This window comes from Neolamprologus brichardi, chromosome 7 (assembly GCF_056152115.1).
Source record: "Neolamprologus brichardi isolate AB-2024 chromosome 7, ASM5615211v1, whole genome shotgun sequence".
NCBI classification, from domain to species: Eukaryota; Metazoa; Chordata; class Actinopteri; order Cichliformes; family Cichlidae; genus Neolamprologus; species Neolamprologus brichardi.
The window spans coordinates 22,951,116-23,022,903 of NC_142110.1; the positions used below are offsets into that span (position 1 = coordinate 22,951,116).

At 39.5% G+C, this 71,788-nt stretch overlaps 4 protein-coding genes across 5 annotated transcripts in view; all 4 read right to left on the reverse strand.

Moving 5' to 3' along the window:
• Positions 1–2,190: 2,190 nt before the first annotated feature.
• Positions 2,191–7,479, reverse strand: borcs5 (BLOC-1 related complex subunit 5). Its single transcript, XM_006782352.3, has 4 exons — positions 7,034–7,479; positions 6,604–6,747; positions 4,846–5,003; positions 2,191–3,947 (listed from the first exon to the last, which is right to left on the reverse strand). Exons 1-4 carry the CDS (start codon positions 7,089–7,091, stop codon positions 3,714–3,716), a joined length of 594 nt encoding a protein of 197 aa, XP_006782415.1. The 5' UTR covers positions 7,092–7,479; the 3' UTR covers positions 2,191–3,713.
• Positions 7,480–8,292: 813 nt separating this feature from the next.
• smc1b (structural maintenance of chromosomes 1B) lies at positions 8,293–23,727 on the reverse strand. Its single transcript, XM_006782351.2, has 25 exons — positions 23,537–23,727; positions 23,011–23,199; positions 22,158–22,270; positions 20,612–20,815; positions 18,954–19,192; positions 18,503–18,761; positions 17,899–18,039; positions 17,721–17,803; positions 17,366–17,573; positions 17,039–17,224; positions 16,709–16,900; positions 16,486–16,632; positions 15,772–15,909; positions 15,501–15,617; positions 15,009–15,115; positions 14,778–14,919; positions 14,165–14,310; positions 13,556–13,709; positions 13,302–13,400; positions 13,061–13,217; positions 12,308–12,462; positions 10,144–10,295; positions 9,763–9,832; positions 9,010–9,120; positions 8,293–8,915 (listed from the first exon to the last, which is right to left on the reverse strand). Exons 1-25 carry the CDS (start codon positions 23,643–23,645, stop codon positions 8,796–8,798), a joined length of 3,738 nt encoding a protein of 1,245 aa, XP_006782414.2. The 5' UTR covers positions 23,646–23,727; the 3' UTR covers positions 8,293–8,795.
• A 3,610-nt stretch (positions 23,728–27,337) lies between these two features.
• cpa4 (carboxypeptidase A4) lies at positions 27,338–32,973 on the reverse strand. The gene is made up of 11 exons (XM_006782350.3): positions 32,864–32,973; positions 32,027–32,108; positions 31,430–31,564; positions 31,224–31,322; positions 31,029–31,130; positions 30,671–30,772; positions 30,228–30,338; positions 29,953–30,043; positions 29,385–29,584; positions 27,942–28,026; positions 27,338–27,656 (listed from the first exon to the last, which is right to left on the reverse strand). Exons 1-11 carry the CDS (start codon positions 32,926–32,928, stop codon positions 27,469–27,471), a joined length of 1,260 nt encoding a protein of 419 aa, XP_006782413.1. The 5' UTR covers positions 32,929–32,973; the 3' UTR covers positions 27,338–27,468.
• A 19,789-nt stretch (positions 32,974–52,762) lies between these two features.
• The window catches only part of LOC102799554 (copine-8-like), a 73,863-nt gene continuing 54,837 nt past the window's right edge, over positions 52,763–71,788 (reverse strand). For both annotated transcript variants that reach the window (XM_087844405.1, XM_087844404.1), the window contains 6 exons: positions 69,794–69,975; positions 61,729–61,856; positions 55,967–56,069; positions 54,787–54,844; positions 53,980–54,053; positions 52,763–53,468 (listed from right to left, as the gene is read on the reverse strand). In XM_087844405.1, coding sequence (XP_087700531.1) covers positions 53,256–53,468; positions 53,980–54,053; positions 54,787–54,844; positions 55,967–56,069; positions 61,729–61,856; positions 69,794–69,975 — 758 coding nt within the window. In that variant the 3' untranslated portion in view covers positions 52,763–53,255. The remainder of the gene's footprint in view (positions 53,469–53,979; positions 54,054–54,786; positions 54,845–55,966; positions 56,070–61,728; positions 61,857–69,793; positions 69,976–71,788) is intronic.

The window sequence follows — 71,788 nt, forward strand, 5'->3', positions numbered from 1 at the left end:
CCTGTTATTCTCATTTACTTCTGCCAGAGTAGTTTGTCATAATTTAAAGTTTGTAATAATCCCTTTTTATCTTATTATTCAACCTTGATTTTCACTATCTGAAAAAAAGCAGTTTGAATTACTCTGATCTTTCTTTAGATTGGCTGCAGCTCATAAACAGAAGCCTGGTTCTGCCTGCGGTTTCTTCCTGTTAAAAGGGATTTTTTTTTCCTTTCCACTGTCACCAAAGTGCTTGCTAATACTGAGTCTTATGATTGATGGAGTTTTGGCTGTTTTCTCTTTATTTAGGATCTTCATCTTCACCTTGAGGCAACTGTTGTTGCAATTTGGCGCTATATAAATAAAACTGATTTGAACTGAATTCCTGCTTCCATCTTTCCACTGTAGTACCCTTGGGCAAGATACTCTCTGATGCACCCATCTGTGTTCGACTGTTAGAGAATCAGTCTTTTTACCATACAGGTCTGGCAGTGGGGAAAACTGTTTGGGGCAACCTGTAGTCTAAGGCTCACGGAGTTTCCTTGCAAATATTTTAATGTCATTATTTGGGATTGAATGTGGGCACTGCCACTGTAACGGTGTATATTCTGTCCACTCACCAGCCACTTTATTGGGTATACCTTGCAAGTATCTGGTTGGATCCTCTTTTGCCTTCAGACCTGACTTAATTCTGTGCAGCAAAGATCCAACAAGGCGCTGGAAACATTCCTCAGAGATTTCGATCTATGTTAACATGACAACATACAGATTTGTGGCTGCACATCAATGATGTGAATCGCCCGTTCCACCACATCCCAAAGGTGCTCTGTGGGATTGAGATCTGTTGACTGTGGACGTCCTTTGCGTACAGCAAGGTCATTATGATGTCTAAGAAACCAGTTTGAGATTAACTGAGTTTTGTGGCATTGGACATGGTCAGCAACAATAGTCATGTAGGCCGTGGCATTTCATTGATGCTCAGTTGGTGGCCAAAGAGAGCCAAGAAATCACCACCACATTTATGCACATTTCTGACCCTACCATCCAAATGTTGCAGCCGAAATCAAGACTCATTAAATTAAACTAGACTGAAGAAGTCACTTAGGTGAGAGACAAAATGTTTCTCCCACTGAAAACGTTACGTCCAGATGAACAGAATCAATTTTTGGAAACCAGGCAATGTATTTCCAGTCTTCTATTTTTGTGAAAAGTAGCCTCAGTTTCCTGTTCTTAGCTAACAGGAGTGGCACACAGTGTGGTCTTCTGCTGTTGTAGCCCATCTGCATACCTCAGTTGTAACAAGTGGCTACTTTTGCCTTCTCATAAGCTCGAAGCAGTCAGGCCAATCTCCTTTCATTTCTGACATTAATGCATTTTCACCCAGGTAAAATGCGCGAGCTTAGAGCCTAAATTACCAGACTTTTGCCCATTTTCCTAGAAATGTTTTCTCTTCCTCAGAGAAATCTAAACAGGAAATGGGTACACTCGCCCACTAGCTTTGGTCCAGCTCAAAATTGAAACTGCACTGATCAAAAATCTCCAAAGCAGCAGGTTATTGGAAGCTGTTATTGTTTCTGAGATTTTTTTTATACAATAAAGAAGATTAAAAGTCAGATATTAAAACACAGGAAAGAAGTAGCAGCCATTAAAGCTGGTCGATTGAGCATTTATGCCACAGGCTCTGTTAGTGATTGGTGTAACATATGTTTTGTTTTTTATTATTATTATTATTATTATTGAAGTGTCTGCCTTCACAACACTTAATTCATTATTTTGCCTAATGCTTTCCTGCCCATGCAGGATTAGGATTATCATTGACTAAATGTAAAAAATTAAATTAAATTAAAGTTGTGAAAAACAGACATTAGTCCAAAGTGGTGTCTTTAAGTGCTTAATGTAATTTATCAGCAGTCTTCAGTACAGTCGATTTATTATCAAACACAACAAACTTAGAAATTATTCAGACAACTTCACATTCCCTTTTAAAAAGTGATTAACAGATTCAACTAATGTTATCGCTCCAAAGCACTACAAATGTTGATCAGGGTAAATAAAACACTAGGGCTGCACAGTGAGGGCAGCTAAGCTTTAATCTTAACTTGAGGTTTTCATTGCTGTTAGACATGAGCATCCATCACTGTTAAAAAGGATATGACACAAATCAGTGTGTTATAAACTCTGTTCTAACCACAAATGAAGCTCTGACACAAGGAATGAAAAATAGAAACAGGTGGCCTCGCAGGAGCAGGCTGTTTTATTTATTTTTACAGTGACAGTGAGCATGTACAAGCTAACAATCATTCACTCTCAAGTCCTAACATCCACACTCAAACAGCTGTTTATGGGCAATGAGACACTCAGCCAGTGAAATGTGTTATACATGCACCACCTAGTGGACCAACATGTCCTCACTACAGCTGCTGCAAAGTGTTCAGGGCCACCTTAAAGCCAATTTCTAAATTAGTTTTACTGGCATTTACACACACACAAAGGTCAGTGATGCATCAACAAGAGAAAAAGTGTCTATTTTCTACCTAAAAGAAAATAAATTGTTGAGAGCATGTTGCACGGGCACGTCTTGACAGCTTTTTTTCCCCTCCTTTCTCTTCTTAAAAAAATAGAGGCAGTAAACATGAAACCACATAAAATCCCAAATCCATCCCCTGTAAGGGTAGCAAACATGGCAACTACTCAGTAGATGAAGCCATCAAGTTAACCTGATCAATTTCCCCAAAGAGATCAAAATATAACAAACTGTTATTAGATTTCTGCTTATTAACAGGTCAGCATGTAAACCTTTGGTGTCCAGACCAACAGTCAAAGTTAATGCTGACATTTGGTGCAGTGATCTGAAAGCCTTTTTTGTAACAGAAGTCAGAATCCAAATGTTTTGTGTCCACCTCAATTTACGTTTTTTTATCATTCCTTACGAAACCTGAGCTATCAGGGTCTATATACAGTCCAAAGTTTCTATTTTTCACATATTTTGATTGTGAACAGGCTTGTCACAGCTGCTCAAGCAAAAGCATCCATTTAAAGTCTTCCTTCCCACAAAAACCCAAGTACACAGGATTTCTGATTTTACTTCCACTGCACAATTTCGATGCTCATTATACAATAATACTTCTTGTTGCTCTTTATATCCCAAAATGAAATTTTAACATTGCAAAGAATGCACACACGCACTTCCGGGATGGGATATAATGACAAAGTAACTCAAACATCATGATTACAAACACACATTTGTAACGATCCAAAACTAACGCATCACAAATTATGGAGCAGGTGGCAAGTGTTAGGAGGCTGTCCACAAACCTCCAGATCAGCAGCTTTAGATGTTTTTATGTTGCTCACATTCATATCAGAATCTTTAAAACATGCAAAACATCTCAACAACTCCCAGCTTGATTCCCTTGGGTCACGTGTACCTATGAATGCACCCAGAAGGTTATTGATCAGGATAGCTTGCAGGTGTGAAAATGTATTTGCTGATCTATTGATTACTGGCATGTGTGTTCAGCAAACCTGGCTGCAATAAATAAAAGAATACACATAATTGTTTGTGACTTGGAGAACAAACCCAAGCAGCTGCAATCACACACAGCCAAGCTGCAGGCCTTCTTTAAATGTTACAAGTCTTAGATTCTCTCCAGCTGGACAGAGCTGCTGTTCCTCCTGGATGGAGAGTTGCATGGAGACTCAGGTAGGAAGCAGCTGTGTTTATTTTCAAGAGTCTACTTGGTGGCGGATTCCCCATCAGGCCTCATGCTGAAGGGCTCCAGGCGTTCACTCTCAGGCAGCATGTTGTTGAGGCGCTCCATTAGCGGCACCGTCTGGTCGATTCCCATCTGGATGCGTCTCAGGATCATGGACATCTCGTTGACCTTCTGGATCTGCTCGGCGTACTTGGCATACCGTTTCTGGCGTTCCTGCATTATACTGAACAAGGTTTCCACCGACATGTCCATCTGCAGACAAACAGAGTAAACATAGGTGAAAAAACCCCAAAGTGTCCTTTTAATTTGATTATTTATTTATATTCTTTTAATTTTTCTTCTACGATATGTAACGGTTTTAGATTGATAAGGAGGCCCAATTTTATTTTAATGCAAAGACTTGTACATGTTTATTGTTTTTGTGAGCAGCTGTGTGCTTGCACTGAATTGTGGTTCAGCATTACTGTTTATCTATTCATTAAGGACATTCCACTGTATCTTTAGTTAAAGGAGGTAATAAAGAAAGCACAGAGGCTCCTTTCCCTAGTATTTAGGGAATCTGTCCAGCTCTTAATACAGCTGTCCTGTGGACATTTGGGTCACTTCTCTCAGTTAGGAAACTTTCTAAGTAAAACAGACTATTCCCACCCACAACTGAGTTAATGGAGATTATATGGCTATAGGTCAAATCTGCAGAATGGCCTCATTCTCCTCACCTGGTCTTCTCCCTGACTTTTTCTTAGTGCTTTCTGTTTTACACCCTCCATACCTACCATTTAGCAAGTGCACACCCTGCAGACTTGTTCCATCTAACTGTATATTGTATATTTAATTGGGATATTTTGAGTTTGTTTAAACATGTTTGTGGTCTTTGTGAGTGGCTCCAAAGTGTAGTGGTTTACACATGCACCCAACAAGCAAGAGATAAACGGCTCAGTCCTGGGAGGAGACGGAAATCCCTTTGGTGCTGTGTCACAAAGAGCATCCGGAGTAAAAATCTGCCCTTGTAGAGAGAGCAGCCAGCCTGTGACAACAGCCAGCAGTGCTTACGGTACTGGTACTTTTTTTTTTACATTTGCTGAGAAAATATGTTTACATCCCATGTACATATAGTTAATATAGTTATTTAAGGACTTAAAAACAGTCTTACCTCTTTGATCCTCTTTACAAGAGCATTCTGGTCGAAAGCCACAGCCTCAGCACACTGGTGTAGGTGGTCCTGGTACCGGATGCAGAGCTGCAGAACCTGAGCGGTGTCCAGCCTTTCAAGACACACACTGCTGGGTGACGTCTGGCCGCTCAGCACTCCTGTGGAGAGAAAAAGCAAAAAAAACAACTTACTTGAACATGCAGGAACACGGTAACACTTGACAACAGTGTAACACTTGGTAATTACAGTAATTAGCAATGCACAGGATGTGACAGAGCTTTGCAGGCTGCTATTTCAGGAGTGTGCCTACACAGGAACTTTGGTTCATTATCAGCCTTCTAACACAGTGCTAATAGGTTGCAGCGACATTCAGCTCCACTACACAGAATTTTAAAATGAACTGATTGGAATCAAGATGAAAACTCAGCACATGTGAAAACTGAAAAGAAGGATGCCAGACAAAACATCTGAAGAGTATAATGAAGGCGTACCTCAGGTGATCCCAGAAATCCAAACACTGTTACACTGCCTTTACAGCTAATGTTGCAGTGCGAAGTTATTTAGTTTTCTATTTTTCAATGAAGCAAAAAATAAATAAATAAATAAAAACTGTGGTCACTATGCAGTCTATGTATTTCAGCTAATGTGTACGTTGCACCAAATTGGATTTGCTGCCACTTGATAAATGTAAAAATACAACATAGATCATATATTGTACTACGGATGCATTTAAATGCATATTCTGTTATTTACATCAATTATTTCCAAGACCCAGTGCACCAGCGTAGGGTCTGACAGTGACTCCAAGGATTTTATTCCGATACCCAATGGGAGTGAGGTTGCTGTCACATGCACTCGGAGTGTACCTGCTCTCATCTTTTCACAGATGAGAGCAGGTACACTACGAGATGGACCTGCCAATTCGGGTATTTAATGGTCAACGGTGAACATGCTGGGCCCTCAGGCTACCATCATGAAGTATGTTTTGCATTGTTTTTTCAGAGACATTCACATCAGTGGCCTGCTGGAGGTTATTTTGCAGCTCCGGCAGTAATGATTGGTTATGGACCTTCTACAGCCCTGTCCAGTTCTCCTAGAGTAACTGTCTGTCTCCCGGAATCTCCTCCATGCTCTTGAGACTGTGCTGGGAAACACAGCAAACCCTCTGGCAAAGGCACGTATTGACGAACCAACGTGGAGGAGGTGGACCACCTGTGCAACCTCTATATCTATCTATCTATATATCTTTAAGAGAGAGAAATTGTAACAAATATATCATTATAGTTCTTTAAACATACTTTGGGTCACCAAAAAGAACTAGATTAACTACAATGTAGTAAAATAAGGTAATTATAAACATACTTGCAAAACAGGTCACTTCTGTCACATTACATATTTGCAAAACAGTTCACATTCTGTTCACTACCGTGTATTTATAAATATAAGTTAAGATATAAGAAACACAGAAATCACTTTTTTGGCACAACATCAGTCCTTGTAAATAGGAATGCAAAGATCTGGTACTGTATTTTTATTTCATTTCATTGAAAACGGTCCAAAACTGACTTGGGTATGGGACATGAGTCAATCTTGCCCTGTGTTTACTCCACCATGCAGCAGCACACCGGGTGGTATACTGCTTGTTTTAAACTCTGGCCATGTTTAATATGAGCACCCGCCACTAAAACATCCTCTTTTACAGTCTCTTAAAGTGCCAAACAAAAATCCGTGACAGCACTCCGGAGACTTAAGCGTTACCTTTCAAAAGCGGCTGAAACGTAGGTATCTCCTGAAGCTTGATGACATCTGGGTCGTTGTGGATATTTCGCATTGACTGAGTCCCCTGAGCCACAACCACAATATCATCCATCTTTGCCTTCTGTTTTGCTGGAGATGGCACCACTGCAACGACAGAAATGTAATTAAAACCAAATCTGAAGCACAGCACATGTGGAATATGTGTAACTTTTAAAAAGCTCAGTGCCCACACAATTTGACAGCAGGACTTTCATTATTATATGTATACTACTAGTAGTGGTGCTACTACTGGAGGGTGCATGCAAATAGGATTTGTAATACCGATGACTGTTGGTGCAGGTGGCTTGACATATAATCCGAACCTCCGCTCGGTTTACTTTTCATTAAAACTAACCTTAACAGAGAAAACCACCACGGCAGACAGCCTTACCTGATGAGCTGTAATCGGAATGTTTGTGCTCCGCATCTCCGCTCTGTTCCGCTCCCATGGTGCTGACGTTAGGTTAGCAAACTAGCAGTTAGCTTCAGTTAACGTTTTCAAAAACTGGAGTTTCCTGCTAAAAACCAGTTTATGCTGAGTTCATACGGTCTACAAACAGACCCTAAACAACTACTGGACCAAGTATGTAGGACCAGAGGAAGTAAAAGGGCTGTTGGCTCACCGGTTTAGGCTATAGCTACTAATTGCCAGCTAGGATGTGTTACAAACGGGGTTACCCGAAGCTCGTTGAATCCCGACCAAATGTTTTTCAATGTAGCGATTTAGCTCTGCAGAATTAAGAAATATCTGCATGACAGCACAACAAAAATGCCTGTGAGCAGACTTCAATTCGAAGCGAGGATACACTTCCGTAAATAGTGATCACGGGGTCTGCTTCTTAGCTGTAAAGTGCTCAATATTACCGCCCCCTACTGGTGGCCAGGTCGCATATACAGCCTTATTGTGCGTATATTTATGTCTAGGGCTCTGCGTAAACAAGACTGTATCTCAACAAAAAAAATGTCAGTGGAGCCCCTACAAAGTGCTATTTTTCATTTCAAGTTATTTATTTTGTAGTTTACTGTGAATACTTTCAGATGCAAACAGCCATCACAGAAATAACTCAGCTACTCAGCTACAACTTTTACTTCCACCTCACTATTATTAAGATCTTTTTATAACCAGGTCTCATTGCTTTACAAGCTATGCAGTATGGAGTCTTTAACACTTTGCTACTTTTTAATATCTACAGTAAATTATATCTTAATGTTGAATCAGCAAGAATTTCAGTGAATCACAAAAATATAAAACACATTGCTGTGTTCTCAATTATATGGTAGCTGTGTGCATCCGAAATTCAATTTAGCACTAAAATTATGTTATGAGTGTAACTATCCTGTGCATACATAATACGTTATTTGCATATTAATGAGACAGATGGTCAGGAGGTTGATATTACAGTATCTTCTACACAACATCTTATTAGCACAAATAATTTGTCTGCAGTAGACAAAATATCACCTTATGCACCTTCATGGGATCTGTAATTTGTACATGGCAAATACTATAAAACAACAATATTATGCTTTTAATATCATAACTCAATCCACAATGGTACTGGGTAATGGGTAGTAAAGCAGAATTTGTTGCATTTAAATGGGAAACACTTAAAAAAAAAGGCTGAAAATATAACAGCAAGACATCACACACATATTTAACTTAGTGGATTTAATGAACAGAGCAGTTTCCAACTTCAGTGGTAACATTTACACCAATAACTTCAAAGTGCCTAATGGGAGAACAAGCACATAAACAGAGTCCTTCAAAGGCTGTAATGTGTGGTTGCTACATTTTATATGAAGGGTTTTTTCTTCTTCTTTCATTTTTCACCTCAGTTAAAAACAATTTGCTTGTAAGCAAATTAAAACACACAACCTTCTCATAAACATAACTTGAGGTCAAAATTTATCTGAAAAAAAAACAGTGAATTGCAATTACTTTAAAGAACAAGAACTACTCTAAAACAGTCAAACATAAAGATCATCATTTGATATCCAAGATAACTCCACTGCCTGCACATGTAGTCTGGACAGTTCCTCTGTGTAGTCAAAATATAAGAACACTAAGAAACAACCACATCCATTAAACAACGCAACAGGCCACTAGACAAGAAGAAAACATAATGGATTCATGCAGCTGATTCCTGTAAAGCTCAATCCTGCCTTTTGTCGGAGCTGGGCTCTTTGTCAGTCTGTTTCCCATTGTCATCTTCAACCAGAGGATAGGGACGCAGGTCTAGGGTCAGAATGCAGCTGAACATGCATTCATCAAACTGCCAAACACAAAAGAATAATGACTCTATTGCCTGGCATTGTAGGAATTTAAACTTCTTCACTAATTTTCATAATTAATGAAAGCTATGTTACATCTGAATAGACGCCCAGCAGAGCGTCTGCCTTGGAGAAAAACTCCTCCTTGAGAGAGATGATGATGATCTGCATGTTCTCCCTGGATTCCTCTCTGATGAAACTGGTCACCTGGAGACAGTGAATATTTGCACTTGATATATCGCCCACAAAAGTTTCCTTTCAGAATGCAGTAGGCAAAATGTATTTGGTAAATATACAAAAATAATATAATCTGAATAATAATACATGGTCCTCCTGCTGCAGTGCATCCCTTTCTATTAGAAGCCCCCAATCCAACACCAGCTTATGTCACTGCTTCTTACAACTAAGAATAAGTTATTAGCATAATTATGTCCCATCCACAGTGCAGGTCAAACAGTTCTGCATTAAGATGCTTCTGTGCCAAAACTGAATAGTCCTTTAAATCTAGTCTTCAGTCTGACAGGCTACTATTCAAAGAGTACCAGTAGTGTGTATCTGTGGGTCAAGTTCTGTACCCACAACCACAATCATGGAGAAGACTGCTGATTGACACTTTTTCCTGAGGTTGATCAATGGATATAATCAATGTATTAATAGTTTCCAGCCAACTCCAAATCACACCAAAACATGTAATATACACACTGGTCCACCGTGTTGATTTCACGTCTTGAAAGGCAAAGCGTGAAATAGACACGGTGGACTGGTGTGTCTGTTACACATTTTGCCGGGTTACTGGGTTGTCCCAGTGGTGGATATTAATAGTGAATGTTTATGCAGCTTGACTCTTACCTTTCCAATGTTAGTGTTGTCCAGGGCTGCATCCACCTCATCCAAGATTAAGAAAGGAGCAGGCCGGAAGCTGAGAGAAGGAAACAGAACAGACACAGTATACTAGGAACGTGGGTCAGGAATGTGGCATCACTTTGTGTCAGTCAACATAATCAAATACTGATCTCTAGGGCTGCTCAAAAACCATATTCACATTATTTTGGTCAATAGTAGTTTATTATTTAACATGATTATTCTGCAGCTTAACAAGCGACATACATTTATTAAAATAAAAAACAGGGTTGTTTTTTTTACCTTAAACTATAATTCATTGAAAAAAATACATTTAATATATGTAACACATTTTTCATGTATTCTACCATGGGGTGACTTCAGTGTTACCTGTGTATGGCGAATATGAAAGCAAGGGCTGCGATGGCTTTTTCTCCACCAGACAGGTTGTCCATGGACATGAAGCGTTTCCCTGGTGCTACACAGTTGTAGTTGATGCCACCCAAGTACGGCTCTTCTGGATTTTCTGCACTCAAAATGGCCTGGAGAACAAATCACAGACAGACTAAATTTTTAATGAGGTTTTATTATTTAAGGTAACAGCTTCTAAAATGCTCAAGTTAACGAAAATTATGTACAGTTTAGCTTGTGCTGGATCACATATATTCAACTATACTAAATGCCCTTCATGAGAAAATCAGAGCAGGAGAGAAACTTTAATATATGCCAGTACGGTGGCTTACAAAAGTATTCGGCCCTCTTGAACTTTCCCACATTTTGTCACATTACAGCCACAAACATGAATCAATTGTATTGGAATTCCACGTGAAAGACCAACACAAAGTGGTGTACACGTGAGAAGTGGAACAAAAATCATACATGATTCCAAACATTTTTTACAAATAAATAACTGAAAAGTGGGGTGTGTGAAATTATTCAGCCCCCTGAGTCAATACTTTGTAGAACCACCTTTTGCTGCAATTACAGCTGCCAGTCTTTTAGGGTATGTCTCTACCAGCTTTGCACATCTAGACACTGAAATCCTTGCCCATTCTTCTTTGCAAAACAGCTCCAGCTCAGTCAGATTAGATGGACAGCGTTTGTGAACAGCAGTTTTCAGATCTTGCCACAGATTCTCGATTGGATTTAGATCTGGACTTTGACTGGGCCATTCTAACACATGGATATGTTTTGTTTTAAACCTTTCCATTGTTGCGCTCGCTTTATGTTTAGGGTCGTTGTCCTGCTGGAAGGTGAAGCTCTGCCCCAGTCTCAAGTCTTTTGCAGACTCCAAGAGGTTTTCTTCCAAGATTGCCCTGTATTTGGCTCCATCCATCTTCCCATCAACTCTGACCAGCTTCCCTGTCCCTGCTGAAGAGAAGCACCCCCAGAGCACGATGCTGCCACCACCATATTTGACAGTGGGGGTGGTGTGTTCAGAGTGATGTGCAGTGTTAGTTTTCTGCCACACATAGCATTTTGCATTTTGGCCAAAAAGTTCCATTTTGGTCTCATCTGACCAGAGCACCTTCTTCCACATGTTTGCTGTGTCCCCCACATGGCTTGTGGCAAACTGAAAACTGGATTTCTTATGGTTTTCTGTTAACAATGGCTTTAGTTGTCTAATACGTCTAAAACGACTAATAGTTGTCCTATGGACAGATTCCTCCACCGAGCTGTAGATCTCTGCAGCTCGTCCAGAGTCACCATGGGCCTCTTGGCTGCATTTCTGATCAGCGCTCTCCTTGTTCGGCCTGTGAGTTTAGGTGGGCGGCCTTGTCTTGGTAGGTTTACAGTTGTGCCATACTCCTTCCATTTCTAAATGATTGCTTGAACAGTGCTCCGTGGGATGTTCAAGGCTTGGGAAATCTTTCTGTAGCCTAAGCCTGCTTTAAATTTCTCAATAACTTAATCCCTGACCTGTCTGGTGTCTAAATCCAATCGAGAATCTGTGGCAAGATCTGAAAACTGCTGTTCACAAACGCTGTCCATCTAATCTGACTGAGCTGGAGCTGTTTTGCAAAGAAGAATGGGCAAGGATTTCAGTCTCTAGATGTGCAAAGCTGGTAGAGACATACCCTAAAAGACTGGCAGCTGTAATTGCAGCAAAAGGTGGTTCTACAAAGTACTGACTCAGGGGGCTGAATAATTACGCACACCCCACTTTTCAGTTATTTATTTGTAAAAAATGTTTGGAATCATGTATGATTTTCGTTCCACTTCTCACGTGTACACCACTTTGTATTGGTCTTTCACGTGGAATTCCAATAAAATTGATTCATGTTTGTGGCTGTAATGTGACAAAATGTGGGAAAGTTCAAGGGGGCCGAATACTTTTGCAAGCCACTGTATATCTACTGTTTCCTGTATACAGTGTAATGTATAGTAAATCATCACTGAAGACTTTAATAAATATATACAAAATTCACTGTTTTTGTTCCGCATACGGAGAAGTAATTAAACACATTTTAGAAACATTACTTTGAAGGAGAAAAGAACAAGAAAAATTTAAAAATTGAAGAAAAAACATCAAAGTGAAGTTTGTCTGTCTCACCTGGGCGCTGTTGTTCCTGCAAATTCTTTTATAGACCTGATCGATTATGACAGACACGTGCTCAAAACACTGACTGAAGAGGTGCAGGCGCTGGGATCTGACTTGCTGAAACTCCTGATTACACTTCCTGGCTGCTTTAGTGCTGGCTTCAAAGGCTGAGTGAGAGAAAGAGGAAGCTTAATCATCAGTCCAGGTGCTTCACTTAACACACTATAACATGCAAAACGCACCCGTGGGAATAAATGAATTTCAACATGAAAAATCTGTCTGCTTAGACAGAAGCAGTCCTCTGTTCATTAATTAATCAAATAAACAGTTTGAATATCTTATGAAAACAATATAAACGTCAAGGAATGAACTCCACTAGACCCCTGAAGTTGTGCTGTTGTATCCGCCACCAAGATGTGACCAATTCAGCAATCTGAGTTACAGTAGCTCGTCTGTCAGGGTCATTCTGGTTCATCACTGTTCGTTCTTTTGATAAATGCTGACCACTACAGACGGGGAGGTTTGGAAATGCTCTGACCCAGTCGTCTGGCCCTCACAATTGCTAAACTCGCTCAAATCTTTACACTTGTCCATTTTCCCTGCTTGTAACACGGCAACTTTGAGGACAAAATGTTCACTGCTCCCATTAGATAATCAGTTTTATTCAGTTCACCTGTCAGTGGTCATAATGTTATGCCTGATGGGTTTATATTGCACCAGCTGTTTCAGTTTGAGGTGAAAAACTCAACAGATTCACACAAATACCTTCCTTCACTCCCTGTAACTTGTCCTTCACCTCCCTCATTTTCTCCAGTGCTTTCAGGTTAGGGGCAGTGGTGCGCTGCAGCACTGCCTCTATGGAGGAAACTGACTCCCTCAGGTTCTCCAGGGAGGCCTCTACTTCCTGCTCAGCCTGCAAATTCTGACCATACACAATGGGTGATACTTGCTGGTTCTATAACCAAAGAACACCAATAGAGAATAAGTATGCTGCCCTGTTTTTCACCTTGAGCTCTGTCTCCAACTCAGAGTAGTCAATGACTAGTCGTGCCTCTCTCTCATAGATGTCCATGGTGGCTGTAGTGCTTTCAGAATCTGTGTCCAGCTGCACAGACCGGACAAATCAATGATCATCTATACCAACACCACAGTACTTTAAACCTTTCTTTCAAATTATAATTTGGGCTGAATTTGATAAACAGTCCAGGACAGGAATGATCAGTCAAGTCAGAGTAGATACCAAACATCTCTGTGTCCTACCTGCACCTCGCTGATTTCATTCAGGCTCCCTGACAACAGGCTGATGGGCAGGTTCTTGATTTTGCAGGCCAGCAACAAGTTGTGTCTAGTCAAGCGCTTTTGCTCTATAGCCGTCTCTGTTGTCATCACCTCTCGCTGAAGCTTCGCCAAATCCCTATTTGGCGAAATAAAGAGAAATGAAGTCAGAGAACAGAGTCCATGACAAAACATGATACACAAGTCAAGTTTTGACATGGACTTATATGGTAACTCATGGCATTAGGTTGCTTAGGAAGAAGGGAACGTTTTGGGAGTGATGGTGGAGAGAAAACAGCCAATTATAACACATTATTGTTACTGGAAACAAAGCTCAAAGAAACTAATTTCATGTATATTACTGATGGAAAAAATTACTTAAATGCATCAAAAACAGAATTTTTTTTTAAATAACAGAAATAAAGGCATATCAGTAACTGTAGTGGGTTAGATACAACATTTCTGCTACCTAACAAGGAGGAAACCTCACAGTGACACAACAATCAATACAATCAGCAGTGGTGCAAATGGTGACAGTAATAACTGCACAAAATCTCAAAAACAGTGGCACTAGAAGCATTGCAGAGATGTTACCTGTTCATCTGTTGAAGGACTTGAGTTTTTTGATCCAGCTCAGCCTTGGCAGCAGCCACCTCACTTTTCTTAGCTAAAAGCTTGTTCTTGTGCTCAAGTAGCTTATTCTGACCTTCCTCAACCACTGCCAACAACTTCTGCTCTTCCTGGAAGGGAACACGAGTGCTTGGTTGAAAAATCTGCAAAAATCAAACTTAAGATCCACAAAGGCAACAGCCAGAAGTAACCAGCACTGTTGCCTCATAGCCAGAAGGTCCTGATATCAAGTCCACCATCACCCCGGGGCCAATCTGTGTGGAGTTTGCATGTTCTCCCCGTGTTTGCGTGAGTTCTCTCCGGGTACTCTGGCTTCATCCCACAATCCAAAGACATGTAATTAGTGGGGTTAGGTTAATTGGTAACTCTGAATGTTGAGTGTGTAGGGTTGTCTGTTTGTATGTGTTAGCCCTGTGGCAGACTGGCGACCTTTTCAGGGTGTACCCTGCCTCTCGCCCTAAGACAGCTGGGATACACCCCCCCCCAGGATAAGAAGGGGAGAATGGGATGGATGGAAAATATATTGCTATGAATGTTTGTCATTTGCTTTATAACAACATAAAAAACTGAGACTTACCTTTCTCTGCTCAGTCATAAATTTCTCTTCCTTACTGATGGTATCCTCCAGTTTTTGGACCTTCTTTCTCTGTTGCTCAAGCTGTTTTTGCTCATATTCAATGCATGTATTTAAGCGGGCATGTTGACTCTCAAACTCCAGCCTGAGTTGTTTATCATAAAAACCCATTAAAGATCTGGCTTTTAAAGTTCATCATGTGACACAGAAAATACTGGTGTGTGACTGAAGTACCGTTTCTTATCAAGCTCTGTCTGCTGTTTCAAGCGCTCCTGCTCAAACTGTCTGATGCTGTCCACTCCGATCTCAGCGCAGAAGTCAGAAAACACCAAGTTTTCCATCTAAATACAGAGAATAGAGAGAATCCATACAACATCCAATATGTGCAAGTGTAACCAGCCACGAGACAAACACTGTATTTGGAAACCCACCATTCTAGCAGACTGTTAATAAAGTTACTCACTGAGCACTTCAAATTCCATTTTGCTTTTGTAAAAGTCTGAGTCAATTTACAGTGTTAAGAATTAAATGGGCCAACATTCATGAAGCCAGCACAAAACACTGCAAAAGTTATAAGTTCTGTCAATTGTTAGGATTTACTGATACTAAAATACTAAAAAACTGAAAATTCAGAGACAAAGAAATTTCTCCAACACTGAATTCACTTGCAACAGAAGTTCAACGGCAAACATTTCAATCTAAGTCATGATATGTTGAGAGCAGCACCTGGTCAAGCTTGTCTCTGATCTCCTTAATCTTTGCCTCTTTTGTCTTCACACTCTCCATCTGAATCTGAATCTGAGAGTCCAGGTTTGCCAAATCACTCTCCAGACAAGAAATGTCCTGAAAACATATGACAGAGTAAATACCAAGAAACTGTAAGCTCAGTTGATTTCAACACCTGTGTGAAAAACACTTTTGCGCCCTATTAAGTCTCTAAACTTAGAATGATTGTGGCATTCCAGAACATTTTATATCAGAGTTGTGTGGCTCATACCGCTTGGCATTTAGGGATATTTTTCTTCCGAAGGTTTTCCAAGTCATTTTTGGAGTATTTGAGGCGGGTTTGAGCACCCTGAGCCTGTGCAACGATCTGTTTCAGGTCCAGCTCTTTTCTCTTCAGCCTCATCAAATCCTGTTACATAACCAAAACACAACTTGAATCCTGTACATAAAATACAGTGTGTATAAACCAAAAAACAACAAAAAATACAACAATTTACTATATTTCTAAATTCCTTTACTTTGCACTAACACATGCTCACAGATTTCAAACAGATAGTGAGAGGAATGCCTACTTGTTAAGCTGGTACTTTAGTATATTTATCAGTTCTCCTGGTTGTAATAGAATAGAATAATCCTTTATTCTAATCCTTTTATTCCCCCACAAGAGGAAATTTGGTTGTATCAGCAACCAAATTTAATATCCCAGTGACTACTGAAATTATCATCTATCTTTAAATATTTAATTGCTCTGTTCTCTGGTTTTCATGTCCCAGTCCTAAAACATCTCTGCATGCTTGAAAAACGTCTGCAAAGGATATCAGAGTAGAGTATTATTGCTGTGTTCACAGCTCCTCCAGCTAGCGTTCCCTCAATTAACATTGAGACATCCTTCAAATAATGGACTGAGATGTCAAAGGGAAGAGGACAAAGGAAGAGGAGAGGAGGCAGAAAACTGAGAATAAGGAGAGCACTTAGTGTGACTCACGCGTAACTCAGTGGTCAGCTGGGTCTTGCGCTCCTTCAGCTGCAACATGTCCTTCTCTTCCCAGCAGCGAGCTTTAGTTCGCAGGTTGCTGGAGCCTCCGGAGATTACGCCTGACTTTTCAAACATTGTCCCTTCAAGAGACACTGTCTAGAGTAGACGTGACAGATTACATTTTTTTATGGTTCTCTCTCAAATTAGTGGATCTCAAAAGAGGAAAGTTTACCTTAAAGCGTTCCTGTCCATCAAAGGCCATACTCCTGGCTTCTTTGACTGTTTCACACACAAGAGTGTTACCACAGACAAACTGCACCACTTTCCTCAGCTGGGTAGCAACTGTGGTAGCAATAACCTGCACAACATCCACCACCATCTTGGCACCAGGCATCTCCCTCAGTCGCTCGTTCAGTGGACTCAGCTGTGCACACAGAAGTGATGGTTAGGTCTACTTGAACGACACCATTATTTCTCAAGGCCTTTTATAAGGTTTTCCATTTTTAACAAACCCAAAAAGTCAAGCTATGATTTAGAAAGCACAGCGTAACTTTTCCCTTACAATCAAGTTGTCGATGGGAAGAAACGTCTCGCGTCCCCTCCGCTCCTCCTTGATGAAAGTGATACAGTCGCGGGCTACTTTTTCTGATGCTACGACGATTGCATTCATGTAGCGGCCAAACACCTTAGTGACAGCCAGCTGGTACTTCTTATGGATAGGGCTGCACAGGTCGGACAGACGGCCATACTGAAACAGCACGTGTCAAAAATTAGTTAAGAAAATTGTACAGGCAGTGCTAGTGTTAAGAAAAACGAGGTATGTTAGGTGTTATGTCCCGAACCACAATTTTGGGGAATTGCTGCAACCTCACTATTTACTGCTTCTTACCACAGTTTCCGGGTAGAGTCTGCGGAGCTTTTCTAGCAGCTCTTTGTGCTGCAGCTGCCTTTTGTTCTCCTGTTTGTCCAAACAGGCATTCCCCAACTCCTCCATCACCTGATTCAGCTCCTGGTTCACCTCCTTAGTACGCTGGTGGCCCCGCTGCAGCTCTGCACTAAGGCTCTCCTCCTGCTGCTGGTACTCCTCAAGGGATGACCTGAGGCATACAGTGCTTTCAAAACAACATATATATCTATCGAACAACTATACAACATATATTAACACCTTGTTGAGAGTGAAAAAAAAGAACAAAAACAGCATAATTTCCTTTTAGCGTTTAGTGGTTGAGCTAAACACAACATACTTGCAGGTCTTGGTGTACTCCTCTAGCTTCTCTGCTCTGCATGTCAAATCTTCCAGCTGTGTTTGGTTGTACTTGATAGCGTTCTGTGATGTGAAACAGAGGTAAGATTAGACTGAACAGCTATTTTATTGATTTAAATATATCAATGCTACAAAAAGAACTGTATCATAGAAAGTACCTCAATCTCCTTCTTTCTGCGCTCGTCAAAGGCTATCTTTACCCAGTCTGCTTTCACCTCCCAGTGAAGCTTCTCTGCCTGCTGGCTGAGGACACCCCCCTGCTTCAAGGCAAGCTCCTTCAGCTCTTTGTATCGCTCTGACTGTAGCATAAAAAATAATAATAATCACAACAGAGTCCCTATATAACTATAACTTTTAAATGTAACTTCACCAGCCGGGCCCACATCCTCATTTTAGGTTTGACAGCATTTTTAGTAGATAAGGGCAGAAGACTTGAACATGAATTGAGGCTGCCGTTTGGGGAAGTGAGTCACCGCCAAAGGACACTGGCGGTGGCTCTCGGGCTGGGCAGATCCCCCTGTACTAATGAGAAGTGAAAGAATTGAAAAAGGGAGGGTGGGGCATGAAAACGAGAACAACAGCTTGTAGAGCCGGGGGGTCATATATAGATAGAGAAGCGGAAGGGGCATGCTGGGAGGTATAGTCCCGCTCCTAAAATTCAGATAATTTATCTCCAGTTATCATTGTTTCTTTTAAGGCATAGTGTAGTGAAAAGTACCTGACACTTCAAACAAAAATGAGCAGGAATGAAATCTAACAGACCTGATCCATGTCTAGCTCAATGTCTCTTCCACGGGCAGCTCCCTGTTCCTGGACCTGCTTCTCATAGTTCCTCCAGGACCTCTTAAGTTGAGAAATCTCCTGCTGATGCTCTTCTAGCTCCTGCTCTTTGATTGAAAACATCCTCTGACTCTTCTTCAGGGCATCACGGAGATCGTCAGCCTTCTTTACGTGATGAGACGTGTTCACTTTCGCTTTTATGTATTGGGACTGAGACTGGGACAGGATTTGCTCCTGTGTGCTGTGTGAAAGAATGAAATGTTTCCAGTTTACTAATTTAATAACAGATTTTTAATTATATCTGATTTGATTTGGATTAAAAAGGTGTCACCAGTGGCTTTCCTGTAAATGAAAACAAAATTAGTGAAATGAAAATATAATGCATCCATTTATAGACCTTCAAATTTGAAGCCATATACAAAAACTAACACACCAGATCTCTTTGTCAATGTGTTGCTGCTCTCTTGCGAGCCGTCCGTGTTCTTTCTTTTGAGTTTTGACTGTCTGCTCCCCAATCAGCAGTTTACTGTTCATTGCAGCTGCAGCCTCCTGTCTCTTCTTCAGGGTGTCACTAAGAGCACTGATGCCCTGCTCATTATGGTAGAGCTCAGCGAGGCTCAGCTGCAGGTGGCTTTGGTGAAGTTCATCCAACAGTGCCTGGTATTTCTGTGCCTGGAAATATGAGCAAAGATGAATAACGGCAACTCACTGTGAGGAGGAACCGCATTCTGACGCAAAGACCCGCGGAACATCACTAACCCTCTCATATATCGGATCGAAAAAACTGTTTATTGGCAACTATTCTCAGAAACATGGAGGTCAACCATACCTGACTGTATTCATGGGGCCAGAGCAGGCTGGGTAAGGTTAAATGTGGATTTGGTAAGACTGTAGGGCCGTTCGATATAACGATATATATCGGTTGTTTGTTTCGTGGTGTCGCAAAATAAACTGTTTACAGCAACATTTTTTCGTCATTTTGATGGTCACTGTAGAATTTCTTAAACTTCTATCTTTCTCTTATATATAATATAACCACACTACGGAAGGACAAGCGACTGTTTTTACGTGTTGTCGTTGTTTATTTTCCACATAAACCTTTCACAATAAAGCTGAAGATCCTTTTGAGATTTTTCAAAATAAATTGAATCACGTGAAATAGTATGTAGAGTGTTTACAGACGAGAAGCTAAAAAGAACCGTCAGGTGCTAAAAAAAATAAACCTTAGAACAGGCTTTTCCCCGCAGCACGCCGTGAAATAAGTACTCACAAAGAAAGTTGCGGCCGTTTCAACTTATTTAACACTCGACTCCAGGTACACAACGCCCAGCTGAAAACACTTCACGCAAGTCAAGTTGAACAAGATTCACAGAATTTACAGAAAATGTAAAATTTTTGTGATATATATTGTTGTCGGGACGATAAATGTCTTATATCGGGATATGAGATTTTGGTCATATCACACAGCACTACAAGACTGTAATTAAAATTGGGAGTGATGACACACTGCATCAATCCAAGGTCAGTAAAATTAGTCGGTGTGTAATTTTGCTAAATCATTGCCATAATCTGTAGTTTTCTCTAGTGACATCTTGAGGTGTATGCTCTCCTTATAACTGCCTTCTGAGTGGTGTCTAAATATGAGCTTCATGGATAATTGGAGAAATTTTGGGTAAAACCTGCTCATGTTAAATGGAGTGGTTCAGCAATTAGCTTTACTCCTCATTACAATGTTGGCTTGGTAATGGTGACCATGAAGATGTTTCCAAAGCAAATGAATTCACACAGGTAATACCAGGAAAAACGTGAATTTGCAAGGATGTGAACACCCCATTAGATTTCACAAGTTTAGACTGGGAGAGGAAAACTGTTCTTCAACATCATTTGTGACTTTTGGGGTGTTTGTGTTTTTTAAAGTAAAATAAGAATGCACATTTAAGCCCCTTATTCAAGAAGCAGCAATAGTGACATTATAATCTACCTGCTATCAGGCACACTTATGCCATTTGTAGGCGCATGTATCTAGAGACTCCACATTTGAGGATTTAGAAGCATGACAGAATAGAGAAAAATAATTTCTTGGTATGCTACCTCTATTTTTTCCTGAGACACCTGTTTCCTCTCGACAGTAGCAGATTTCTTCTTGTTAAAGTGAAACTGAGTGTCTTCTTTGGCCTTCAGCAGGGCCTCTTTCTTCTTGTTGTACTCTGCAGCGTATTCTTTGGACTGACTGATCGATTCCAGCATCTTGGTTCTCTCCTTTGGGTCCTTCAAAGCTATGGACTCCACTGCCCCCTGGTGAGAAGCAAGAGGAGTACAATCTTTGTAAGACATCTCTTACCAACAGTGCCAATTAAAAAAAACACTCTCACATTTAGTTATTTATTAACCCTTAGATGCATAACTGGGTCAAAAATGGCCTGGTGAGCTTGTTTTCATGCAATGTCTACACATATCTACACATTCAGCATTCAGATAAGGATTCATTCCTTGTCTGAGTGTCACTGTGGATGAACAGCTTGTGCCATTCAGGGTTAGGTTCAAATTTCTACAGTACATGCCAAACAAGCCCATTAAGTATAGCCTAATGATCTTCTGGGTTTATGATGCATGCATCCCCTGTGCAATACTTGGAATGGTTTACAAACAGGGGAAGAAGGTAAGAAGAATCTGAGGGGAAAACATTGTCCAGCACTTGTGCAGTAAATTGAGAAATACAAGAGACAACATCACCACAGATAACCGTTTCTCCAGTGTGCCTCTTCCACAGTGTCTGCTGCAGACACTATTGTGGGGACTCTACAATAGAACGAGGCAGACATCCTTCCTAGGATGAAGGTTTCCGAGTCCAGGGAGGTTTACAGCACAGAGTTTTCACTCAAACCTTTGCATGGTCAGCTACATCACCAAGAAAGGAATGGCTGTATGGCTATGACTCCTCAGCATGATGCATCACAACACAATGGTGGATGAAAATACCAGAAAGAGGAAAAACATAATTTATCACATTCTACAACAAGCCCAAAGGAGGTGTAGATACCAGTGCCTACACCTTTTTCATGGCTCAGCACTCTGAATTCAAGAACGGCATCACCACAGCATGGCAGGCCTTCCTCACTGAGCTCTCAAAGGAGCTTGTTACACCACATATGAGAAGTCACCTGGAAAGTTGCCCCCAACTGCAAACCCTGATCACTGAAGCAATGGGAAGGTGTGGGTGACGAAAGCCACAACTGAGCCACAGAAAAAAAGCAGACCCACTTATGGAAGAGTGTAGGGTCCAGTCTCTCATGCATCTAAGGATTAATGCAAGGGTTAATGTGACAGTTTACTGTTAGCAATCTTCTATGTTTGAGTAAGTATTTTTAGCGTGTTATATTTGACTGGTTATGTGTTAATTAACTTCTTACTGTTTGTAAATCACTGACCCTAATCCCTGCACCACAAAATATGCCATTATATGGTAAATACAAACACTTTTGGACATATTTTTCAGTTTGTTCTACAATACTGCAGTTACCACAGCTATAATGTGAAAACTGACAAAAGAACACTACAGCAAACAAATCTGGCAAAGTTAATTTTTTTCATGTTGACTTTCAGTAAACCAGTGAAGTGCAAGCCTCTGGCACTTTACCTGGAACACCAGACAGTTTTGAGCTTTAGTCAAAATGCCAATCTTCTCAAGCTCCTCCACATACTTGGCAAAAGTGACACGTAGGCCATTAATGTGATACTCAGAGGAGTCCCCTGAAAAATACAACAGATATCAAATGAAAATGACTGGATTAAAAACTGTATCCTGAGGTAAAACATGAATCAGCCTTGGGTGCCAAAAAACCCGATTACTTCTAAAAACAAAACAAAACACTTAACCTCCATAAATCACACAAAGAAAATTATCAACAGCCACAAATACAATTTTTTTTAGGAAAAACTCAAATCATTCCTGTCTTAATGGTTCTTTAAGTTACATGTAAGAATAAAGTATAAATAATTATAAAATCATATCCAAATTATTGCTCATTATACCAAATGATGAAAAATGTAACCACTGTGAATCACAACTAAAGGAACACTTGGGATAATAAGTATTAGGTAAGATCACCAATCATGCTATGCTGGTGCATAATAGTTATAACTGTGTACTTTGTGTATGCGTATTATCTGATCATTGCCAGTACATAATAATAAAGGTGGTTGCTGCTTTATTAGCATTGTCCATATAAATCTGGCTTCTTTATGAGTCAGCACCCAGCTGTCAGTTTACATTATCTTTTTTTCTTAGATGATTCTCTTATCCTAGACAAATATTGAATGTTATTAATGTGGTAAATGTAAATGTATATTAAAGGACCATCATTATATATGAAAACATGCATAAACAAATATACACATTATTCGCTATTTTAATTTAAGTTTTACAGTTGTTATTTTTGGCCTTGCATATGCTACCCCCAGTAAGAAAAAACTTGGCAGAGTCCACTGACTTGTAATGATCCTACAAAAGACTGTCTCTTCCTCTTCATCACTGCAGTACCTCATGGCCACCCTGGCAGTGTTGGAGACGGGCCTACCAACGTGAGCTCCATGGATCAGGTCTTTCAAGTGCTTGACTCGGAGAGAAGAAACCCGCTCCCCCATGACAAAGCTTAGGGCATCCATCACATTAGATTTACCTAGTATGATTTAAAATCATTGACATAAAGTTTTCAATATGAATTTATTTTAAATAACCCAGCTCTGGTAGGACGACCATACAGCTAGCGTGACTTTTTAGGCAAAGTCTGTTAACATAACAGGCGGGATTTAGAGGTTGTTCAACTATTTTTCGTATTCCTTACATGAAAAATATAATTTCTAAGTAGATGATTTAGTCCTAAGAACTACATCATACTCTTTACTTAGCAAACCAAAAAGAAAGAAAGATATACTCCGCAGGCTAGCCGCTAGCTTAACAATTATTTACCATTAGCTAGCTAGCTAGAACACTTCACCAATAAAAACTTTACTTACCTGAGCCATTTGTGCCAATTATGCAATTAAATTGCAAGAATGGCCCAATAATTTGTTTTCCTCTCCATGACTTAAAGTTTTCAATATCTAGTTGTTTTAAATAACCCATCTTTGTAAGTGAACTCTGAAGCTTGTCTGAGGCAAGGCCCTCTAATGTGGCAGACAGGACGTGGAGAGGCGGGAAACTACTGTCTGCGTTTCCTCACATTAAAAATATAATTTCTAGTTTCTAGTTTTAAACTGAGTCAGCCTCTGATCTATTGTTGTTTTTTTGTTTGTTTGTTTTTTTCATTTTGTTTCACATGTACTTATATATTCTTTATTATTACAAAGGGCCACTAAAAGTATGAAAAAAATAAGAGGCAGGTGGAGTGGGGGGAAATTCAGAAGATTTTCTACATTAAAATGCAAAATTTATGAGGGAAAACTATCAAATGTATAAGGAAAAAATGACAAATCTTCAAGATGAAAGTGGCAAATTTATAAGAAAAAAGTAAGAAATTTGAAGTAAGGAAAGTTACAAATTTTAGAGTAAAAAATGGCAAGATTTACTAGAAATTTTACAAGACATTTCTAAGAAAATCCTCTCTGGAAAACCACCCAAGCACTTAACACTATAATCCCTATACCATAAGGCTTCAGTTTATCATTTATTGTGGTCCATGTGCCAAACAGCTAAAGATTAATTTTATAATCTGTCAGTTGTTTCTTGCTGTACCAAAAATCCCATTTGAATAGCACAAAGGTGTAACCAGCGATGTCCTTGCATCTGTTCACACTGTAGTCGTTTTTGATACACAAAAGCCATCACCTCATTCAAATTAGTGGGTTATTTTCTTATGAATAGACTGTATGTTTGTAACAGTGTGATGATTTTTAGCTAAAATCACAAGGGTTTCTTTGTTGCTAAATCCAGTTGAAAAGCATAATCTAGTTAAGTCATCTAATGTTGGTACAGTGTAGAGCAAACCCAGTGTGCAAAGAGATTAGGTTTTCCTGACCAGAAAAACGGTATTTTTGGAATTATTCCTGACAAATTTACAATTTTTATTATAAATTTGTCACTTTTTTCTCTGAATTCTATACCCTCACGCACTGTCCCTTGTTTTTAAGGCCTACCTTCAGTGGCCTTAATTTAACCACCACATAATCTCCATGAACGTGTATTATGAAGAAACCAATTCACTAGCTAGTGAGTGATATAAAACTTTGTGGGAAAGGTTTGGCCTCAGCTTGGTATGGAGGCCATTTGTTCCATAAAGATATCGTAAATATATGCATGCTATAAAGCTGCTGAAACAACAGCTAGGTGTAGTGTCTAAATCATATTTAACTTCATTTAAGCCCACAAGGCTCATTAATCTAAGAAAAACAGCTCAGTGTAACATCTGCAGCTTAATAAATCAAAGCAGGGAGCAGACCTGATTTGCATCCATTCTGGTTTTGTCATGATCCTGAGTCGTGACCCAGTGTTTTGAGTTTATTGTTATTATTTTCTAGTTTATTCTGATTTTGTATTAATTCTTTAGGTTTGGTTCTCGTGTCTTATTATCCCCACCTGTGTCTTCCCTCTGTGCTCTGTTCGTGACCCCGAGTTTTGTGTTGTAAAACAGTCTGTGAGTTTCCTGTTTTACTTTGTAGGTCTGTGTCTCGTCTTGTGCATTAGGTTCAGCTGTGCTCCCCTCCTGTGTGTCATTCCCTCATTACCTTGTGTGTATTTATAGTGAGTCTGCCTGTGTTCCTGGTCATGTCGTTTGTGTTTCTCCGTGTAAGTCAGTGTTACTCCGCATCTCTCTGCCCAGCCTTCTTCGTGTCATCTCTGTGTATTCCCCGCTGCCCTTATGTTTTCAGATTTGTCTGTTAGTTTTTCCCAGTTTAGGTTTATGTTCAGTTCTGCCCTCACCTTGCTTTATTGTTCACTGTAAATAAAACCTCACTCGCATCTCCACCGCCGTCTGCATCTTGGGTCCTCATTCATTCCACCACACGACTGCTGCCCCTGTGAACGGTACTCATGGCCATTGATCAGTGGTCTTTGATCATTGGTTGTTGATCAATGGTCATGAGAATTTGCATAATTAAGATTAAGGAACTTACCTCCCAGCCCATTGTTCCTTCAGTGGGCTGGTTTCAGTCATTATGCAAATGTACTGTTTATAAGAGGAAACCTGCAGTCAGCTGAGACTGAAGAGGTCACTTGGATGAGTGACGAAAAGTTTCTCCCACAAAACACTACGTCCAGATGAACAGAATCAACTTTTGGAGGTTTACTTACCTGGATGATTGAGCATGCATCAAGACATATTATACTGTACTTTAACTGCACATATGAGATTATTTCCTACAGGACTGCTGTTACGGATATGAGTCATGTTAGACAAGATCCCAAAATCTCATTTTACCAAAATCCTGCTTCTGCTACATTAGCTTTATTTACCTGCAGTGGAAACACCAGTTTTGGTCAAAGCCATGGTATTGATAGGATCTTGAAACACTGTGTGCACAACTTTCATGTTACTTCCAGGTAAGTGAGACATCCTCCTTATTTCTTAGCAACAGCAAAACCCTGAGAAACTACAAAACCCTTCATGCTGGTGATGCTATCGTCAACCAAATCCTGTGTTCATTTATTTAGATAGTTCTCTATTTGTGGTCAGTTTGTGTATGTTTACTGTATGTGTGTGTTCACTTATACAGTAGTTTATTTATAATGCATTCACATAGTTTCCCGTTGGGCACGAGTGCAGTTTTTAACAATAAAAGCTTCAATACCGATATGATGCCCAGAGATGTATGAGCATAGACTCTGCTACAGCAGTCAGTTGGTGTCTGCTCTATGCATGACATATTTGACTGATCTGGATAGAGTCCTTGCTAACTTCAAGCTGGTGTTCCACAAAATCAAATTGCAGCATTATTTGAAATGAGATCTAGTCTAGACTGTTCTGACTGTGTGTGGTTCTTCCACATGCTACCTGATTGTTAAATGAATAAATCGCTAAATTGTAAAAATATCCTCAAAATTCAATCAGTCAGTTCAATAATTGCCAACAAACAAGAGTCAAAAGGAGAATAATCTGTCCGGTTTATTCTGCAGGAGATGTTGTTAAAAGTCTGTTCTATAGCTCCAGCTGATGACAGGACCTGAAGGATCTGCTGCTAATGTTTTAGTACCACATACCTTTAGTCCATTGTAAGGAACCTATATAGGCTTGTATCTCATTTTATATGGGTTCTTTAAATAAATATACTAAACTTAATGAAATATTCATTAAATGTAACTTATATTTCGAGTCATGAACAAAGAGCATTCTTTAAATATATGTCCAAGAGTCTATACTGAACAGTGGTTCCTCTAAAGGCTTTTCAAGGATTCTTGATGGATATTCTGATTTCTGATTGTTTTAAGCCATCTTTTCCACAACTACCCTCAGATTTGCTATAGAAGCCTGTTCAAAAAAGGCCTTACGATGATCTGAGTTACTAAATGGTTTAGTTAAATAGGAGCAAATCACAGTAGTGGCATAATATCTAAAATAAAATAGCTCAAATTTTATTCTGTGAAACTGAAATGGATTAAAAAAAATACTATCTTAGCATTTTATGTAAAAAATGTCAATGTTAAAGACTGAGTGAATGCTTAATTTCTCTACTTTTGCTAAACCCAGCCAGTAAATCAAAGTAAGGTCAGATATAAATAACTGATCGTAACTGCCTCATTTCCCCTCACACAATTAATCTTTGCACTCCCAAATTACTCTTGTGTAAAACTATTTCACTCAAAAGAAGGACTACGAGGTCTGCTGAAAGACAGATAAAACGGGTATGTTGGGTTTTTATTGGTCTCACAATGATAAAGTTGAGGAAGCTTTAAATTCAAAGCTGAGTCAGCCAATTTTTAAGTTTCTCCTCTACCTGTGGTTATACAGTCCTCAATAAGGATGGTCACGGACATACTCCATGATATGCTTCAAGGCCAGCCATGTCTCTGAGGCAGTGGGGATGATCTGATCAGCTGGCAGGATAAAACCGTAGCGGCCAGTGTCCCTCAGCTCGAAGGCAAAGGAGTATTTGATTCCCGAATTGTAGGACCAGTCAATGCTACCCCCGCTGGCTTGATCTGAGCACGAAAAAATATAAAAGATGTATTACTAGCAAGACTACAAGAACTCTTATTAATACAGCTAGTCATAACAATAGCTATATCACTTTTAGTTTTGATTTGGGTTGTTTATTAAGCTATAAAACATAAAATGGAAATTAAAAAAACAGAGGCACAATAAATAAAGAAAGAAATAAAAAAAATAAAATGATTGCAGCTCCTGGTTTCATTTATCCATCTGTAACTTTAGTATTGAAGTCACTGTGTACTGGTCTGGTTAAATGAGAGGAAAGATTTACTTACAGATGATATTGCAGATGCTTCCAACCTTGTAGGCGGTGCCATAGAGAGACGTCAGTTTCTGCGCTGCTGCTCTGCCAACAGAATGCTGCAGAGAAGCAAAGTGAACAGCACTGTAGCGAAGAAGCCGTATCAACTCCTCTCCCTTTATTGGCATTGCCCTTAAAGCCAACTTTTCTCACTTGGTTGCTGCTTACAAACAGAAGGACTGAAGAGCTGCTCACAGCCAGAGCTGTGTACCTAACACCATAGTGAACTAAACGTGGAGGTGAAAACGTCTCACTTGCCCATCAGCTAATTTTATTTTTTTGAGACTTTGGAAACTTTGACCATGCTCCATTGTAACAGTTTTTGAAACGATCAGAGAAACAGATGATGGGAACTGAATCCTTGCAGACTATTTGGAGGGAGAAAATCACCCAATGTCCAATTACAAGAATACAGGCCACAAATCAATGCTGATGTAGGGGTGGCTGTGGCTCAAAAGGTAAAGCAAGCCATCTACTATTTGGAAGGTTTTTGGTTTGATCCACGACTACTCCACCCTGCATGCCCAATGTGGGCCGTGGGTAAGATACTAACCCAAGTTGCTCTCTGAATCTTCCATTGGAGTGTCAAAGTTTGTATAGAAAATACTTGATTGATCAGGTAGAGTAGAAAAGTGTTGTGTAACAAACAGTCCATTTACAGAGAATACACATGATAGTGTAAAATCAGGGGACTTTATCATCAGTCGAAAGTGACTCTCCTGTTTATGCTTCAAAGTCATGTTACAGTAACCCTTTTTTTATTTTCAGCTTCCACTCTGCTGTATAAGCTAATCTCTCATTTTTATTCAGTGACACACACACACTTTTCCACAAGTGTGTAGTCAGCAGGTCAGCATGGCTATAACACTATGACCTAAGTGCTTACAAAGACTGATCATAGTATGATTACATGTTTGAGCATGTGCTTGTCACAAGCGATCACGCATATGCTGAATATAGCAGGAAAGGAACACAATGACAGCATGTATGAATAACTGCAGGATTATGGGTCCATTAGGCATTTTTCTCAGACTTCATTTGCAGTGCTGTATGAATATGAAGCAGAGTATTGCTGAAAAAGAGCATACCTGGCTGAGTTAAGGCAGACAATTTGTCATGTTTAGTAGTGATGAGTTTATAATTCACCTACCCCAAAGCTAATTATTCACATTCACAGCTATAAAACTTTAATTAGGTGGAAAATTGCAATCCCCAGCTGAATGATATCAACAGTCAAAAAGCAGCCTACAGGAAGACCTCAGATCAGGTTATCAGACCAGAATCCTTTGTCTTTTTGACAATATGCATAATTCACAGATGACATTTACTTACCTCTCGCGCGTATAAGATTACTCTTGAAAACATTGTTTAAGCAATGGCAAACATTTCGAGCTTGCTCTGTTTTCTGCTTTCTTACCAGCTCGGCCTGATGGTTTGCGCTGCTACAGACATAGCCGTAGGGGTACATGAGCAGCTGGGAGTAGGAGTGGACAGAAATGAAGGCCTTGAAGTTGCCGTGGCTCCGGATCAGGTTCACCACGTTCTTCACCTCGATCTCAGAGTTAGCCGAGGGGCCGTGGTAGGAATCGGAGCAGGGGTAGCTACTGGCACCGGGGCCTGGACATATCGCAGAGAGATCATCATAGAGCAAACGCTCACAAATGACAGACATATGTCAGACGTTTTTTGTAACATCTCATTAGAATGTAAGAGGGCTTAAGGAATTTCACTGACATGTTACAAGCAGACATTTGTCAGTGAGTCATTAGGTATTCCAGAGCAATCCGGTTCATTCAACTACAACAATTCTAAAGTCTAAAGTGACTACAAGTCTAAATCCTTAACACACGTACCAGCAGTTAACAGTAGTAGTAGTAAATGATGCTATTCAGATTCTTTTTGGTAACAAGTAAAAAGAATGTGATTATTTACCCGGCAGGTAATTGACAAAATCATGAGATGCATTCAGTTTTTATAATACTGACCACCAAAGCCTGCGTCCCAGTTCCGGTTTGGATCGGCTCCACGGCACGCATAGCCAGGGTTCACAGAGCGGGTCTTGCGCCACATCCGATCCTGTGTTTCACAAAACGTCATTCGGTGTGAATCATCATTTCTTTTTCTCTCTCAGATGATATTGATGGAAAACAAACGCAGTTCTACTTGTTTCTGCATGACTAACAACTTGCTCTTCTTTCGAGTATCTACTCTATATATGCGACACATAAATAACATTATCTGAGGAGTGCCAGTGACGTACATTGGTGTGGGAGAAAACATAGCCATCAGGGTTGGCAACGATCAGCATGTAAATATCCATGGTGTTCAGGAGGGAAGTGAGGGAGGCGTCGGTACCGTAATCCGTGGCAATCTAAGCAAGGATGAAAGGTTTGGTAGAAATGTAGAAAAAAAAGACACGCTTTCACATATTACATATTTAAGATGAAGCTTTATAAATAAGGTCAACAAGGTCTGCGAGAACAGAGAAGAAGGAACTGATTAAAATAAGAAAATGATAGGAAGAAAAGTGAGGCCCTGTGCACTCAGACAATAACACGTGCTTTTTTAATATAAACATCCAGTAATATACAGTAAAGGAAAAAACTTAATAAGTACAGAAACTAAAGCACAAAGTTCTAGCAAAAAATAAGTAAATTATGATCATTTAAATTCAGTTTACTCAGTTTAATTGACATCTTGTACCTTGTTGGCGGTCCACACTCCAGTAGCCTGAGTAACCCATTCTCTGGCGTGGATACCAGTGTCAATCCAGATAGCAGGGCGATTGTAACCACCAGTGCTGAACTAAACACAACCACAGATTCAGACATGCTTTTACATTTTGCTTCTAAAGGTGCAGTCAATCATGATTAACACATGTAGATGTATGCACAAAATAAAGCGTATTCTCTCTTTACCCCACTGTGTGAGTGACTTGATGATATTTGATACCTGATTATTTTTATTAGACAGTTAATCTTAGCTATATTTGTCCACATTTTTATAGAGCTCAAAAGTGCAGTGCTGCTGCATTCTGTGAGGCATAACCAGGGTATCTTACCTTGAGCACATACATGGGCCTGTTCTCATAGGACACCCCAATATGCTGCTTGGTGATCAGGTTAGGGTAATCGGCCACCAGAGTGTCCATCCAGCTGTAAATCTGCACAGAGGCAGTTCTGACATTAAATCACACATAGGTACACACAAAGTTGACTGGATCCAGTCATGTTTTTTTTTCTCTAGAGCAACATACTGTATTGAGATCATGATAAGCTCCAAAGTTTAAGCTCCTGGTGCTGCGTTCCTTCATCCGGTTCTCCTCCATCTCAGCTTTCTCTTTGTCAAGAAGTTCCTGCAGGTGACAGGCAGGAGATTAAAAATTCACTCTCTGTGCCATTTAGTCTCCCAGTGGAAATCAACTCTATGTTAATACACAACTGTGTTTTGAGGATGACAGACCTGGACATTTTCAATCATGACGGTGAAGGGAATGTTGTGAAAAGAAAGGTGCTCCTTCACAGGGATCAGACTGAAGCGGGGCACTCGGATGTCCACAGGGAGCTCAGTGGAGACTGGGTCAAGCCAGAAGTCCACCTGTAAACAGATGCGCAATGAGATATCACACATGGGAATGAAGAAACATGCTGCGGGGAAGTCCTGTAAATGTTGCATCTAGCATATTCCATAATAAACTAAATAATTTAGAAGAATTCAACTTAAAATTTTTCTCCAGACAGAGTGTGGTGCTGTAGGATCTATCATCTGTAGTTGCTTCAATCTTAAAGGAACAACAAAATATCTTATTTAATTAATAAATAAGGGCAAGGTTAATGTCTGGGAATTTAATGCATTAAAAGGTGAAGTCCAAAATGACTGCGGGGCCAGAGACGAGCACCTAACTTTCTGTGTTAACCTTCGACCCAGCTGAACTTGATTTGCCTTTTGCGCTGCTAGAAAATTGATGAGAAATCACTTGGCACAAGCTGCCGAGAAAACACGAACATCAATTTCTGTGTTGTTTACCAAAGCTGTGCGTGTGTGTTTGCGTGTGCATACCTCCCACTCCTGCGCCGTCTCCAACGCCTGCAGGAGATGGATCTGTTCCTCTGACTTCACATTGACCCGGATAACCTGATCTCTGCACATCATTATGTTAAGTTTGTAGTTAAAACTTTTAAATGTTGAAATGTGAGCTCAGCAGAAGAGAAGAACTTTATTTATTGGTTACTGATATAACAAGCAACTACTCGTGCAGCACAGGTACAGACTGTCACTATATTCCTTAATGAGACTGTAGCAGAGACTTAAGCTTCCTCTTAGCATAAGCTGTGGATTGTGCTATCATTTGAATAACAGTTACAAATACAAGAACAGTGCAAGACTGCATAGCTGAAAATCTTCTCCACATAACCCCCCAATTAATACCCTGGATTTAGAGGGATATCTGGTTTTAAAAAGGTTTGTAGTTTGTTTTTTGAGAGGATAAAAGACATGACACAAAAGTTTAATGTAAATAGGTATTGGTTTCTTTGTTAGCAATTCTGCTATAACCTGCAGAGTTAATGAACAGAAAAATACTTGACATTTGCAGCCAAACGGAGGATTCCTCTCTTGTACTGGTTCTTTTATTTAGAAGAAGGTGCAGTTCAAAAAATGCTTTCACCTTAACCACAATTAATGGTTATTCAGATTCTTGTTGTCGAACTGTGCACTGTTGTTATCGCTGTGCAAAAGGTTAATAAGAAGTTCCTGCCAAAGCAAAAGGGGACCGAACCCTAAAATGTTATTCTGTGATTCTATTTTAGTCACTTTAAACTCATAGTAGGAGTACTAAAGAATGACCACATGAATTATTAATAAGTAAATCATGTTAAGTGTGCACTTTAAACTTACCCAGTGAAGCCCTTCTCAGCTTTGGCCGCAGCCACAAGCACCAGCAGCAACCAGAGGCCTTTCATCTCACCTGTATAGTTCTGGACTGTTCAGAGGAAGCAAGTGAAGCACCTGCTCCTCTGCTCTCCTAATATCCTGTGGATGCAGGTGGGCTGTTCTCATGCGTGTGAGTTAGGTCACTCTACTGATAATGACACAGCTCTACTGGAAAAACAACTATTTTGAGCAAAGAACATGCTGAGTAAGCACTGATCAGTCTTTTCAGTTCTCAGGAGCAGATAGTGGAAATTTCCACGGATACAGTATGTTAGTGGCTTTGGTGATTTAGTCTGTTCTCATTATACACTCTAGTTATCGTATGCAGAGTGTCACTTGGAAAGCAGCCCACAGATTAAGGCACATTAACTGTCATTATCTGAATATCACTGTTCTGGATCATAGAGGTTAGTCATGAATAATAAGCCTTTATACACACAGACTGACTGAATGAAAAATGGTTCAGATTGTGTGACAGATGATGTCTTTCTGTTTTTTTGGCCTAAAACGACGTATGCATGTTGCTAATTGCTGTTAGCAGGTTAGATGTTAAAGTTTCAGTCAAAAAGTAATCCTTCATTGTTACACTGTACTTTTATTTCTTGTAGGTTTTTGAAAGGTAAATACACCAAAAACAGATCCAAACTAATTTTAGTGATTTGCCATATTTCCCAGTTTATTGTAATGGAAATGTCTTTATTTTATGTATTGATCAAAGTAATATTACTTTGTCACTTAGTTATATATACATATAGAATAGCATCACAACTGAAGTTATGCTTATCACACTTCCACAGCGAGGCCATTGTGAGTAGGCCAGAGACATCCAGGCGCCATTTGTGCAGAGGGGCTGGATTGACAGCGTGGGGCCCTCCTGCTCTTCTCTGGAAGCAGGGAGGCAAGGGCTAAGTTGCCTCCCAGTCGTATTTCTCTTTTGGAAGGGAAGGTTTCACAGACATGAAGATGTAAACACCTGATCCATGTTTACTTTTGGTCCCAAAGGCAGGACCCATAGAGCTCAACACAGCCAAGCTTTCTTTGGCTTAACTGGCTTAAAAAACCCTGAAACTCCAGTTATCACAATTTTTATGAACTTTTCCGTTTCCTTTCTTCTTTAGGTTCTTTGTGGGCTCACAAGAAAATGGGTGTCTCGTGACTCTTCTTTCACATGAAGTGATCCCTGTGAGTGCCCACATGATCAGAAGATGGGAAAATAGTGATAAAAAATAAAAAATGATAAAGAATATAACAGTAAAATCAAACACTGCAAATAAGACAAGATACCTTTTTACACCAGAAAACCGAAACCAGTCATACCTTTAAAGCCGGTCGGAGCAGGCATTTTTTTAAATCCCTGTAGAACCGCAACCACGTAAGCTAGCGCAATAATTTTTTTTGCATATGAAACCGTTGTACTTACATTTTATGCCATCAGCTTGTCCTAAGTCACGGTTTATATTCCAGAAACAGGCTTTGCCGATCTGATCAGAAGTGACGTAATTTTTGCGGAAACTGCAGGGTTTTTGTTTTTTTGTTTTTTTTTTTTTTAACCTTCAGGGCCTTATGATCCTGTACTGGTGTTTGACTTTACGCTTTTCTATATCGTTTCTGGGATGCTTAGAACTCAAATTGCACTGCTGGAAATAATTTATTTTGATGCACATGCTGGGTTTTTTGTTGCAAATTTGCATTATAATTATTTTCGGTTTTACTGCAGGATATAAAAATTGGTGTATCTCAAAAATAAAACTATGAAGACACTGAAAATAAATTTCCTGTAGTGGGAAACTATTTTGTGCAACTTTTTTGCACTTACAGTTAGGGATGGGTATTGATAAGATTTTCACGATTCCGATTCCATTTTCGATTCTGTTTAACGATTCGATTCTTTATCGATTCTCTTATCGATTATTTTTTTTTTAAAAAAAAGGAGAACACTAAGGTCGATTAGCTTAGATCTTTGTTTTATATCTTCTCTTTGAACAAGATAGAAATTTAGGAGTAACATGGCCTTACAAACCCAACAGTGAGATCTTAACAGATCCAACCTACGGCTCTTCAATGGGGTGTCACAGGGTCCCCAGGAAAAAAAATTGTGAATGTAAAATAATAAAATAAATATTCTTCTGTAGCAATAACAGAGTATAACATAAATTATTCTGTAACAATTACACAAGAATATCCAGTAATGTCCCTGCCTACAATTAAACACATTCACTTACCGAAAATCGGGGCATCTGCTGTGGCAAATGGGTGCAAGCCTTTGACCACAAACTTAGTCACTGCTCGGTGACATTCGTCTATCCTGGCCTGAAAGGAGACGCTACCGGTAGACTGCAGCGAGAACTGCCAGCATCTGAGCCAGACTCTGTCTGTCTCTCTCATCATGGTCACCTAAACGCACAGTAATGGCAGGTTTTGTAATAAGGCAGATCGCGCTAACATAATATGCACTGTTAGTTGATTATTTACCTGCCGCATTAACGGGAGAGGACGTGTAAACGTTACCGCTGCTGCTGGGTTGAGATTCACGAGTCCGGAGCGGAATTAAAAACACGACATTCATTTAAGGTCATCGCGTGTTTTGTGAGCAAATGCTTTTGTATATTCGTAGTGTTTCCTCCCTTAAATGAAATATCTACTTTGCAAGTATTGCAAGTTGCCCTGTTGTCATCCGTTCTCGTAAAGTATAACCAAACTTTTTAGCGTTTGAGCCGCCGTGTTTCCTGCCAGGTAAATGACGCTCCGCAACGTGGTGACGTCATTCGGGGCGACTGGAATCGATAAGGGAATCGTTTGCAAAAATGGCAAACGATTCCAAGGAATTGAAACAGTGGGAACCGGTTCTCAACAAGAACCGGTTTTCGATACCCATCCCTACTTACAGTTTTGAGGGACAAACCTCTTAAATTTATCTAACTAGAAATATATGTAAAAAACAAAAAAAAACTAAAACAAAAACAAAACTAAAACGATTTTCAATTCTTTTGTAGTTTATTGCACTTTTTTTTTTTTTGGCAATTTACGTAGTTACTATGGACTTAATGCATACATATTATTAAAATTTGGGATATAACGGTTGTATGATGTATAGCAACTTGAAATGCTCCCAAAAATGTCACTTGTCACTGCAGCATGTAAAAATATAAAGTAAGCTCTGAAAGAAGACACCAAAAAAAAATCTAAAATTCAAAAGACACATACTAAACACAGACACTAGAAACTTGCACTAAAGACTATGCAGGGGGACGCTGGGAAAGGGACGAAGTTAAAACACTTGTAAACTTTTTTTCACCAAAAAACTGAAATGAGTCATATTAAACACAATTTATATTGTGTGGAAAGTTCTGTACAGACAGGCTTTTTTTTTTTTGCATCAGCTGGTTTAACAAAACGACAGATTAAGTAATAAATACTTGCATATGCACAAACTAACCAGAAGATGGCAGTGTATTGCTAGAATAACACTACAAAGTAAACTACCATTTATAGCTAGGGTGAGTGATGTCAGATTACTGAGGATGGAATTACCTTCAGTCTTAAATTATTCATCTCCAGCTGAGGAACTTTTTGTTTTTGTTGTTTTCACCAGTCCTCGTTTGACTTATAGTATAGTTTATAATGTGCATTAAATGAAAGGGCAGAGTTGTAATACAGCATAAAAAAACAGCAACAAAACTGGTGTCCACCTTTTAAATGTGAATACTTTGCAAATATAGTTGTATTCGATTTTGTTTGATTTGTAAAAAATCATTGTAGTAATTGGTAGATTGGTAAATAAACAAATTATGAAAAAATACATTAGTTGCAGACTTGAAACATCCACATCATTAAATGTAACCAGCTGAGGTTACTGAAAGGTATCAAATTAAACATCTTCAAAGTACTCATGGTAGACCTGAAATATAGGTCAGCTAATTAATTTTCAAACATTGTTTACGTGCCATCCACTGACCTATTTCAATGGCCATCTTACTCTGGTAATATTTAATAACCAACTCCTCTTTTAAGAAATCAGGCTGCAATATTGTTCCTGAGCATCTCTCCCAGCATTTCTCGAGTGGGATAAACACAATCATATTTTATTACTGTTCGCAGAGGATTTGGGGTTTGGCATTAACTTATTCATGCTGATATCCGCAGCATTGATATCAGGCTGTGCATCACACAGCCTCCCTACTCACATCAGCTGCTGTGACATCCCGCCAAACCCTCCCTGACTCTCAGAATTAATAAAAAGAGGTTTTAACATGTCACTTCCCTTCCATTTCACTCCCAAACAATCCCACGAGACAACGTGAGAGGAGGAGATTTAATAGGTGTGGGAATTGAGCTGGGACTTTCCATCTTTCTTGCCGTGGAAATTATTTATTGCTATTCCTGCCATGTGTCTAAAACTTTAAGGGGCTCTACATGCAAATGTGGGTGTAGTTTGCTTCCCCATCTTTTTGTCCGCTGTCATTTGCTGCTAAAAGATATATGAACAAGGCAACTCCCAGCCAGCTTGCTCTACATGAGCTCCTTTGGTGGGCTATAAATAGATCCATTGACATTGCATCCCATGGGTAAGCAGCCTCTCAGCATTTCTGAGGTTCACCGGTAAATTGATCATTATTTATTTACTGTATTGCTCATTTGTACATCTCGTTTATGAGCTGATGTCACAGAACATTTTCAAATGGTAATGAGTCTTTTTGATGTCTATTGTCGATGTTTACAATTTACAAAAAATACAGCATGAGAAACAATATCACAATACTAAGAAATTTATAATCAGACTAATCCAATGTCAGTGGGGTTTTTTTTTTTTTTTTTTAGATAGTCTTGAAAACTAGGGTGCAAAAAGACTACATACACTCACCAGCTGCATCATTAGGTAACCCTGTTCAACTACTTGTTAGCGTAAATCTCTAAACAGCCAATCAAATGGCAGCAACTCAATGTATGCTGGCATGTAGATACAGTCAAGCTGATAGGCTAACGCTGAAACCGAGCATCAGAATGGAAAAGAAAGGTGATTTAAGTAACATGCTTTTTATCCAGCCGGCCCGTCTGAGTATTTAAGAAACTGCTGATCTGGTGTGATCTGATTTCCCACACAACCATCTCTATGATTTACAGTTTATTTTTTGTTAAAAATTCCCTTTTCATATCAGAGGTCACAGGACAAGAGTCAGATGGCTTCAAGTTGATAGGAATAGAAATTCAAGTAATCACTTGTTACAACCAAGTTATGGTCGGTCAACCAAGATGATTGTGAAAGGAGTCCGATACAATGAGTCAGTGAAACTCACTTCAGACGCTTTGAAATTTAAAGATGTGAGAATGTAACCAAACTGCTGATCAGAGGGAAAGTGTGATTTATAGGATGCTCAAGCCTAACATTAGCTGGCATAATGTTAGCTTATAAATCAGCTGTTTTTGTGACTTAGCGGGTTGTCAGCTGTCTGATGACAAGAGGGTCACATGTCTAACCTGCTGACAGTAATTAATTAAGATAATATCAGGAATCAGCGAGCACATTTATGAATGTTTTTGCATGCATGAGCCATGACTTCAGCTCAGGAGATGGGGCTCGAGGTGAGGAGGAAGAGGATGACGTGTTATGCCATTTGTGTTTTCTCTTTCCTTTCCATTTTGGCTTCTTTGGTGAAGGGGAGCCTTTTCAGATGATAAAGCCGAGATAAATCAAGATGTGATCCATCATATCTTCCCTCTGAAGGTGCAGACACAAATTAAAACTTGCCTAGAAGTTCTCTCCTCCTCCACCTTCGGCGTACTACATGTGTGGTCGGTTTCTAGCCGCATCTTGGCAACTGTAGTCAAGACAACGGGACAACGTGGTGGCTTATGTAGACCAGCAAGTGCGTCTATGCATTATTATTATTATTAGATCATTCTAAGCTTATGAGAATGCAGCTGTTAATTGGAAGATGTAATTACACACTAAATCCATAATTATGAGTACAGTATTCTTTTTTCTATTAAATAACCTGAAAGTAAAACTGACCGTACCTTTAAATCTTGTGTTTGCAGTGCCAGTGTCCGTCTGTGTTTTCTAATCTTGGTCAGTTTTTGTAGTTCTTCTGAGTGCTCTTTGTTGTCACTTCCTCTTTTACATTAGCACATAGTTTTCTTTTGTGTCTTCTTGTGTCTGACTTCTTGTTTTCTCAGTGTCTACAATATTTACACCTGTTCCCAACTATTGCAATGTATTTAGCCTTGTGTTTGCCACTCTATTCAACCTGTAGTGTATCCTGTTGCCTTTCCGGAGTTTCTCCTCATGTCTCTCTCCTCTTTGCTTTTGCATTACCTTTCTGGTTATTATTGTCTTTCAGTTCTAGTAGATTTTTTGGACTTTTATTGGTGGATCTCTTTTCACACCACCTTCATTAGATCATTAAAGACACCTGTATTCTTTCTACTTTCCTCATCTTACCTTAAAGCAAAATTGGCAGTGAAAAAGGTTAATAGCACAAGCAATATTAAGTGGCACTTTAAAGTCCCATCTACTTCTCTACTTACTTTGATACTGAGGCAGAGCCAGTCAACATTTATTAAGCTGGAACCATTATTTATATTTATCTGGCACAGAAACTGATATCTATTTTTTTTTTCTTTTTGTTTATTTTGTTCTTTCTCTGAATAGCAAACTGTTGTAGGGAAGTCATGTTTTGTGTATGAGTGTGTATGTGGGAACAACAACGCTAGAGAAATGGATCCAAAAAGTTATGGAAACATAATAATGGATGTAACTCCAGTTCAAATTAGCTTCACAGTGGTCTGTCCCCTGCTCGCAAAGATAATCACACAAAAAAGGGGAAAAAAATCGATCATTTTTCCATCAAGAGTTCTTGTCCTAGATCTACACATTATTTTTCTGTTCAAGAATTAATGAAGGATGCATTAAGGTGCACTCAATCATCAAGGTGCTGCTGATTTGAAAACATCTATTAATGTACTAAATATAATCAAACCTCCAAAACAGAGACGCAGCTTCTTTGTTGACAGGAATTTCCATTCACATCGACTTTGTTTTTTAAAAAAAATGCATTCAGGCGTTTACACTGATCTGCATAAAGATTTTATAAGCTCTGAAACCGAGCCATATCTCTAGAAAATCCTCTATGGCACTGTCACATTTATATTCTGCATTTTTGCCAATTGAGTCTTGATGGAGCTGTACATCTGTGAGACATCACAGATGCAAAGTCTGGCTCTGCTAGCTTGTTCTCACTAAATGAGGACGAACTGTGAATGTTAACTGTCCCAAGGCACATATTTTAATGCTGAAAATCAGCATCCCCCCCACCTTTTAAATGTTGTTACTTCTGCATACTCAAGGCGACATATCTCCCCGAAGACAAACTCATTACCTATCCCTCCCTGTCAAGCGTCTGAGCTCACAGCGAGCTGACAAACTGTCCTTTGGGCTGCTTAACTCTGTCAAGATTCCAGCACATATTAGGCTTGTTTTTCTTTTTGTTGTTTTTTTCATTGCTTCACTGCTGCCCAGAAATCCCCGAGATACATCCTGCATCAAAACCATTTAAAATCTATCTATTGGACTTAGATTCCTCAGTCTGGATTGGATGATGGGGGACTTCACTCTGTGTCAGACTCCGCATCATTGCATCATGCCTTGAGATTGGTTCATTACATAATAGACTAAGAAAAGACCACAACATCCCAGGAAGGCCTCAGCATGTGTAAAAATAGATTGGTAGGCACAAAACAATCTGGCAATTTTTAGCAACAAACCGCCTCCTCCCCGCCTTCCCCCCACCCTCCCAACCTCCATCCAGGTCTAAGAATAGCAGCAGAGATGTTTCATATCCATACTTGCCAGCACGCTTTTACCCTTGTACTTTCTGAGTCGAGTGGACAGACGCTGCATTCTGCAGGGTTGGTGTATGTTTGTGCGCTGGCTGCAGGGTTTTCTGGGTGTGTCATCAAAATTTTACACACACTTCCTTATTCCATTACTCATCACCACCTATTTCAGCACGCAGGCATCTCGCAGTTGATAAGCTTAAAAAGGGGGAACGAGGGAAATAAAAGTGGCGAAAACGGCAGCTCAGAGACACTTGTAGCTCCGCATATTGGATCAAGTCATATTAGGCTCACGCTGAGCTTGTTCAAGGCAGCTTTAGAGTCTCAGCACTCATCGCAATCAGTCCCCATAGTGAGAAAGGCCCGGAAATGCGATTCCCTTAGAGGTGCCTATAAAAAAGTCATTTTTAGTGGGACAGAGAGAAATGGGGATTCCAGTGAAACTGTGAAAACTATCTTTGGAGAAATGATTCCTTAATTTAGGTTATAATGTTGTGAGATATTGTACTATTTAATTAGATCAGTCAAATAAGTATCCTCTAAAACACTTTACAGCTTACTCAGACTATCAGTCTTGCCATTCTTATTAAAGGAGCGATCTGACGTTTGGGAAATATGCTTATTCCTGTTCCTGCTGAGGGGAAGATTGAGAAGATCAACATCCCTCTTATCCCACCCAGCAAAAACACAATGAAACAGTGATGAAGATGGCTGCGCCAGAGGTCTGAACAACATTTAGATTTAGTTAAAGAAGATAAAAATCATCTTCTCAGGGGAGGCTAACTACTGCTCCATCATGCAGCCCTAGCGTAATATGAGACCAACAAGTTCTGACTGTCACAACAGCTCTGCAGAGCAACTCAACATTTAGAACATGAGAGATAACCCCATAAGAAACAGAGTTTACATGCAGCACTGTGGCTGTGTAACCATAACCACTCCACAGCAAAGATACTGTCAATTAAGTGTAAAAAAAAAAAACCGCAAACCAAACAAAAACAAAAACAAAAAAATAGAGACATGCTTGAATTTATTTGAAGCAAAGGATTTCCCATTTTGCTAGAAGAAAGATTGGAGAGAAGAGACTTTGCTGGCGGAGTTTTAATTGAGGATCCATAGGTGTATCTTTTGGCATTTTTCCATCCTGCAAGTACAAGAGGTGTGGCACACAGGTGCAATATACAAACCATATCCATGGTGAGCGTAGGACTCTTTTTATTCATGCTGTTTCAGTTATTTAAGATTTAAACTTTCAGTTTGTTGGTATGTGATTTTAAAAAAAATCTATCCAATTGTACCACATTGAGAAGTGAATTAAAAGTAAATATAATGTGTCATGTCCCCATTACGCTGAGATTGTGGCAAACAGCGGTATTTTGGCTATTTAAAAAACAAAAAACCAACATATTTGTGCCAATTGTGTCACAGGCTGACAGTGCTTTAAATCATGGCTGGAAGGCAAAGGTGTCTCATTTCATTTAACGTGCGTTCCCTCGAATTCTCTCTCTCCTTGTGTAACTTTCTTGCCACCTTGTCTGCTTGTGTCTCCAGTGGGTAAGGAGTCAAGGGAAGGATGTGCAATTTGGGAAATGTGAAAGGCAGGACGTGGTTATTTTAAGTCGAAGATGGGAAAAAATATAAATGCATGGGGTAGCTGCTGGGCAAAGAAGAACAGAAAAACAGCTCGCACATGGCAGAACTCCAGTTCTACAGATTTACTTGTTGTAGTGTTGTTTTTTGATGGGCCACTTTCTTGTCTACCCATAGTAGGTTCGGTTTGGGCTTACTGTATGTAGGCATCTAATAAACTTTGCTTTTTTTAAAAACCAAATTTAACCAATTTTAGCCTTGATAAAATTGGTGAAATTTGTACCATTTACATATCTTTTAGGCCCTCGATAAAGAATAATCTTCAGTGGGTGAAGATGAATTAGTGAATGATTAGAATAATGCTGGATTCCAGTCTTTGTAAAAACTTAAAAAGACTTCATTTCAAGGGATGTCTTTTTAAATTCAGCAAGTGGCATTAAAACAGTTATGAATGGAATTGACCAGGAGACGGATACAACAATAAATGTCTGCAGCCATCTGTAAAACATGGTGGAGGCTCTGTTGTGGTTTGGGGCTGCATTTCAGCCAGTGTTGTTGGGAATCTTGTTATAAAAGCTGAAATGTACTGTCAGAATTAGTCTACAGCAACACCAACTGGAAAGCATCTGATTGACAACAGCAGAGAATTGAACAAAAGCTAACAACATTCAGTGGAAGAATTTGGAATGTCCCTCAAAAGGCCTGGGGGACTATTCCTGAAGACTACTTAGACAAATGACGAGAAAGCTTGCCTAAGACAGTTCAGGCTGTGCTGAAAAATAAAAGGTGATCACACCAAACACTGACTATTCAATTTACTGAGTTAAATCATCCCCATCATACCACAGAAACTGTAGTATCATGCCTGAAAGGGATGTCCAAATCAGCCTATTTTAAACTTACAAATCTTAAATCTTGAAAGTCAACTCGTATTCCTAACCTACATTCCTTTCTCCTTATATTTAATAATACGTATTATTATTACATTTTGGTTATTTACAACAAAGTGAGGTAACTGACTACAAACCAACTGAAAGTTGACCATGAGGAACAAATTAAATTCTCAACTCTAAAACAAGTTTTCATATATTTAAGCTGAAATACTATATGGCTCCAGCTGCTCACTGTGTTGATTTCTTATTTTCTCTGGCACTACCTACAGAGTCTGCAAACATTAAGTGAACTATGTTTGGGTCATACAATAAATATTGGTATGTTATACAACTCTTTGTGATTTTTCTTTTTCTTGTTGTGAAGACAGCTGAGACTTATTTAAGGTTCTGCTGACCTTCCAGTTTCATTAATAACTGCTTTATAAAGTATAGATGAGGTGACACCAAACCCTGAACGAACAACTAGTAAACGCCTGAATTAACCCCAAATGAAAAAAGTCAAACCTCTATTAACTTCTAATACTTAGACTTTCTAAAAGAGACCATTAACAGTCATTAACAGTTCCTAAATAGCTTCACCTATAAAGACTTCATATAAGACTTTAGAAACAGTTATTTCATTGTCCATTAATCCACTTATAGCCATGTTTATAAATGACATACCAAGGAGGATTAATGCTTTATAAACAATACCTTACTAATCCTTAATATTGTGTAGTATAAGGCATTAGCTTACTTTTTTTTTTATCATTCGCACAAAATTCTAATGCCTATAATGATGATAAAACTGAATCCTTTATGGATATCAAAGGTGATATGTGCAAACATGACTAATATCAAGTCATATCGAATGTACTGTGATTCTAACATTCCTACCAGTAAATTTTACAGAGTTCCAGCCACTGCATTTCATTTCCTCTGGTTGTTGTTTCTTCTATTTTACATTATTAAGTTAAGTTAAGAAATGGATGGTTAGATATTAGCCAATATTTTGTGTGAGAGCATCTGAAAACACCAATTAAAGCTTCTGATTATAGCCTCAAGTGGGAGGCGACCATAATAATATAATATCTCATCATGAAGTTAAAAGTAATATGCAGATAAACACAGAGAACAGATAGCGGCGGCGACTCATTAAAATCTTGGAAAGAACAGAAACAAGGAGGAGAGAAAAGTCTACTAGCTGTAATTAGCACAATGACACTTGTTACAAAGCAGCCCCCGCTCTGAGCATGTCAGATCACTTCCAAGCAGCATCAAGCAATTGTTTTGTTGCTGCTCTGAAAAGCAGCAGGAAAACAATTCCTATCCATCAAGGCTGGCGGTCTGCAACCACTGGACATTTTCAGTGGATCTGTCATGAGGCATTTGAGTGAGAGCATGTAAAAACTGGACTAGATAATAAAGCAGAAAGCCTCAGACTTAGAAGAGGAACACTGCACTGTATATTTAAGACAGGAACCTACTGCACTCTCACACAAAACTCTGTCTCTGCATTTCTTGCTGGATGACCAACTCAGCAAACCACTGATTAAGTACTGTAGCACACAAAATAAAACAATATTCACTGCACATTGTGCACATTGTGGAACATTAATTTAGAGGTCCGAATTCCTTCATTATGAACAGAAAGTTCCATAATGTGTTGGTATTTCAGCTATTTCTTTAAAAAAAAAAAGCCATGTCATTTCTTTGGTCTCTTGACTTCCACGTGGTACAAAATAACAAATTAGAGAGTCCATAAAATGGAATAGCGAAACAAAGGTCATTGTCACAAAAATAAGAGGGCATTGATGAATCGTTATGCTGTAAATTCCATATCGGCCACCACCAAGAGAAGAAAAATTCCTCGGTATCTGATGGCACCAGCGTCTGACTGCTACCATGAGAAAACATCATTAATCCCTTTCAAAATCCTTCAGATCCAGGGTGAACAGGAAAATTCATGGGAGTCCAAATATAGTCACATCTTATTGGTTTGCTCAGATTGTCTGGTATTACTTTAAAACTGAAATCAATTTCTCTTCTTTGTCCCTCTCCTAGATATAATTATATACACTATATTGTCAAAAGTGCTTCCTAGTCTGCCTTCACACACATATGAAATTGAGAGGCATCACATAGGGTTGAATATGATGTTGGCCCAACTTTGCTATAACAGTTGTAACTCTGGGAAGGCTTTCCACAAGGTTTAGGAGAGTATTAATGGGATTCAATTCAATTCAATTCAATTCAATTCAATTCAATTCAATTTTATTTATATAGCGCCAAATCACAACAAATGTCGCCTCAAGGCGCTTCATAGATACAGAGAAAAGCCCAACAATCATATGACCCCCTATGAGCAAGCACTTTGGCGACAGTGGGAAGGAAAAACTCCCTTTTAACAGGAAGAAACCTCCGGCAGAACCAGGCTCAGGGAGGGGCGGCCATCTGCTGCGACCGGTTGGGGTGAGAGAAGGAAGACAGGATAAAAGACATGCTGTGGAAGAGAGACAGAGATTAATAACAGATATGATTCAACAGATATGATTCTAACATACTTACATACTTACATACTTACATACTAACTAGTTGAGATTATTTAAAACACCCTGCTGCAAGCTGCTAATTATAACTTATTACAACCCCAGTTTGGTATTATTCTTGTGTGAGGTGACATCAGCTGTTTCGGTGAATGCTTTAAAAGGACATTTCATGAACTTAACTTCAGGTTTACTAACATAATTATTTGACTATGTCAACCATTTTCTATGCTTAACCAAACATTTTTCATTCAAGTCCAGGGCTCATTTAAATTACAAGTTTTAGTAAGGATTAGGCTGATACCACACATAGGGTACAAAGTAATCAACTATTGTATTTGTTGCACATTGTTTGTTTCCTGGTGCTTAAGGCTTAATATTATCTTATATTACAAAATAATACCACCCTTATCTTTCCCACAGCTGGCTAGTCCGTCATAGTTTTTACTGTAACAAGGATGCAAGGGCTACACTCATTTCTTCTCGATATTCAGGCAAAACGTTGCATTTCTGAGCCACATTTTTTGGACTCCTTGGAAGCATTTCAGCCTGTTACCCTGCTTTAATGCATTCAATTTTAAGATGAACACTTTAAAGGTGTAATGGTGTGAATCTATTCCAGCGTGCTGGCTCTTTTGATTTTATTGGCAACACTGACAAGGACAGGTGTCCAATAACAGAGTGGGTTCAGTAGCTTCAGTTTTGTGTTTTACAGCAGTGTAAGTGTTGTAGGGCTTACTTTTTAGGTACATTATGTAGCATGTTTAGGAAGTGTTTGTGAAACAGTTTGTGAAAACTTAGTTATGTAGGCATCCCAGGCTCAATCAACATTAATACGAATGCTAGCTTTTTGTTTTTCTGCAAAAATATTTTTTCTACGCTTTATTTTGACAAAATGGCATTATTCAATTCATTGGAAAAATGAACCAGTTGGAGAAATATGCTAATGCTATACAAATTAACCTTATGGATCTTTAATTTGATCAACACCGGCTTCCTGAGAACTTTTGAGGAATTCTAAATTGGATTTTCAATCCAATTTTATTTTATTTCATGCATATAGCCCCACTTCACAACTGTTTGATTGAGTGAATTTATATTGCAAGGTAAAGAGCTTACATTAAAGAGAAAATCTCAGTTAGCAGCACTTTGTGAAAGTGGTAAAGAACTCCCTAAGAAGACACTTCTCCCTGAACCAGCCTGAGCCTATAGCAGCATAAGCAAGCAATGGTTCAGGGTCACCTGATCCTGTACTAATTATTAATGATTAAACAATCAAAAAGGAACGTTTTAACATGGGTTACTGGTTTCCCAAACTGGGAAGTGGTTCCACAGGAGAGGCTCCCATAGACTCTAAAACATGTAATGGGGTCTGATTATCCAAAGCTCTGTACATGAGAAGATGGGTTCTGAGCACACAAACAACAAACAAACAAAGAACAAGCTTAGATAGGGATATTTATTTAAAGACGTCAGTTGTTACAGAAACAGTCATTTTAATCAGTAAGTTGTTTGTAGCCTCTATGTTTCCTGTTAGAACAGTAAAACCTGTGCTGTCTTGTAACATCACTAAGCTCGAGACCTGGTTTAAAATAATTATATATCAATGGACAAAGCATATTTGATTGGCCTTGTGTGCCACTACAAGCATCATGCAAAATTGTGAATCACCCTTCCGAGGGCTGATGAAATAAAATGGGGCAGATGAACAGTTTCAGTATTATCTCACAGTAAATAAACATGGCTGCATGATGCCACACAGCACAATCTCCAGCCCAATGATTCTGTCCTCTCAGCGAGACAGACCATTTTTTTGTTTTTCGTCTAGCGTTGTTTTTTTCTGTTTGGATCATACACCCTGTTATTCACATCACTTCAACCACTGACTCTGAGTGAACAATGCCGAGACGAGTCTGACAGAGAAGTGGCCGTGCTTCAATGTACTGACAGATAAAACTAAAAGAAAGAGAAGAAAAGAAAAGAAAAGTAATCAGAGAAGAAGAAGGAAACATCTGAAGGCATTGCACATTTCCAAGACTAATCAATTGACATTTTTAAGGCAAAAATGTTCTCTTAAATATTCTGAAGTAACGCACAAAGATGTCACAGTACAATTTTTCCTTTAACCTCACAGGTGCATGTCCGATAGAAAAAAAAAAGTTGCACACATGCAGTTTTAATCCATGCTATAAAAAACATCAGGATAAAACAGGATATTCATCACAAGCATTCAGTTAAACCACTTTATCAAGATAATTTACAGCAAACAGAGTTCATGTTATTTGTGCAGATCACATGGGCGTTCATGTGGCCTGGCATGCTGACATGCTGCTGCTTTAGCAGAGTGACGTGGATGCGACGATGAGCAGTGGGAGGCAGCGAGGTGTAAGCCTACTTCATTAAAGCTGGTTGTTTACCAGCAGTGATTTTTTTTCTGTCCTACACAATAAATGCTTTTGATTGTTACTCCTACACTGACACAGCCTCACAGAATCAGTCTTCTTCTTGAGGGCAAACCTATGTATCCCAAAGAAACGATCTACATAATCTCACATGGAATAGTGTTAAAATCATTTTGTTGTAGAATGTGATATTTTAATCTTGAGGACTTATCAGGGTTAATGGAATTTCTTGAGTTTAAGACACTGTTGAATGCTCACCTACTTACAATGCATAAAACATTTTTGTCAACAAAAAACAAAAGAAAAATTCAACTAACCACACTCTGTAGTTGGCAGGTTTGACAACTTTAGAGTTTCTTCCCATATTGAAGCAAGGGTGAGAGCAGCACTGTAATCTGGAACTACCGCTATTTCAGATTTCTATACATCCTGTCACACCCATTGACTAAGTTTATTTTAAATGGTACCTATTATACTTTTACAAAGGTGGAAATAATATGCAGATGTGCAAATAACCCGTATGAGCTCAGCTCTTATCCATAACATGACCAACTATGCAGCTCTGGCTTTGAAAAGGTTCTGCCCCACTGTTGTTCAAAACTTGTTTTTGTGAGGTGCAGCCAGTTAGTAGAAAAATGTATTAAAGGCATAGTTAAGTGTGCTAAAAAAAAAAAAAGGTTTCTTTCTGACGGAGGATAAACAAGGTTTTTAGAAGTGACTTTGAAGCAGCTTTCACACAAAGAAAAATCCTACTTTAATAGAGTCCAAGATTAAAATATGGACTTAATAAAACAGGTTCCCCTCTAACTGAAACTATACAAACTATATAAACTTTATATATTTATGGCCCTTTTATAAGATTGTGTAATGAAAGAGAGGTCAAGTTACATTTACTTTTCACTAAAATCAGAGGCTGATTGTTAGGGACAAACAAAAAAGAAAGCACTACACCTCCCATAGTTCTCATTGTATATTGTGCTGTACGAGACCAGAAAGCTCAATGGGCGCACAGAGTACAAGGGTCAGAGCATAGCAAATGGTAATAACTATAAACAGATATCTACATATGAATATGCTGAATTAACAGGCAAGAGATGAGGCATTTGGTCATTTTTCTCCCATTTGTTTAATTAGTGAAAATATCAACCATGCTTCCCATGCTAACACTTTTAGTAGGATCCTGAGCCATTTTTAAATGATCTCTAGCTCTGCCAGTTGGGCATTTCTGAGGATTTCTGCACTGATACTAAAAGAAAATAAATTGGTAAAATTATTCTCTATCATGTGCTGATTAGATTTTTTAAGAGTTGCCCGCAAATTCTTGAAAAATAAAACATAACACAAGCTGCATTTCAAAACAGAAACAAGAAGAAGAAGGAAGAGAAGGAAACCCTTAATCTTTATACAACCCTCACTGTTATGTAAGTGTCATGCATGTTTCATACACAAATACATGTGCTGGATGTACTGGATGTACAGTATATACGAGAGAGTGGGCGTGAGATGAAGCTCACATCTTGTCTTGATAAATAAATAAAAAGGCCATGCCTTGTGTTTCAGGAAGAGAGTCACAGAGTGCCGGCAGTTTGCTGCAAGTCAACTCTCCAGAAAACGTACGCACAATATATACAGATTATACTGTATATTTACATGTACTTATAAAAAGACTGTTCCTGCCTGATCTGGTCTTATCTGGTTCAGGCTGACGTTGCTCCAGTCTTGAAACTAGTGCTACATTTTGCAATTCAACATCCCGACTGTTGTCCGGGGTCCCCGCCATCCCGTCACCTCTCCCCTCCACGTGGAGGGACCCTATTCAGTCAAACCGAATAAGCGTTTTTATCCTGGGATGAGATGCTACACTTAACAGTATTTCAGATTTGGCAGAAAAACGTTGCTACGGAGTGGATTTGATCATTAGCTTTTAAATGTTTTGCACACATTAAACACGCATCACTATCTAACAGTTTGCTTATAAAAAATACAGGCCTGTCGTTCATAATTTAAATATGAATAACCTACGTATAAACATTGATAAGGCCTGTTAGTCATGATTTAAATATGATTACAGGCCTCGGTATAAAATGTCATACTTAAATGAGCAGAAAGAAGCAGCATTACACATACATTATACTGACCAATACACAAAAAGGCAGAAATTTTGTACAGTGTATAAACGTCTAAGAAACTGAATTTACAAGCAGTTCATAACATATTATATAACAGACATATTCATTAAGCATCACCAGCCAAGAAGTATATCGTTATTTTGAGGTGTGAGTTTAGAAAAAAGTGTTGTAAACCTTCTTTTATATTTATTCCTTGACTAAATATGGACCTACCACACACACAAACTCTACACTACACATCTCAAAAGTATAAAGAAAAAAATGCTTTTCTTTGGACATTTACATGGATTAAAAGGGACCTCTGGACAAGGTGGTTGATGCTTGTCTAACAGGACATGGTTTGTGCTTTGCTTTCTTATACCCATTAACGGGAAGGCCGAAACGTATCTGAAAGTGACAGTGCAATAACCTGAAAACTAAGCTCGATTCATATAGGCTTTAGCAGTTCTCTAGCTTACTTCTTTAGAAAGGAGAGCAGCTGTGGTTAGCTTGGATTCACAGCAGTTACAACAGATTGCAACAGTTACCTACTTGTTTGTCCACCCGTGACCGTGACAACGACAAGTGGAAGAGAATTGCTGAACAGATGGATGGACGGACGGATGGACGGACGGACGGACCTACTATTAGGTAGAACATTTTTTAAAAGTCTGTCAGAATCAAACAATGCAAACAAGTGCAGTTACTATTGAGAGATATGGTAAATGGCCTGTATTTGTATAGCGCTTTACTTGGTCCTAAGGAACCCAAAGCGCTTTACACTATACACAATCATCCACCCATTCACACACACATTCACACACTGGTGATGGCAAGCAGCCACAGCCGCCCTGGGGCTGACGGACACTGGCGCCACCGGGCCCTCTGACCCCCACCAGTAGGCAACGGGTGAAGTGTCTTGCCCAAGGACACAACGACCGAGACTGTCGAAGCCGGGGCTCAAACCGGCAACCTTCCGATTACAAGATGAATTACAAGACGAACGCCCAACTCTTGAGCCACGATCGCCCCGATATATAGATATATAGAATAGTTGCTGTATCTAAGCCAATGGTATAGTTGGATTTTTTACGTAAATCAGACATTATTATTAATATTATTATTATTGCAATATACAACAGCCAATTGCTTTTTGGGCATTTATTTACCAATAGAGACAAATTCTATATCCTTTTTTCTTTTTTTTCCGATGAAGGTAACCTAAGACTGATGAGAGGTGGAATATATTTTAGTGTGACGTATCAAAGACACTATTTCACAGCACAGAGGGGTACAAAATGTGTAAACCTGGTAAGGGGGTCACTTTCTTGTAGTGTCAATGTCTTTCTATGCAGCTAAGGTGGCTACAGCTAATATGGAGTCCAGCAAGCCAAAGAAGCAAATTAAATTCCTTCCAATTTTAAGCTAACTTTTATTAGATGCCATGCTGACTGTTCTTGCTAACAATAAGTATAACAAAGAAGCAAATTTATGTGACTTATTAGCAGCCATGTTGAAAAAGAGAGAGTGTTAATTTAAACCACTGCTGTGAATCTAAGCGAAGAGCAGCTGCTGTCACCTTTAAAGCCTTCAGGATGCGAGTATTTGATGATGAAACATGGGTTTTCTGTGGAGTCTGAATTTAAGGAGATATATGGTACAGAAACTTTAGGACTTTTAGTTACAATACTGATGCACAAACATGGACTCAAACACTATTGTTACAGTCATTACTTTGATCCATGCAGACAGTTGTTAAAAGAAAAGCAATCTGCACTTTTACCTGTTTTCAAATCCAATTTCATATTGAAAGTGTGTTGCTACCACAAAGCTGTGAGCCATCTAATCTGATAGCAACCAAAATGCTATACTTCTCAACTTACAGTTTGGTAAACATTATGTATACGTGGTGAGAAAGGTAAAACTGTGTAACGGACCACAGACTTGCCAAATATCACTTACAACACTTGCTGTTTTTTTAACAATATTTTTTGGCAATACTGAACAATGTGAGAGGTAGAGAAATGTAAACCAAAAACCAAAACCAGAAATGCTTCTGAAGTACAGTGTTGTTTCATGAAAATAACAATACTCTGAAATGTAACAACACAGTCAGGTTCGGTAGTGAAATGTGTGTTTTTGACTTCTGGGCTTGGAGAAATCCACGTTTCCATAACCCATTGTGCCAGTAATGTTTTCTGACAAAAAAGTAAGGCTGGTTCAAGTCCCTGTTGCATTTGATTTGACCAGACTCCCAAGGAGCACAGCTTCCTTTCGAGTCAAGGCAGGTGGATGGAGCAGACGATAGGAGCGTGGAATGATTTCCGGTGGGTTTGTTCATGATGGAACATGGCAGTGGTGGTGGGGCAGTGTGTGGTAGGGACAAAGCCCTGAGTGCAGGACAACAGTGCATGCTTTATTTTTCATAAACTGGCACATGCTCTATTTCTATTTAAAAAAGATATATATATATATATATATATATATATATATATATATATATATATATATATACACACACATATATGGCACTGGGGCCTAAACATTTTTGTACAAAGTCAGAATCTCCTGTTTCTGTAGCTGGAAAATAGGAAAGGTATTCACATTTATTTGTATAAATTTCCTCCTGGAAAATAAAAGATCCACTCCACTCCTCAGTTTTGTAAACATTTATATATCAAGTGACATGACTTAGACAGAGGAAGTGGAAATGGGAACAGCTTGGATTCAGTCTGTCGAGTTTCTTTCCTGTTTACTCTTCCTGGTGCAGCTCGTTGATTTCAGACCACCACCACTGCCCTTCACAATCCACACCTTTTTGTCCAGTCTTCTAAACAGAAGAAGCACTCAGGGCTGTCTTCATCACCCTTCACAGCCAAATATTCCCAAAAGTGCAACATGCAAGATGCGGGCAAAGTTTGCCATGTGCTTAGGAGCTTCCAGTGAAGAGTGAAGCGTAAAGAGAGGACAGTAGACCCGGCTGGCCAATACTGGGGTGGAAGCCATTAAATTCGGCTTACCCTTCTTGTGAGAAGGGGGTTGATAGCTGGTGGTGGACAGGGAGTGTAAGGAGGTGGCAAGGGACCAGGTTTGATCCCCCGGGTTCTCATGTAGGACAGGAACTGGTCGGGAATTTCAGCCAGCACTTCTTTAGCCAGACGGGCCATGCTGAGGATGTGATTTCCTCGTCGGTCAATGTAGTCTCTGAAAGGAACAAACTGAGAGGGGAAGCGAGAGGAAAGGACACAAGGAAAGGAGAGAACAGGAAATAAGGAAATCAGATATAAGTAATGTAAAGAGAAATAAGAGGCAGGGAGTACAGAATAGGAAACATGGACATTGAGAATAAGAGAATAGTAAAGAAAATGACAAAGATGAAAAGTAAAGATAAGACAAATGAAGACAAAGAGGAGAGGAGAGGAAACAAAGAAAAGGTGAATATAGGAAATGAGATGTGGACAAAAAACAGAAAACGCTTATGCAAAATTATGAAAAAGAAAGCAAAAGAGAGGAAAACAGAGAGAAGAATATTGCACGTAGAGGAAGAAATAAGGGTCAAGACAGCGGAGAAAAGACAGAAAAACCAGCAGACTCAGAACAAGAGCACAGAAGAAGGTCAAGAACAATGACCCTTTTCCATTAATCATAAATCCCACATTTCTCTCAACACTTTCTGCTGAGTGAACAGCCTCCCAGCCAGTCAGCCGTGTCTTCGGGAGTATTCTGTACCTGAACAATGTCCCTCTCCGCGTATCGTCCTTGGGATGAGATCCTCTCTTCGTCCCCATCCAGCTCAATCATTTCTGCGGAGGGAAGCGCATCAGTAACACCCCGTCAGGAGGCTTGAACAGCCATGTCAACGTTGCGGTGAGCAAACATGACACACGGTTTTTGTGTTTCAACCTGCCAACGTCATTAGCATGCCACAGGCTTACACTTAGAGTGTTGATAGTCTCAAATGGAAAGGAGTACACAGAATGTGCACGGCTGAGCGTGAAGCCACGGGGCCGTGAGTTACACGTAGCTGCGCACATAAGAGGAACGTGCCCGAATACATATAAGCGCAGCCAGCAATGAGCACCACAGGGACATAAAGCGAATGCGCACTCTGACTTCATATGCGTGCTAATCCCGTTGACTTTGCAGGCTCATTGCTCCCCGTGAGTGAGCTTGTTTTTCCTTTTCTTTTTTTAAACAGAGGACTGCTCTGTGAATTGTAAACACCAGGGAGGAAACACAGCAGAGTGATGTGGCCCTTGCGCATTTAAAATAAAGAAGAAGAAGAATGGAAAAAAAGGAGTGTTGCTGGACTGAAAAGCGAGAATTTATCAAATCCCCTTTACCTCGGCTTCTGTGAAGGAGGAGAGGGAGAATTAAGGGGAGGGTAAGCGGAGGAGTGAAGAAAAGAAAAGCTGCACGAGGAAGGGCTAAACCATGTGGGAGACAAGATAGGAAGCAGAACGAGGGGTGAGGGCAAAAGATTACTGCATGCAACACACACGTATTTGCACGCGGACACACATTCAGCCTGCTTACCATCGAATTCCGCTGGTCCAACCCCAACTATTATAATAGACATGGGCAGAGACGAGGCCTGTAAAGGGTGGAAAATGACAGAATAACCACATCAAAGGCGGCGAAGAAGCAGCGTTCATTCTTTTCACCATTTGCTATCTTAAACCGTGCAGGCTGCCAGTAAAATAGACCTGCAAATGACCAACTATACATTAACTGTTACACTCCAAGGAAAGGAAGCTCTATAGAAAAAATTAAATACCATTGTTAAGGCAGACGGGGCCTTACGTCCTTACTCTGCAGCCGGTTTTATAAAGCCCCTCGCCTGGCGAGATCTGCGGTTTCTAATTTCATGCATCTACAACCTAAATCTCTCGAAGCTTGACAGCTTAATAACAACTCCCATTTACATCTTCCTCTGCCCTGAGCTCCAGCTGAACTCCCGGCCTGCATAGCAATATTGTTTATTAAATCTTAGTTAAGTGGGACAGCAAAGTACAGTTGGATTGATGAAGGTTTTTCAGTGTTTCATAACTTCCCGTGTTATTAGATGGACGCCCAAATTGCTTGAGATATGAAGGGCATGGATCCTCCACGGGCTAGTAAATAATTACTCTCAACTCTCACTTTACAATAACATTACATCACACGGGGGGCAAAGTGGAAAAAGAAGCAGGAGAGCGGATGCGCGTTGAGTCCGTGCGAAGCATTAAGCCCAAGCAGCTGAGGCTCCACATATATGAGCTCGCCCAAAATCGTTACACACATTAACTCTGATCACTCTAATTAGAAAGCAGAGTTATTAGAGCTGAACATAGCAGCGTTGGGGAGGGGGGGAGGGGGTGTAAGGGACGTGGTGGTGACCAGACTGACCCTCTCTTCCATTACTTCCCTCATTAGTAAAGATGAGAGACAAAGAGAGAGGGAAGAGGCAAAGATAGCAGCTGCACTGCTTTTCACCCTCTCGCTTTCATATTAGATGTTTGTTAGTTTATTAGGCCTCTATTGGGGTTTTAATCATACCTTCAGGGCTCCTTGCGAGTTCTACAGTAAATTAACTGAACGATTATAAGCACACATTTCACGGACTGCTACAGTAGATCACGTTTAGTAACCCACTGTGCGCTTACCAGTTTAAATAAGTTGAAAAACATTTTCAAATATACATAGACCAAAGGTTAAATGTGAAGTGCTACTGTACATTTACTATGGACTCCTTGGTCTGCGCCATGTCTGTGATCACGCCATCAGAGATGATGAGCAGGATGAAGTACTGTGAGCCGTCTGTCACTGCCGAGGCATACCTGGTGCGCAAAGAGATGATGTGTCAGAGGTTAGGCGATCAAAAAAAATGACAAAAAACTGCCCCAAAAAGCAACTTCTGGGTGGAAAAATGAAGTGAAAGTCAAAGCGCCACAAACTGCAGTTCCTATAATTTCCACATGAGGTCGTCTCCAAAAGCGCCTCTGTTAAAGTCACCAAGTTGAAACCATGATGTTCGAATTGTGTCACCCTTTATAACAACTGCATGTAACTGCATTTACTTTTTAGTACCATATGAATCCTAGTAGGCCTGAAAGTTAGGGGCATGGCCATTTTAACAGGTATGCCAACACAGAGTCTAGTTAATACTATCCCAGCCTCACCTCTGTTAATTGTAGCCACTAAACTGGAGTCTCAAAAATGGCTTGCTATGTTGTTGTAGTAGTTTACGGACACTGCTTCTTACATAACCAAGCTAACTAGCATAAGCTAATAACATAGCATTTCACCATGGTTAACGGTAAATGGTAAATGGCCTGTATTTGTAAAGCGCTTTTCTAGTCCCTAAGGACCCCAAAGCGCTTTACACATCCAGTCATCCACCCATTCACACACACATTCACACACTAGTGATGGCTATGGCGTCATTTTTGTGCCACTATTCTGAGCGCACATAAAAAAAAAATTGCAGGCGCAAGTGTTGCATTTTGAGGAGAAATTTATATTGAGCAAAGAAAAACTGAATTTGAGTGAACAGAATTCATTGTTGCGTGCAGAAAATGTATTTCAGTGTTTGCTATTATTCACACACACACACACAATAGCAGCCCCTCTCGCTCAGTTTTTGCATTTGCGCTCGCTCGCAATGTGTTGCTTGCGCTCTCAACATTTCTGCCTGTGCGCGCTCAACTCTTTCTCTACACCGTTATATTTGTGCCACAAAACAAGCCAATCACAGACTTGGATGCAAAAAAAATCTGATTGGCTGTTTTGGTCTCCAATCAGCTCGAAATGACGAAATGCAATATCCCAGAATCCATTTCGTCCAAAACTCAAACGAGGCAGTTGCGGAGAAACAGGGTGTGGCGGAGTTTGAAATATTACTCTGTCGGGGTCACAAAATAAACTTTTAAGATATTTTCATGCCAGAATGTTTCTGTGTAAACTTCAAATATCTGCTCGATTTATCAAGACATCACATATTTGCATAAGTGCTCTAATGTTTTCGGAGATGCCTGTTACCCACCAGCTGACCGGGTGGGCACTCGGGTTAAACATAATATATAAGGCTGAACTGACAAAAAAATCACCGACTACACCACCAGGTATTATAGGAAAACTATAAAGCCTTTGAACTAAAACAAACACTGTTGTGACAGTGATGTACACTGTCTTGTTGGTATATATGTACGATTTGTATCACCTTAATGTTTTCCTCTCACCATGTATCAAAACCGATATCATGAGCAGCATTTACAGATGTGGCTCCAGCAAACATCAGCTGATACTAGAAAGTAATATTAAAAAACAGCTGATCATTAAGGTGCATCTGCTGGTTTCCTCTTTCTGGTGTAAAGTGGGCGATAAACAAACAAGAGAGACATCAGCTGATCATTGATCAGTTTCATGATTGAAGTAGCAACAGGAGAGAGAGGGAGGGAGAATGAGGGGAGAAGAGGCAGCTGTGCAACGTAAAGACAGAATAACTTCAGCTTTGTGTCTTTTTTTTCATCGTTGCTGAAGTTCGGGATGAATCACGTTCCCTTTCCCCTCAATACGGATGTATTGTAATTGTTCCAGCCGAGAGTTGATCATGACCAATTGGCTAATCCACCACCTTTCATTGTTTATACCATTTCAAAAACAAACAAACATAAACATGAAAAATCACCATCGGCCCACCGGGCAAATGCCCGGTATGCCCAATGGCCAGTCCAGCTATGCGGTCAGCTGGTGGGTAACATCCGAAAACATTAGAGCACTTATGCAAATATGTGATGTCTTGATAAATCGAGCAGATATTTAAAGTTTACACAGAAACATTCTGGCATGAAAATATCTTAAAAGTTTATTTTGTGACCCCGACAGAGTAATATTTCAAACTCCGCCACACCCTGTTTCTCCGCAACTGCCTCGTTTGAGTTTTGGACGAAATGGATTCTGGGATATTGCATTTCGTCATTTCGAGCTGATTGGAGACCAAAACAGCCAATCAGATTTTTTTTGCATCCAAGTCTGTGATTGGCTGGTTTTGTGGCACAAATATAACGGTGTAGAGAAAGAGTTGAGCGCGCACTGGCAGAAATGTTGAGAGCGCAAGCAACACATTGCAAGCAAGTGCAAATGCAAAAACTGAGTGAGAGGGGCTGCTATTGTGCGTGTGTGAATAATAGCAAACACTGATTTTCTGCACGCAGCAATGAATTCTGTTCACTCAAATTCAGTTTTTCTTTGCTCAAAATAAATTTCTCCTCAAAATGCAACACTTGCGCCTGCAAATTTTTTTTTATGTGCGCTCAGAATAGTGGCACAAAAATAACGCCATAGTAGATGGCAAGCTACATTGTAGCCACAGCCACCCTGGGGCGTACTGACAGAGGCGAGGCTGCCGGACACTGGCATCCTAACTGGAACTGCAAGATGAAAAAAATGCACTTTCATCATTAACAAACTTTATTTCTTTATTTTTAATGCTGTTGGTATTTCATTAGCATTTTTTTCATCTGAAACTGATTAAAGTTTTAATATGTACTGCACTTACCAGTTTATGTGTCAGAGGGAGCAAGTTTATGTAAGATCCAATTTTATGAGAGCACAATATTAACTTGTTGGAGCAGCCCTTTAAAATCCCCCTGTCTCAAGCCCGACACATTGCCCTCATCAATCACCTTATTAGATAAAATCTCATATTAGGTTATTACCCCTCAGAGATCAATAAAATTATAATCTTATTTTATGGAAGACAACTGGACCAATTACAGCTGCGTGTATTTGCCAGGCCCAAAAAATTACGTAAAACGTGAAATAGGCATATTTGAAGGGCATGGCTACACTAATTAGTTTGAGGTTTGGGGTATTTAACACACAAAGCGCACAAAAACTGGTTTTCATTCAAGTATTTCACACCTATTCTCAATGAAAGCCAGATTTTTTTCCAACTTTTTTTGTAATCACAAAATTTCTAAATATTACATTTCAATGAAAAGTATTTATTAAACTTTTATTAACACATTCACAAACAATGATAATATATATTAAAGAATACACATTTATATCTGTATTTAATTACATACTAAGAAGGAGTAATGCTTTATAAATGATTAAGTAAACACTAATGCCTTACTAATGCTTATTAGTATGTGATTATTATAGCGTATAACATGTTACTTGCAGCATTAAAAGTTAATATAGAAACCCAATTAATATACAAAGATAAATACTTAGTTTCATGCAGAACATGTTTATTACATTGACTTCATAACAGTTAAAAAATACTGTTGAATATGATGGATTCAGCCAATGCCTGCAGAGGTTTTCGTTATATGAACCAAAACTTTTGAAGTGATGTGCCACGGCATTTTGAGACCATATATTAAACAACACTCTTAGGTGAAAATAGTCAAGCAATTAGTGATTTGACGTGACTTGATGCCACTGTTTCTAAGCGCCATCTTCCTGGATTTCAGTCAGATGCTCCACACAAGTGAGCAGCGAACAATGCATCTATTCTCAGGCTGAGTGGGCGGACGACGCTCGCAGAGATGGGATTTGAAAGCCGATGATGAAAGGGGGGGGAGAGTGCTTGTTACAGTCAATCTTGAGGATCATGAGACAAGATCTGGCAATAGGGGATGTCAGGTGGGAGTTGGAAGACACAGAACTAGGAAACAGCACATAACTTTCTATCGGTGATTTTTTGTGTGAATTGAGTAAGTGCAGCTGACAGCTTCTCTCAGTATCTGCTAAAGGTATTACTTGTTTTAAATATTTGAAACCTTTAGAAGAGCATATTTGCTGATCCAGTGAAAAGTCAACTTGGTATGTCTCACGCTGATCTGGTTTCAAACTCTTTAACACTGAAGCACTGGAGCATAGGGAATTTTCTATTTATGGCTCTTGGGATGGCCAGAAAGGGATTTATCTATTGTATATCTGTGAAGCGGTAGGAGGTGTGACATTTACTGTTATTCACAGCAGTGGCGCCAGCAATCATAATCCTGTATGCACTGAGCTTATAAATGTTATTTTAAAACTATGTTCAAAAGAACAGTTTAAGAACTTTAAGTCTAATCTTTGGATTCAGTAAATGATTCAATCGATGGCTTTTTGGAAAAAGAAAGGAAACTACTCTATACAATAACTATAGTTGTACACTAAAAGATTTATCGGGCGATTAAAATTTGAAAAAAAAAAATTAAATTCAAGCTTTTCTGTAAATTTCAATCATTCTCAATACTAATCAAAAATTTATATGCTCAAATATTTGTCTTTATATGACTTTACAGTAAGTATGTATCTTTACCAAATTACAGATCCTGATTCATTTTGATGGTGGCAATGGCCAATAACATATTCAGGCTTTTATCTTTAATAGTCTGACGCAGATTTCAATGTGCAAAAGAATAGCCGTAAAGAGGGTTGATGAACCATTTTTCAAAAAGATGTATCCAGAAAAGTATTAGAACCTAAAATGTTTACAGCACTCATTATATATGTTTTAACAACTGAGTAGCAGTAATAGTAGTGGTATGCCCGTGTTTATTTCAGAATGATGGAATGAGCCAACCATCATGAAATTAGAAGTGATGCTGAGCCTTGTATAGACTTTTGACAACATGGAGATGCAGAATGAACTTCGAAGTTGATTTCAATTTGTGGCGGAGGTGTGGTCCCGGGCGCGGCTGCAGGGGAGAAGTGGTGCGGTGAGCTCAACGGGACGGTGCTGGAGACGCAGGTGAGAACAGCTGATGGCGTTTTGGACTGATGATGGTTTCCTTCCCTTTTATAGTGAGACGGGAGAGGAGCGGAGGGGAGCTGGAAATCAGCTGAGACCGACAGCTGTCAGACTGTGGTCGGTCATAACACAGGAAACTATAAATAAACGTGGCATCTGGAGACAAAGACCTGTGCGTGTGTGTACCTGTGTGTAGTGCATTTCACACAGTTATTTTTTATTTTATCATCTGGCTTTTTGATTGTATAATGTAGCAGCTTGGTTTGGTGTTATTACTACATATAGCTGACACTTTCTGTATTGCTGCTAAATAAGGGAATCCTGCTTAATGCCAACTGTTTGTATACTATGAAAACACTGAGTCACACTGCCATTTCTTCAGAGGTGCATCTCAGCTGTTTTCTCTTTTTTCTTCAAATCTCATTAGCTCCTATTCTTGTTCCTCAAGCCAGTCTATCAGTCACTGTGCAGGCTAGAAGCAGACTTCTGCTGAAAGCACTGTCATGACCACTTTGCATGTCCAAACCACCACAGCAGGTATTGATTCCTCTCAGGTGATGGTGCTGTTAGCACATTTATCCCCATCTTTTCCCTCCACTTAAAGCTGTAACTTCACCAAGGCTGATTAATCTTTTAGGAATCTTTCCTGCTGAGCTGCACAATTCTTGGTGACATGGTGCTTAATGACATTTACATGTGTCAGACCACATGTTTCACATCCCTCGGTGTATTTATAATGGACGTACCTGGCCACATGGTTAATAACAGGGGAGAAGTGGGTGGGTCCATAAAGACGTACACTCTTGAGACTCTGGTAATAGGCCTCCATCACACCTTCAATACCAGTGCAGTATGGGTTCTGTGGATTACCATTCTGCACAAAAACACAAAGATGTGAATGGGTCAACAATAAGACATTCAGATATTTCATCTGCACAAAAGGCCCTTGGGAGATTTTAGAGTCACTAATAAAATTAAAATATGCAGTCTAAGTCATCTTGTCACAGCAAAAAAGAGCCTTCAATTTGTACTTAACATATTTAAGACAGTTGGCAGTGCAGTGGATAGTGCTACTGTGTCACAGCAAGAAGCTTTAGGTTTGAACCTGCCTGGGGACTGTCTGCAGGGTTTGCATGTTCTCTTTGTGGGTGCTCTCCAGATGCTCCCGTATCCTCCCACAGTCCAAAGACAGACACGTGAGGTTAATTTGTGATTCTAAATTGTGGATGAACAGGTTTCTCTCTCTCTGTGTATTAGCATTCTTGCCTGACAGCAACCTGAACAGTGTGTCTCGCCTCTATGTCATTGTCAATTTTGTGTTATCCCTGTAACGCAAAGTGTACTGTCTGAGAGTTTTTGAGACCTCTAAACCATTCGATTTTTTCCCCCTGAAAACCTGAATAAATAAATTGCAAAAAATGCCCAATGTAGCAAAAATGATACCAATTAAAACTCAGCAGGTTCTCTAAATTCTCACTTTCAGACAGTTCTACACTTAGCTCTGGATGATGTCAAAAAGTAGATTTTCTTAACATGTTACTCAAATTAACACAACTCTGGCTGTAAGCCCCATCCACCTGATGTTCAGACCTCCTTTGTAAGACAGGAAGCCATTCAGAATAAACATTAAAGAAGGAAGGGATCTTAAGGAACTGCACTAAGGATCAAGAGTAGGAGGATAAAAACAAAAAGAGATGCAATTTAACGGGCGATTTGTAAACCTGCGTTTACAGTAACATCAAATGTTAAATGCCCAAAATTAATTACAGATTATATTGACATATATTTCGTTGATATGTGTTGATATGTTCACAGCACCATAGGTTAAACGTTTACACATCCTGTCACCTTCACTGATTTGATCTCAATGTTTATTCAAAGGCACTCAGTGTCTCGATTGTAGCATGTATTTAACATCAGGCATCAAACTAAATGAAATTATATTGCAAAGTTTTTTGATATTTGAAGACACTTCCTTATTGCTAAAAGGAATAATATAAACATCACCATGCTGCAGGGAAACAAAATATAAAGTTGTATTAAATTTGATCTCCCTGGACTGGGACAGAGTTATAATTAATTATCATAACGAACATGGTCGGATGCAAAGTGTCAAACAACAGGATTCCCTGTTAGCATATTGAGAGACGTGAAAAGTGGTCACCCCGGGGCCAAAACATCGATAATACTCCAATATTACCACCAAGTGTAAAAGATCTTTTAAGGATGCAGAATCTAAGCTAGACTTATAAATTGCATAGTTTAAGGAATGCTTTAATCCTTCTTTTGCATCAGTTCGGTAAATGGTATCCTCAGGCAAGTTGGCGCTGCAGTGTTGGTTATAAAAAGATCAAACATGATGATAATTTGTATTAGACTCTGACATAAGCCCATCCTCTGGCTTCTTCCTCTGTGTCTCCCACATCTGTAATATTAAAATATTAAATCTGTGCCTGGTTGACTGCTTTTGGAGGCCCAAAAGAAAGTCGCAAAAAAGGAAACAATGCATTATTTAAACTACCCATATGTTTTAGGCTTTCAATTATCTGAGTAAGAAACCATCCTCACTAACTCTGCTTGGCTACCCATGAGTACGAACAGTGCACATGAGACTCCGTTGTTTTGTAAATGGAGCTTGCATAATTAACGTCAGATTCAGTGGTGGCCTTCTCCCACTGTGGCTACACAGCTGTAGCCTTCCTCTTTAAGAGCTGACTCAGTCAGATCCTCAATCGTTAAATTAATGCATATGTGCCTTTAGGGAGTAGCCGATGCTGAGCAGCTGTAATGGCTGTAAATGCCTCTGGAGCAACATCTGGAGGTGAGAGCCGACCAAGAAGAGATTATGTGCGGCTTGAGTAATGGTCAGGATGTCTACAGCCCTAGAGCACTTGACACTGGCAGAGTGGTACAGATAAATGGATGAGTGGAATAAAGAGAGATGAACAGTCAAAAGCACAACTATTTCTACTCAATATGAACAATGTGGGATCTCAACCCTAAGTTTAAAGCTACAGTAGGGGAAATCTTCACTGCTACATGTCAGTAGAATGCCCCTACCCATTTGAGTGCATTACCTTGTTGTCAGCCCACTGTATACCTCAGCTGTCAATGCTGGGTGAGAAGTGTATTTACTCAGGAAAAGGCTGTAAAACTTTGTGGAAGGAGTCAGATACAGATCAATGAGTCTGAGAAGCTCTTAAACTTATGCACGCTGTTAGAGCCCTGACTTCAGTTCAGGAGATGAGGCTTGATGTGAGGAGGAAGAGGATACTATATTTTTTAGATACCACTGGCATTTTCTTATTTTTTGCAATTTAATTTCTTTAGTGAGAGGGACTCCTTCTCCAAAGGTAAAACAGAGCTATGATACTTTATATCTTTAGTCTGCAGGCACAAATTGAAATGTCAGCACGCAAACTCCTACAGCCTCTCTTCTCCTCTGCCTTCTTTTGTTTATGGAGCCATTTTATAGCCACGTACATAAAACACAGTTAGTCAGAAAGTAGATGTTCTTCCTGCCGACTGTATTTATACATGGTGGAGGGATATGGCAGCTTCCACAAAGTACAAACCTTTCCCAGCTGACACTGACAGATCATCAGTCCATCGCAGTGCTAACACAGAGGCAGACACCCAGACATGCACAACTGCAGTCAATAAGGAATCACCACTAAACCTAACTGGAGGAGATTCATGAACCAAGAACCAACCAAAATCTTCATGCTGTGAACTGACAGTGCCAGTCACTGCACCACAGTTACAGTTCAAAAAAGTCATAACGTTACCAAATTTCATAATGTTGAAACTAAAAATGGTCCTTAGAAGCTAACTGTCACGGTTCTGGGTCATATTGACCCAGCTTTCTGTTTCTCATGTTTTGGCGTTTTTCTAGATTGTGATTTATGTTCTGATTGATCAGTGATACTGTTTTGATTATGATTATTATTTAGTAGGTTTTGGTCAGTGTCAAGTCTGTCTCTGTCTAGTCCATGTAAAGTGTGTTTTGTTTCCTGTTTTACGTTGAAGGTTCTTGTTCCTGTCTGATGTCAGTGTTCCAGCGAGCTCTCCCTGTCTCGTTTAGTCTTATTCCTCCCAGCTGTGTTCCCCTTCTGTCTCTAATTTCTTGATGACTCCCTCAGTGTATTTAAGCCCAGTGTGTCTTTGTGTCAGTGTCGCGTCGTTAACGTCTACTCACCCTCATGTTAACGGTGTGTTCTGTCTGCTAGCCTGCCTGTCTGCTTAGTTTATTTCTGTATTCCCAGTTTATTTAAGTTTATGTTCCTTTTCTGCCCAGCAATAAAGCTGAGTGTTTTGAGTTTACATCTGCCTCCGAGTCCTGCATTTTGGGTCCTTTCTTACGGTGGCCCCTAGAGACAAAGCACGTACAAACTCCAAAACACTTGCAAACTCCAAAACACTTGCAAACTCCAAAACACATGCAAAGTCCAAAACACTTGCAAACCCCAAAGCACATGCAAATTCCAAAACACAACGGAAGTGCTCCAGGACGCTAGGGGCAGTGTTGAGCTTTTGTTACCTAGTAACTACACAAGCCAGGATGTACCAATGACCGGATTTGGGGTCTGCAGCCTTAAAGGCCGCATTTTAAGGCCGATTACGTCACAGCGACACGACGAAGGCTGTCCCAATTCAAAGGCTGCTCGAAAAATGCGTCCTTAATTTCCCTGAATTTTAAGGATGGGTCGCTGTAGCCTTCATGGCCCAACATATCCCAGATTTCATAGCGCGGCTGTGGTGTGGATAATTTTGCCGAAAAAAACGGCGGAAGCGAAGCCGCCGAAGAGTAAACTTTCAGAAGTAAGTACTGAATATTATGTCACTTATTTATGCGCAAATGTTTTTTATAATGAAGAACATTAAAACATTACTGTTGGCCACATGTCGGGAAAGTTATGTGACATTAGCGATGTTTGTACTAACTTGGTTTTAAAGCCTTTACTCCAAAATATACACCGTTCAATAGTTGACTTTAATCTTACAGAGAATGTGATGATTTTATGGATAATTAAAGTCAGTCATATATCCACAAACACAACAGGCTGAAAGTCAGTGACTCTGCTCGGTTTGCAGTCCTGAATATCACGGCACAAGCAGGATTCACTGCACTGTTAATGTTAGCTCTGTTATATTGCTGCCTCTGTTCGGTGGTGTCGAGCCAAACGGACTTTAACGTGTGTTTGAACGAGCTGACGGTTCACTCGTTAAGCTGAAAGAAAGATGCTTTAATCACAGGAGTCACACATGTGTCCACTGTACCATCTGGGAACTCTTCTTGTTTCGTAATAACACAGTCCTCCTTCTTTTGTGCTGTTTTGTAGTAGTGTGTACACCTGAGACTGTCACCTGTCTGTCTGTCCTGCACTCTCTCTCTTTTTCTTTCTCTCTGATTGTGGAATAAAAGTATGAACATGTATTTATAAGTTACACTTGTGTTTGAATCCTGCAGCTTATCACACATTTGATTTCCATGTGTGACAACTGCAAGTGTCCAGAGTGAGGACAGACTGAGGGACTCACTGCTGCACATCATCTGTGAGGCTTTGCACCCCTGATGATCCACCAGGACTCAGCAGTGTGTGAGGAAGAGGAGGAGGAAGAGCCAGCAGCAGCTGACAGACGGAGAGAATAGACAGACTGTTCCCTGTTTGTGAAGGACTGCTAGGAAAGTTTAACATAACTAATTGTCTGTCCTGAATCAGTCTTATTAGGTAATGTTCAAATAATATTATCATTCCAGTGTTTGCAGTGTGGGAGAAAGTACTCAGGGCCTTCAAGTTACACACTATGAAAGGAAGAAACAAGTTTAATATTCAGAAACCTAAAGTATGTATCAGCAGCTGAATGGACCTAAAAATAAATGTTTGTTTCAGTTCTATGAAGCTTTGAGTATTTTTGGATTAGTAGCAGTGCTGTGTTTGTTGCATCATATTGCTGTAATTTTTTATATGCTTTATATATTCTGAGGTAAGTTGATCTATAGTGTTACATAATATTCTATAATGATGCTATGTGTTTGTATACTTTCTGCCCAGTTTGACCCATTTAGCAGAAGTCAGCCTGTTTAAGGCTCTGATATCTATTCTGTATGACTTAAAGCAGTTATGACATGGTCTGATTTTCTCACCCAATAAAGGAATATTCAATATATCAGTCTACTCTTCATTTTATCAGAAACAGTTATCACAGCTCATATAGTTTCTTTTTACACACGTATGTAAGCAATGAGCCAAATTTAGTAATGCCAACATACTGAAGGAACAACATTTCTCTCTTATATATGATACACCTATATATGCACTGTCAAAGATACTTGTCTTTGAGTGAAGATTTAAGGTGATAAGACCTATAAATAACTGCAACTTGAATCTGTACTGAGGCTCAGTATTTGACACAGAGTTCATGTTTACTGCTGTAATAGCTAATAATGATTAATATAATAACTATAATATTGGCCATATTATATTTACATTACCAAAGTGATATGACTTTAGTCTCATGAACAACATTAGGTAATTGTTATTTACTAACTAATCTTAAATGACTGTTCAGTACAGAAATGAAGCCCAAAAATCATGTTTTACTGTCCTGTGGTCTCAACCTCAGATACTTATCAAATCACACAAAGCTCTTGTAGAAACAAACAAACAAACGAACAAAATATGTTTTCCTTCATTTCTGTCAAACAAAGTTGTATGACACGTTTCCAGCGGTTAGTATCATGGTTGCTAGGCAACCTGGGAAGCGCGACAGAGACTAGACCGTCCCATACAGACAAACTTGCCGTTTATTTTGCAAATCGAGCTCAACACTGCCCCTAGCGTCCTGGAGCACTTCCGTTGTGTTTTGGAATTTGCATGTGCTTTGGGGTTTGCAAGTGTTTTGGAGTTTGCAAGTGTTTTGGAGTTTGCATGCGTTTTGGGGTTTGCATGTGTTTTGGAGTTTGCATGTGTTTTGGAGTTTGCAAGTGTTTTGGAGTTTGCAAGTGTTTTGGAGTTTGCATGCGTTTTGGGGTTTGCATGCGTTTTGGGGTTTGCAAGTGTTTTGGAGTTTGCATGTGTTTTGGAGTTTGCAAGTGTTTTGGAGTTTGCAAGTGTTTTGGAGTTTGCAAGTGTTTTGGAGTTTGCATGTGTTTTGGAGTTTGCAAGTGTTTTGGAGTTTGCATGTGTTTTGGAGTTTGTACGTGCTTTGTCTCTAGGGGCCACCGTACTTTCTCCCTGCCTGCGTGCACACAGCCATGACACTAACTAGACATAGTGCAAATGAACTGATTTACTGTCTTTGGTTTAGTGTGGCATATAGCTTCAGTCACTTGTTCTTTTGCATGAACATTTGTCAAAATTAAATAAAAATGCAGCCTACAATCTGCCCATTTTCAACAGAAAAAAGATTGATACAAAGAAATTAAACTACAGCTAAAATACTTTGTCACTCTTGTATGACTAACAGTGGCCTTATACAAATAATAAAAAAATAAACTTGGCATGTTATCACACATAAAGGGGCTTATTTACTGCCAAAAACAAACTCACTTGGCTCTTTTGGCTTCTATCTCCACAGTGCGCAGGCAGTTTGGATGCTGTGTACACGTTTTTGGACAGCAGCATTGACCACCCACCAATATATTTGTTCACTGTAACACCAAGTATGTAAGAAAGTGCCTGTTGAAAGTGTTTTTAGTTGGATTTTTCTTTTTTAACTTGCATGCAGTATTACGTTATGTTTTAGATGTCGCTTTAGTTCTCTTGTGGTCTCAGTGTGACTGACAGACTCCTCCAGCTGGCACCAAAAATATGAAAAGATTTGCTTTCGCAGCCGTATTCAACAGCAGTTTGAGGAAGGGCCAAATCTTTTATTCTGCCAGTTCTAATGATGTTCATCAAATCAGCACTAAATTTCACAAGCCCCGTCACAAAGCAAGGCTTTATTTCCTTTGGTCAAAAACATTGTTTGGTTGGAATCTCACATAACACAAGATTTAATTATCAGATGAATTGTGGCTTTGTGAAGGCCTGAAAACATCTCCAGCGTATGCCTCACTTCTTGCCCAGTGTCAGATCCAACAGACGACAAAAATGACATGATTTCCAGAGGATGAAACCACGCTCTTTGATGGTTCCTCACCTTGTCAGGTCAAGTTTCTTAGTAACTGATTATCATATAATTCACAGATGGACTGGCACTAATATTAAAGACACTGTTGCTTCCCATGCAATTTAATTTATCCCGTACTTTGATATATTACCAAATAGCAAACATAAAAGTATATTTGTGTTAAGTGCTAATTAAGAAATGTTAGCATACTAGCACGTTACACTGTGAGGACCAAAGCAGATGCTAACATTTAGCATGACACATGTCATTTTGAACAAGCAGACATGTTAATTTTAGCTCAAACCGAGGCCATGTCTATGCACAGCTTTAAAGAGTTGGTAATAGAGGCTTAGATCCTTGCTTCACTTTATTATTTAAAGTTTCATTACTGCCTAAAGAAAGGTTTTGCAGTGTTAAGACTAAAACCTTAAAACATTACTCAAATGGAGCTTGGAATCCAATAATTTCCCGTGTCAATTATTAAGTAAACAATAAGTAAACAATATACTGTCAGTCAACCCTTCATCATTTTTCAACATCTTACTTGGAAGAAACAACATAAAGTTTGCATGTTTAATCCAGGTTTAGACTGTATGTGCCTAAACATAATACATAAGAAAAAATGGAGCAAAGCTTTTTTTTCATGTATGTATCTGGACAAATGGCTGGATATGAAGAAAGAAAAGATGTCCTCACCAGGGCAAACTCATGTGAGACCCGTCCATCTGGGGGAAGCTTGGCACCAAAACCCAGCGCGGGAAACATCTTGTCGCTGTCGTAGTCCTGGATGATCTCACCGACAGCCCGCAGTGCCATGGCATAGTCATTTAGCTGGTAAGGGCTCATGTAATGGAGTGAGGTGGGCTGGGATGGGTTGCCTGGGACCCGAATGGTTCAACAAAATAAAACACACATCAGCATCACAGTGTAATTATGCCTGCTCCCCCTGGGCTGTGAGTCATATTGAAATAAAAAGGAGGAGAGAGGGTGAAAGGGGTTAAATTGCAGACAGACATTTCTGCAAGGCACAGCTGCACTGGAGGAAGAAACAATCTCAGTGGCTGCCTCACACCTCAGTGGGTCATACAATTTCCCCAAATATTACAGGATAGATAGGCAACATGAAACGTACTGTAGTCATTTTAAACTTACAAGATATTGAGCCGATCCATCAGAGCTTTATTCCAATTTGCACAAACTAATGAAATAAGCAAAAACTGACAATGTTCTTGTGTATAAATTTCAAAAGCCACTCCTGACAATTAAATAATCAAACCAAATAATGGCAAAACTGGTATTAAATAAAGCCCATCGTAAATTGTCTCCTATTTATTTAAGAATAGCTACATGAAAGAAAAGCTAATATAATGATGAGAGCAAAGACCAAAATCATGTGTTATTTGATTTTTGTTATAATGTGAACATCAAAACCAAAAATATTTACATTTTCTCAAATTAGCTCGTAACTTATGGACCCAATCAGGCAGTTTGGATTCATGTATTTACCACATAGATCTATTTTTAAATAGTTCAGTAATTAACTCTTCAACTATTGGCTCTTTCAACCTGAAGCAAACATTATTGAATTTAATCGTAAGCAGCTACAAAACTGTAAGGCTAAAATGAAAAACCTTAGGCTCTATGTACTGGGTAGAATTGAACAGCCTTGAGAACAGATCACAGATATTATAAAAGAAGCAACAGCACTCAGGATGAGGATAAAGACAGTGGCCTTTCCCACCTGCACATAAAGACCCAATTAGCAGGCAAAACAGGAAACATGAGAGCCAATCGTGTTTCTTAGTAACTGATTATCATACAATTCACAGATGGACTGGCACTAATATTAAAGACACTGTTGCTTCCCATGCAATTTAATTTATCCTGTACTTTGATATATTACCAAACAAATGTAAACGTTTGTACAAATATACTTTTACGTTTGCAAATGTAAAAGTATATTTGTATTAAGTGCTAATTAAGAAATGTTCGCATACTAGCATGTTACACTATGAGGACCAAAGCAGATGCTAACATTTAGCATGTGTTGCTGCACTAACGCATGCACATAACATACGTTATGTTTATGCTGCTCACTATCATGGTGAAGGTTTTTGTCAAATCTTTTTTGTTTCATGGCATTTCTGGCCTTTGTACAAAATATTTTTGTGGACATTACCAAAGTCCTGAAGCTAATCTTTATTTCAGTTATGTTCCAACTGTCGCAACTACAGTCCTCCCTTATTCATTTTCCTGCGGGCTTTGAAATAACTGTCCAAATAACTGCTTGAATGTGTTACCAAGACAGCGTATGTGACGCGAGGCTTGCTTTTTGAACAACTGTCACCATTACAGAGTGAAATTTGAAAAACTGAGAATACTGATAAATGCAAATTTAAGACTAAATAACAGCCTTACACCAGTGAGCCAGTTATATTAATTTTGTTGAAGCTGCGTTAAAAACTGGAGTGAAGACTGTACTAGAGGACCTATTCTAGGCCCCTTTCAGCTTCAGATTAATGCACATTGAGGTGGTTCTCCAGCTAACATTTGCAACAGCAGGATGGTGTATGTGAGCATGAATCCAAATAACCGACAGTATTTGGAAGCTGTGGTGGTGAGGAGGTCACTCATACTATAAATCTTGCACCCCTTACAGGACTATACGGTGACACATCTGCCAGATAATAA

Bases quoted from the DNA above. Each gene is read 5' to 3' on its own strand.
- borcs5 (XM_006782352.3), bottom strand. From the start codon at position 7,091: ATGGGAGCGGAACAGAGCGGAGATGCGGAGCACAAACATTCCGATTAC. The intron at 5,004-6,603 runs GTAACGCTTAAG...TTCTCTCCACAG, and splicing joins GTTTCAGCCGCTTTTGAAAG to GAGTGCTGAGCGGCCAGACG. The intron at 3,948-4,845 runs GTAAGACTGTTT...GTTTGTCTGCAG, and splicing joins TTGTAAAGAGGATCAAAGAG to ATGGACATGTCGGTGGAAAC.
- smc1b (XM_006782351.2), bottom strand. From the start codon at position 23,645: ATGGGTTATTTAAAACAACTAGATATTGAAAACTTTAAGTCATGGAGA. The intron at 18,762-18,953 runs GTGTGTTAGTTT...TCTTTCACACAG, and splicing joins CACATTGACAAAGAGATCTG to CACACAGGAGCAAATCCTGT. The intron at 13,710-14,164 runs GTAACATCTCTG...TTCGCCAAATAG, and splicing joins GTCCTTCAACAGATGAACAG to GGATTTGGCGAAGCTTCAGC.
- cpa4 (XM_006782350.3), bottom strand. From the start codon at position 32,928: ATGAAAGGCCTCTGGTTGCTGCTGGTGCTTGTGGCTGCGGCCAAAGCT. The intron at 29,585-29,952 runs GTCAGTATTATA...CGATATGTCCAG, and splicing joins CTGGGACGCAGGCTTTGGTG to GCCCCGGTGCCAGTAGCTAC. The intron at 27,657-27,941 runs GTAAGTAAATCT...TTTCGTGCTCAG, and splicing joins AAGCATCTGCAATATCATCT to ATCAAGCCAGCGGGGGTAGC.